This window comes from Petaurus breviceps, unplaced genomic scaffold (assembly GCF_028583685.1).
Source record: "Petaurus breviceps papuanus isolate PSGF00001 unplaced genomic scaffold, PetGlider_PUasm1.0 90847, whole genome shotgun sequence".
In the NCBI taxonomy this organism is placed as follows: Eukaryota; Metazoa; Chordata; class Mammalia; order Diprotodontia; family Petauridae; genus Petaurus; species Petaurus breviceps.
This window is the reverse complement of record NW_027187360.1, coordinates 25,767,465-25,839,553: the sequence shown is the minus strand read 5'-3', so window position 1 is coordinate 25,839,553 and position 72,089 is coordinate 25,767,465. Positions and strand designations below refer to the sequence as shown.

The window sequence follows — 72,089 nt, the reverse complement described above, 5'->3', positions numbered from 1 at the left end:
TGGATAGGAAAAGAAAAGGACAGGAGAGGAGAGTGCAGGAGGCATGAAGAGAGTATCACAATACAGGGGGAAGTCAGGAAAGAGATATTGGGAAGAATATTTTAGGAAAAGGATTAGGATGGGAAAATGGTGTAGGAAAACTTGCCAATATCCTTAAATACTACATATCTATGGTATCCTTAAAGAGCAGGTGCCTTTGAGAGTCTCTGTAATGAGGTTGGGGAGAAAATATACTGGGCTCTTTCCTCCCTCAGTGGGCTGGGTCAGAGGCTAAGAATGAGACTTTAGTCACATGAAATCTAACTTGTCAGGGGCCTAGGGTTTGACCCTTCCCCTTGGGCCTCAGAGTTCCTGTTCCCAAGGCAGAGGAGTCTCAGAACCAGGCATAAAACAACTATGGACAAGTTAGTCTTTCCCAGGGGAGCTTGGAACATGACAGACTCCAAACCTAAACCTCTCTGGGACCTTTCACATGGCTGGGGACAGCAGGGAGAGCTCAAATGTCAGAGGTCATGTGGGTGGCTCTGAAGACAGATGGTAGGACTCACTGCTGGGAGGGTCTTATAGGGCTGGTACTAACCTCCCAGATGGGAGAGGAATGACTTGAGTTACCAATAATATCCTCCCCTCCCCCAGTGTGAGAAGTTGGAGGAGATATGGAAGAAGTCCTCCTTGACAGCATTCCACAGGGCCATGATGTGCACACCTATTACAGTTTCTCTGTTGTTGTTCAGTCATTTCAGTCATATCCAACTCTTTGTGACCCCATTTGGGGTTTTCTTGTCGAAGATAATGGAGTGATTTATCATTTCCTTCTCCAACTCATTTTACAGATGAAGAAACTGAAGCAAACAGGGTTAAGTGAGCTGCTCAGGGTCACACAGCTAGGAAGTGTCTGAAGCCAGATCTGAAATCAGGAAGATGAATCTTCCTAACTCCAAGCCTGGCATTCTATCCACTGTACCACGTAACTGCCCCCTTATCTCTAACCACTTCCTTAACTGATTGGTATAGAGACTTGACCTGGAGAGGTTGATAGTGACCTTGGGCATCACATCCAAGGAAGGAGCAGTCATTGGTGGAAGGGAGCAGGGAAGAGATGAGGAAGATATCTGGGCTCAGGAGGAGTGGGTGGTAATAGTCATAGGGCAAGGAGACACAGATGATGGTAGATGGGGGCTATTTAGAGTAATTTAATTCATCATAACTTTTTTGTGTTCCTTTAATGGAGTAAAGGTTATTTAGAAGATGTGAAATTAGTAAAGAACTGCAAAAAAAAGAAAGAAAAATAAAGGAAGGAAGAAAAAAAAAGAAACTAATTTGGGGATGAGATTCCTACATCTTCAATTTCAAGCTTCTGGATTTTTCTGTCTAGCGTGCAGGAACACGGGTAAAGATAGGGAATAAGGAAAGAAGGAGGAGAGATAGGGAGGAGGAAATAGTTGGAAGGAGATCTTCTGAGACCCTTTGTTAGGATGACCTCTACCCTAAGGGACAAGTTTCACTAGGCTCCCTTGATAAATCAATCTATACTATGTTCCTATGTACCAATGAAGAAAATTAAGGCCCTCTGATAGAACACACAAAAGGAGAGGACATACTTGTCCATCTCCATTCCATCTTCTGTAATCTGGACCATCTCCCTCCCCTCTCCAGCCCTTTCCCCTGCCATTTTCTCCCTGTTCTCAATCTCTCAACCTGGGTATTGGTTAGTTCCAAGCTGGGGAAAGGGGTAATGAGCGAAGGTTAAAGAAGTAAATAAAAAAGTGTTTTTATGACAAGAAAGTTCCAAGAGCCAACTAGCCAACCAAGCTGTGTCTCATATCGTAGGCGAAGATATGAGTACACCTCAGAATTAGATTGTCAGTATGGCAATAACACAAGCTATTAGTATAGGTACCCCTGACTATCAGCATGAGTACCATTGGTCATATGTATGGAAGAAACCCAGTCATTAGCTGGAGTACACTCTGGTCATAAACATGAATGTCCCCTGGTCATCAGCGTGAGTGCTCCATGGCTATCAGTTCACATGGTATATATGGGTACAAGTCATCATTGTGAATATTACCATCAGTCAGAATTAGCATATTCCAATCATCATCAGGAGGATATCCTGGCCCTCAGGATTGTTCCAATTTAGCCATGTGCCATGCTGGATGTCAGGGTAAATCCATCCTATCCATCATTGTAAGCACACTTCATCCATCTTCATATATACACCTGACCATAAGTTTGGCCACACTCAAGTTGTCAACATGGGTAACCCTGGATTTCAGTATTTCAGTACACTGGCAATCAGCATAGGTAGAACTGACCTGTCAACACAGGCATGTCTCAACCAAAAGTATTAGCAACCTACATTGAACATACCACAGTCATCAACATGGGCATACTTTGACCATAAATGTGAGTATACCTTGGTTATCAATATAGGTAATTCTGGTCATGAAAATGTAAGAAAATATCAACCATCAGTGTGAATGCACCATAGCTATCAGCATGAATATAACCTAACTCTCAGTAGGGATACTCCTGGCCACTAGCAAAAGTATACCCTATGCAATAATATGAATTTACCCTGACCATCAGTGTGGGTACCCAGGACGGTTAGTATGGATTCATATTAACGTTCAGTGTAGGTGTTCTTGGATGTCAACATGGATGAACCCCTATCCATCATAAGCACACCCCATCCATTTGTATGGATGACCCTTATAATTAGTGTAAATAACCCGGCCAGCAATGTGGACATACCGGTTCATCAGTGTGGTTGTTCCCAATTCATCAATGTGAGCATACCAGAGTGAGCGCACTCCAGTCATCAGCATATGGGCCCCTGGACATCATCAATGTGGGAACATTCCATCTGGCCTCAGGGGTATACTCAATTAGTGCAAGCATATCCTAGCCATCCATGTGGGTTGCCCCGGCTATCAACGTGGGCAAAGTCCAGGCATGAGTCCATTCTTGACATTTGAATGAGTACAACATGTCCATCGATGTAAGCACACTGCAGCTATCGGTGAAGGTGCCTCCTGGCTGACAGAGCAGGTGCACCTCAATTGGCAGAGTGAGCACATCCTGTATATCAATGTGCATGCTCTGTCATTAGTAAGCATATAACATAAATATGCTAACATGAATACCATCCTGTGTACAATCTGCTTTTATCAGTATGGGCAGGTTGTGACCATTCATTTGAGCACCCAAGCATAAATATCCATAGCTTCAGGCATCCAAATAGGTATATCCTATTTATCAGTATGAACATACTTTAACCCTGGGCAAGTTACTCCAACCTTGTTTGCCTCGGTTTCCTCATCTGTAAAATGAGCTGGAGAAGGAAATGGAAAACCAATCCAGCATCTTTGCCAAAAAAATCCCCAAATGGGTTCAGGAATAGTTGGGGATTTCATCAGAGTTATGAACTCTCCTCAAAAGCAGATTGCAGATTTATTTATTTGCTTATTTGTTTACTTTTTTATTTCTGAACATATGAAACTTTAATTAAACAAAGGGGGGGAAAGAGTAAAAAAGGAAGAAAATTCCTGGATGTGGATGCATCTGAGCATTAGCATGCTCTGACCATTGTGGACTCATTCTGACCATCAGCTTTGATACTCCTGGAATTTAGTGTAACTACCTCCCAGTCATCAGAATGGGCACATAATAGATATGTGAGCACACTACAGCCATCAGCATGAGCACCCTTTGGCCACAAGTGCAGGCAGAACTATTTATCAGTAAGAATACATCCTGGCTATCAGTGTAATCCCATCCTTTCTAGTAGTTTGTACTATCAGTATTTATCAGTACAAACTATCTATAGGAACATTCCTGGCTATCAATGTGGACACATTCCATCCTAATGTATGAGTACTCCAACCATCGGTCCTTGACATCAGCATAGACACACCCTGGCCATCAACATTTATACACTATAGTTAGCAGAATGATTATACCATCAGTGTGAATATACCCTGACCATTAGCATGATGAACACTGACTGATGAGGTACAACCTTCCTAAGAGAAAAGGGTACTCATGGTGATATCTGAAGTACACCCATCCTAATGGTCATACTTATAGCTTATAGCTGGGATGTATACACTCCAACAAATTACTGAATATAGCCATGGCTAGGATGCATTTACAATGATTGATTTCTTCATTATAGGCTATATGACCATCTATAGAGAATTCTCTGGGAGCTAGGTCCTTCAGGGAAGGATCACTTGTACATTGAGGGAATGATCATAGGATCACAGGTTATATACCTGGATGGAACATTAGAGATCATTTTGTTGAATCCTCTTCTTTTACATGAAGAAACAGATATCCTTAGATAGTACATAACTTGATCAAAATCATGAGGGTAGTAAAGAGTAGAACTGCAATTTAAGTCCAGGTGTTTTGACTCTAAAACTAACACTCTTTCTCCCATGCTACAGATGACCTAAGTTTTATGAAGCTGACAGAAGGGGAGAAGGGTGGGTCACCTAGATCATCTGGAAAAGTAATATGATGCTGTGGGAAGTGGCAAGAATTTATGCAGTGATGACAGGTTTCAAATATCTAACATGTTTTTATTATCCCTCTTCTCTTAAAACCATTATCACCTGGTCTATTCCCTATTAAGAAATTCTACCTGGTCATTGTGCTCCTTCCACCCTACCCAAAGGGACCACATTCCTTGTAAATTCCTTTTATTTCCCCTCCTTCTTCCCCTTCCATCATAATTCCTTTGAATGGCTCTTGCTATATTTATGGACTCACCATCTTATACCTTTCCCCATCATCCAAACCCCTGTCTTGCAAACCTTGACTGTTTCCCTAACCTCTCATTCTCTTTCTACTCTCCCCCTCAGATTCCCTTCACTCCCCTATCCCTAAAGACTTTTAGTAGCTTTGTCTTGTCTTGGCTACCTGAGCTTTCACTTAAAAAAAATTTTGGTTCCATAGGTCAGTACAAGTAACAGTGGGAATGGTCCTGTTTCAATCCTAGATTCATTACAGTTGCTGGCAGCAGAAAACACACCTCTTCCATTTTCTTCTCTGCAGGGCTACTATATCTTGTGGTGCTCCCTCACTTCATTCACAGGATTGTACACTGCCACAATAGAACTCTTTGCCATTGGTGGAAAGTACTAAACTGTCCTTTAGGACTAAAAGAGAATCAACTTAGTAAGCAGATATCAAAATTAGTTCTATAGAAGGAATGATTTCGTGTTCTGAAAAAGGAAATGCCCATGTAAAGTTGGTACAAATTGTGCTATAGGGAACACAATCCCAGATTTGGAGTTGGAAGCTTGAGACTTCTCTCTGCCACTTAAGGACTGTGTTGTTGTTATTGTTGTTTGTTGTTGAGTCATTTTTTCAGTTGTGTCCAACTCTTCTTCACACCGTGTGGGGTTTTCTTGGCAAAGATGCTGGAGCTGTGTGTTATTTTCTTCTCCAATTCATTTTGTAGATGAGGAACTGAAGGAAACAAGGTTAAATGACTTGCCCAGGGTCACAGAACTAGTGAGTGTCTGAAGTCAGGAAGAATAGTCTTCCTGACTCCAGGCTTGGCATTCCATTCACTGCATTACCTAGCTGCCCAATAACTGTGTCGCCTTGAGCTACTCATTTAAAAACTCTTATCTTCACTTTCCTCATTTAAAAAAATAAGATGATAGGAGGAAGGAGTTATTGCCAAGGTGGAATCTTCAAAATGTGGCAGGTAACAAACTCTTCCCTTTCTCCCAGTCTGCATATCCAAAGATACTTCTGTATTGTTAAGAGTAATATCTATCCCCACTCGGGCAAGGCCAGGTTTGTATTGTTGCTGTTTCCCTTTCCTCAAAAAAGTCAATGAAACTGTCCAGAGGGCTTCACTGATCCAGGGGATGAAGACTTGAAACACTGAAATAGCTTCCTGGTCATTTAAAGGCACAAGGAATCAATAACCGGCATAAGGCATGGGTCTGATCAATATCCGGTGATGGCTACAGAAGAGGCAAGGAAATTGTGCCCAACTGAATCAATGCTATACCCTTGAAGAAGAATATACTTTCCATTAAATTGCTAAATAAACTTCTCTATTCTTTATTTAAAATAATAATAATAATAATTTGATAGCGACAGCTAGGTGGCGCAGTGAACAGAGCACTGGCCCCTCAGGAGGACCTGAGTTCAAATTCGTCCTCAGACACTTGACACATTTACTAGCTATCTGAACTTGAGCAAGTCAACCCCAATTGTCCCCCCCTCCAAAAATAACATAAGATAATAATCCCCACCCTACCTACTTGATTATTGTAAGACTAAAGTGAGAAAAACTATATTAAATCAAAACTTCAGGGCACTATATACATAGAAATATATGTGTGTGAGAGTTATCGTTATCATAATACCTAACACAAAGTAGGTGTTTAATAAATGTTTGTTGAATCTCCTCCTCCTCCTCCTTCTTCTTCATCATCATCATCATCATCATGAAGTAGGCAGGCACTAAAAGGATTCATACTGAAAGAAGCTGAGTGGTTCCACAAATATGTGATTCCCTCCTCTCCCAGATATACTTGGTAACACAGAAGAGCAGTAGATAGAGGCAATTACTGCCTGTTGAGGGTCATTTAACTAGCCATGAGCTATTGTGCCATATTAAATGATGGCAGCAGGACATTGAACAGGTGATAGCAGTGGTCAGGATATGGGATAAAGGCAGCAGATGCCAGTGCAAATGGATTAAAGATCTCAGAAAAGACAGAGGTGGCAGGGAGGCAGAGACTGTAGACATGCCTTGGAAGGAGCAACTCCATTTATGCTACTTGGATTTGACCTAATAGTGCTATGAGTTTTGCGATAATCATGATTGTAGTAGTGGGGAAGGAAATGACACTTGCAAGAAGGCAGACTATTCTACTGCTAACTAGGCTTAGATAGCAGTCTCTGCTTTTTTTTCAGTTGCTTAATAAAAGTGCCCTATGTTAATGTTCTGGGACCTTGATGCTTCCAGGGCTGGAGAGTCTATGAGAGAAATAACTCAAATTTAGATGTTTCCAGAGGGAGATTTCTCTATTGAGGCAAATGCCAAAGAGTATTATTATTGAGAATCCCTCAAGGTTGAACCTGTTCTCTGTAAGCCCCGAACTGTGGTTCGGAGCCGTGAGTTATATTTTAGGAATATATCTAGGATGATGACTGGGAGAAGAGAAAGGGTCCAGGCTATATGTACGGGCATTCTACTGGTAGGTTACCATGACTACCAATGAACTAGTCAACACAAACCCTGAAAGTACCCCCCAAAAGGGCATGATACTGAGAACACTGTGCAATTGTACTGGGTGTGAGTATCCATCATGACTGCCTGGTTATTGAAGGACCGGTACACAATGAAGGGTGTGGAGCAGGGGTCTGTGAACTTGCATGGAAAAAAGATCTTTCTTTTTGCTAACATCTAGCTAACATTTAGCATTTTCTTCAATTGTGAGGGTTTGGGGGAAATTCTGAAAAGGGAATTCATCAAATTCCTCAGATTGCCAAAGGGGTCCAATAATACAAAAAAGGTTAAGAACCTCTGGTAAAGACTCTCCTTATGGATTATTAATATTGGTGGTGCCTCTGAACTGATGAAGGCACCATTGAAAGGACTTTGCACACTGCTGTGCACCCTTTGGGACAATATAAGATATGAAAGAAGGGATTGAAAGAGAGGACAGTGTAGCTATTTCATTGTATGAGCTTTCCAATAATGCAGAACTTTCCAAGATCCTCAAAGAGATATTCAGAAAGGGGAGTACTTGTTAATTAGTTACTAAAGTTCTTACTTTTGGCAAAGAATTGCTAAACAAATGGAGGTACATCATAGACAAGGATGGATTAGAGAATACGTAAGGTGATTGTTGATGTGTGACACCTTCCTCCAGGCAACAATCTGTCATCAACAAAGCCATGATCTCAGACTGTGGACCAGGCTGTCAATCAAGCTGTACAGCCACAGGGAACCCATTAGGGACAATTACAATTATTTTCAGAGCAATGTGTCCACTTACCTGGAAAGGAAACTATTGAACCTGGCTACAGCATACTATAGATAAGATTCAAGGAACTGAGGCAGAGAGAAGGAGGAAATTACCAGAGCTTGGGGAACTTGCTTGTGACATTATAAACACCTTGAAGATACAACTACCCTAAGGTCACAGTACTCAAATGTTTGCAGATGCTGGATAGCCAATTTGGTAGCACTGAGAGAACAGAGGACATCTGTATGAGAAGTTCCTGATTTGATGAACCTTCCAAGACAAAGAAAAGAAAACTTCACATTTGTGCGAGGGTTGGAGAGACTAGAACAGAGAGCTATGATCAAAGATACAATGTCTGGAGAGTATATGAACCATAGCAGGCTGACTCAATCAATTGAGAGACCGTATAATTTACTATTATTGCATTTATGACTGCCTGAACCATAGTAACAATCCCACTCCAGCCCCCAGCTATGTGGGAGGAAGGTGGTAGAGGTAGAGGTTATAGGCAAAGAAGATGCAAAAATGGTTCCTCAAAGGCTCTGGGACATTTCATTGGATGTAGGCCAATGACACTGATATAGATGCCTATCTGGACCACAAAAGACTCACAAAGAAGTTGGGGCATGACCTGCTGATCTTTAGACTATTTTTCAAAGTTTCTCTTCCTAGAGAAACAAAAGGATTCCAGTTCAGAGGATAATGTTGTCCACCTTGTGAATGACACGAGAGAATATGCCTAAAGAAACCAAACAGGATTTTGCTATAATTGTGGATTAAAGGGGTTCTAGACTATTTAGAGTACTGCAGAATACTGCAGGTAGCAGACTGTGGCCTGGTACCTGAGCACCTCTATTATCTATGCCTCCTGTATGAAAGGATAGAGTTTAGTTCTGGCAGAGGAAGCAATGAGCTCTACAGTGCAAGTGTAGAACCATAGAAGTTCTACTTTGGAGACTTTACAGAGGAAATCATCATCTGAGGAAGAAAGTCATTTCAAGGGCTAAGCTGTTTTATAGCATGAGAGAAATGTAGGATGTGCCTAAGGAGTGATCCACATGATTCATCTCCGTAACTCCAGACTTATTTAAAAAATGAAATTTCTCTCTCTCAAATGTAGGACATCAGGAATGACCTAAACTCAACGGCATCATCATGAAATCCTGCCATCCATACAATTCATAGTCATGAATATGAAAGGCAACTGGGAATCACCAAGTAAGATGCTACCAAGCCAAAGATGGATAGAATTGGTAGTAATAAATGAGTTGTAAATCGGGTATATTGAACTAGATTGCCTCTGAAGTCCTTTTACTTCTAAATCTATGTGCTTTTTTGAGTTGGAGTCTTCTATCCAATACAAAAATATTGCAGTGGACTCCAACAGAGGTCACACAAGGTTTGAGAAAACAATAATTAGCATTGCACAGAGCCTACTAATTCACTGCTGTGGTACCTTTCCATAATGCCTTTGGATACCTGGGTGAAAAATGAACCCTTAATCTATTGGAGGAATGGTTCTTATTGGTTCCAGATAGCAGTGGATATATTACAAAAAGCATGAGATCAATGCCTATTTTGTTTGAAGGAAAGTAATACAAACTTAAATTGTTTACTTGGAGAACATCAACAGAAGCATGGTTTTGGTGTTGGTGTCCATAAAAGTTATCTCTGAAAGAGGATTAGAAGAAGCCAAATAATATCCCAGCAGTGAAGGACCACTTCATCTGGTATGCACAGTTCTACCTTGAGGGGCAGTGTAATATAATGCAGCACTTCTCAAACTTTTGGTCTAAGGACCCCTTATCTTCTTAAAAATCATTGAGGACCCCTGCCAAGAGCTTTTCTTTATGTAAGCTATTTCTACTCATATTTACCATATTAGAAATTAAAACACCTTGACATTATAACATAATGTTATAGCATGGAACCTGGAAGATACCTACTATTTGGCCATGGGTAGGTAAGTCACAACTTCTCTCAATTTCTTCACCTATAAAAATAGTAGTAACACCGACATCACAGACTTGTGATAATCAAATGAGATATATATGCCTATGATTCCACTGTTTTTTTTCCTATTTATTGATGATTCAGAGAGTGCTATGATTGTCTATTTACCTGTCCCTTAAGGTCTTCAAGTATAGCAAAGACTTAGTAACTTACAGCTATGTCATTCAGCTGAGAGAAGAGTCAAAATTCCCCCAAGTTGCGACCTTTGTTCAGAAGATCAGGGACATCAACCACCTGGTAATGATTTTAAAAATAGGTAGATCACTGGAATAAACTAGACAAGGAAGAATAAAAAATAGAACTCAAAGACCCATTGTTTATAAACATAAATTACCTAGGGAAAAAAACTATTTGATAAAAAGTTCCTGGGAAACCTGGAAAGCAATCTTGAAGAAATTAGGCTTAGTTAGGTCAACACCTTTCACCATACTCCAAAATATAGTCTAAATGGACACACAACTTTAATATTAAAGTTCATACTATAAAAAAATTAGAAACAAAAAGATCCTGTGCTTCTCACAGCTATGTGAAGGAGATATATTCTCAACCAACAGGAGATAGCAGTAATTACAAAAGATAAAATAAATAACTTTGAGTGTTTGAAACTGAAAAGCTTCAGCTTAATTTTGTTAGCACAGACAAAATTAATGAATCTAAGATGAGAAGAAAAGTATTTAAGTGGGAAGAAAAAACTTTGAACCAAACTTCTCTGATAAAGGTTTTGTATCCAAAATATACAAACAATTAATAAAATAAGACTAATAATCATTCCCCAATAGATCAGTGGTCAAAGCCTATGACAAACAATTCTCAAATGATTAGGAAAGTATTTACAAATACATGAAAGAATGTTCCAAATCACTAATAAGTAAAGTACAAATCAAAACAACTTAATGTTTCACCTTATACCCTGAAAAATTGACAAAAATGTCTTAAAAAGTGTCAATAGTCAATGTAGGAGAGACTGTGGAATGAAGGCACACTAATATGTTGTTGTTAGAATTGTGAAATGGTACAACCATTTTGAAAAGTAATTTGGAATAATGCAAATAGAGTGACTAAAATGCCCATACCCTTTGAACTAGAGATTTCATTACTAGGCTTATACCTCAAGGAAGCTATTGATAAGAAGAAAGTCCCCATTTGCTACAAAATATTTATAGCAACACATTTTTGTGATAGTTAAAAATTGGAAACAAAAGAGATGTCAATCATTTGAAAAATGGTTAAACAAATTGTGGTGCATGACTGTAATGAAATATTATTGTACTGTAAGAAATGATGCATGGTGACTACAGAGAAGCATGGAAAGAGCTATATGAACTGATTCAGAGTGAAGTAAGCAGAGCCAAGAAAGCAACATAAACAGTAACTGCAATGGAAATGGAAATAACAGCTACACACCAAAAAAATATCAAATCAAATTTACCAAAATTATAAAGATAAGTGGGAATGAAGGGCATCCTCAACCCACCCCTCCATAAAGGTGGGAAGTCTGTAGGTGTTATAAAATGCACACGTTTTTGGACTTTTTATAGTATCGATCAATTGTGCTGATATTTCTCTCTAAAAAATAATATTTGTTATATGGAATGTCTCTCTGGAAGGAGCAGGAAGGAGATACTTGAGATAACTATGATAATGTAGGAAACAAAAGATATAAATAAACCTTTTTTCAGAAGAGCAGGTGGATGAATAAGTAAGCTAATAACATTTGAGTTCACTGTCAGGAACTTTAGCCAAAGGATAGAGTCCTGCCATGAAATCTTAGTGTCCCAGAAAAAACACCAGTTAGCAGACCACTGAAGAACCATTGTACGCCAATTTCATGAGACTAGGTAATCTACCAGTCTACAAAATCATTACAGAGTGGGGTCCATAAAAGGCAAATGCTTTCACAACCAACTTTGCAAATAAGGGAGAGAGATCTCTCATTAAACATGATAGAAGCACAGAAAAGTTGAGGGATTAATCCCTGTGAAAGATCCATCTGCCCCTTGCAGATGGATAGTTGGCACCAAACAGTGACCCATATGGGTAGGATCTGGGTCAACACTTGGATGAAGAAGGAGCTGAATTCTGGTAGTCCATTTGGAGTTGAAGAGAAATTATAAGACTGCTCTATCTGATGGGAACTTCTGTCCAGATAGGGGGTGGGATGGATTATTACAGAGGTGATTCCCCTCCAACCCAATACTTACGCTGTGGAGGTCCCAAGGGAAAAGAGACCCCTTAGAAGTTAAATATATTACTATTCAGTCTGCAGGATGGGAAATTCAGACTACTGGACATAAGGACACTGTTCAACCAAAGGGAAATGGAGAGACCCATTATCAGCACAATAGGCTGCAGTATAATACTGTCATGGAGGAATGATTAGGAAAGTTCTCTCTGATTCATATGAAAAAGCATACTTTATTTCACTTAGAGTGCATAAGATATCAATGTGTAAATATACTTCTCCCCATATAGAATATGGGCATGCCTATTAGTGCCATACCGAGAGAATGAAGACAACTAGTGATTTGTTTTCAGTGACTAGGGCTGTCCTTGTCAGGACCACATGTGCATGTCCAGGTGATCTGTGAGGGAAGATCTTGTATCTTGAGTCCTGGCCATCTTCTGCCTTTCTATTTCCTCTCTCAGCACCAGTGAGAGAATAGAGATTTAATGATGAACTTTCCCAGACCAATGGATGGTAATAGCAGAAGCAATGTAAAATTCCTGAAGAAGCTACCATGGGCAGTATATCTGAATTCTAACCTCCTGTTAAAAGAAGTAGTCTTTAGAATGTTGAAATGCTGCTTGTTTATCAATCCCCCAACATGGTTGCTTCCTGGGGATCTATACTACAAAGTAAATGAATCTTGGGGGTGGAGGTTGTATGGGACTCTATGTTAGAAATAAATTTACTAGAATATCAGAGTTACCCTAATGGTAATCCCAAATTCAGCTCCTCCCAAAAGAACTACTCTTAGTGCTTTATGTATTTTTAGTTTCTGCTTATGGGCTCAGTTGAGGCCTTTGAGTATGTTGTGTTTCTATATATGTTTATGGGAGCCTGCGATTTCTTTGAATCTGGGAGCTGGAGACTCAGCATCTTCTTTTGTGGAAACTATCCATAAGCCATTATTGGAGATTTTCCCTAGAAAAATTGCAACTGGAGTGATGAACCAAAGAGTTGATCCTTTTGGGTCAGCATCCAAGAGTAGACTGAATCCATGTGGATCAAGAGTCTTGGGAGAGTGGACCCTGGGCCATAGGTTACATTACCAACAAAGAATTTTGCAGGATAAATGGAATAAAGGGTAAGATTAGAAGCATGTAGAAATAGGAAGGGAGGTGGGCTAGTTTATATAGAAGAAATGAAAGATAACCAATAGGCAGCACTGTAATCAATAAATACCTGTATAATATCAAAAGATCCAGAGATATGTCCCACAGAACTTTGGGTAGATCTTCTGTGAATAATTCATAGAAGGTCCCAGACAAGATGAGAAAGTGTGAGTGGGTTGGATTGAAATTTTGAAGTATAGCTCACCCACTTGCTTTTGGTTAGCTGTTAAGTCCTGTAAGGATGGGTTTAAATAAAACAAGTATACTACCCAAGTGGTCATGACCCAGGTTTTGGCATCTAGTCAAACAACAAACTCCCAAAGTATTGCTCCTGTGGCTGTAGAATCCTTCATTCATTAGGCTACAATATTACAAAGTAATATAAGGATGATACTTCCGTCTGAAGTCCTTTCCATACTTTCCTGAAGGAAAAGAACCTTATCAATTCTTAATGAGACTTCAAGGAAAATTATGCCCTGAACTAAAATTCTTTTTGCTCCTTACCAAAGGTTTAACCCTTTTTGGAAGAGAAAACTGAGTAAAAGTTTAAGAAGGAAGTCTATGCTCTGGGAAATCAGATCCGGGTAATAACCAGCCTTAGAGTGAGAACATCTAAAACTATTCAGGATCATTTATCTTTCTCTACTTTAACCCTTGCATGGACTGAACAGTTTGAGAAAATTATTCCCCAGGATGTACAAGATTTTAAGTGACTATTGTTCTGTTTAAAGAATCAATATTGTTTACCTGAGCTCCATAACAACTTTTATTTTATTGTGGAAATTTGTCTTTGGGTGTACTATAAATTGTAACTTCAAAATAACTTGCATCTCAGTAGTCAATGACCATAGTAACCTAGTATTTAATAAAACCAAAGACCTTAGCCTTTCTGATAAGAATTCACTATTTAACAAAAAATTCTGGAAAAACTGGAAAACAATAGAACACAAACTAGGTATAGACCAATATCTTACACTATATACCAAGATAAGGTCAAAATTGGTGTATGATTTAGACATAAAGAAAGATACTATAAGCAAATTAGAAGAGCAAGAAATAGTCTACCCATCATATCTATGGAGAAGGGAAGAATTCATGACCAAACAAGAGATAGAGTGCATTACAAAATGTAAAACAGAAAATTTTGATGATATTAAAATAAAAGATATTTGTAGAAACAGAATCAATACAACCAAGATTAGAAGGACAGCAGAAAGCTGGAAAACAATCTTTACAGAAAGTATCTCTGATAAAGTCCTCATTTTTCAAATATATAGAGAACAGAGTCAAATTTATAAGAATACAAGTCATTCCCCAATTAATAAATGGTCAAAGGATGTGAATAGGCAGAATTCAGATGAAAAAATAAAATCTATCTATAGGCATGTGAAGAAATGTTCTAAATCACTTTTGATTAGAAAAATGTAAATTAAAACAACTCTGAGGTACTGTCTCACACCTATCAGATTGACTAATATGACCAAAAAAAGAAAATGATAAATGTTGGAAAGGATGTGTAGAAATTGGTACACTAATGCACTGTTGGTGGAGTTGTGAACTGATCTAACCATTCTGGAGAGCAAATTTGGAACTATTTCCAAAGGGCTATAAAACTGTGCATATCCTTTGATCCAGCAATACCATTACCAGGTCTACCAGTATCCCAATGAGATCATAAAAAAGGGAACAGGATCTATAGGTCCAAAAATATTTGTAGCAGTCCTTTTTGTGGTGGCAAGCTATTGGAAATTGAAGGGATACCCATCAGTTGGGGAATGGCTGAACAAGCTATGGCATATGAATGCAATGGAATACTATGGTGCAATAAGCTGAACAGGCAGATTTAAAAAAAAAAAACCTGGAAAGACTTGTATGAACTGATGCAAAGTGAAATGAGCAGAATCAGGAAAACATTGTACACAGTATTAGCAACATTGTGTGATGATCAGTTATGAATGATTCAGCTCTTCTTAGCAATCCAATGATTCAAGACAAGTATAAAGGACTCATGAAGAAAAATGCTAACCATATCCAGATAAAGAACTAATGGGCTCCAAATACAGATTGAAGCATATTTTTTCCTCTTACTTTATTCTTTTTCATGGTTTTCCCCCTTTTAATCTGTTTCTTCTTTCACAACTGTGACTAATATGGAATTTTACATGATAGTAAATTTGTAACCTATATCAAATTGCCTACCATTTTCAGAAGAGAGAAGAGGAGGGAAGGAGGAAAATTTGGAACTTGAAATCTTGTAAAAATGAAGGTTAAAAATTGCCTTGACATGTAATTGGGGGAAAAATAAAATACTACTAAAAATTATTTGTGTCTGAGAGAATTTCAAAGGCAGGATAGTTGTCACTCAGCAAGCATTTATAAAGCACTTTTATGTGCCAGGTATTGTGCTAAGAGCTGGAGATATAAAGAGAGGCAAAAGATAGTCCCTGTTCTCAAGAAGCTTACAGTCTAATGGGGGAGATAATATGTAAACCACTAAGTACAGACAATCTCATATTCAGATAAATTGGAGGTAGTCAACAGAGGAAAGGCACTAGAATTAAAAGGAGTATGGGAGGTTTTAGATGGGACTTGAAGAAAGACGTGGAAGGTGGGAGGTGGACATGAGGAAGAGGAGAATCCTGGATATGATGGAATTCTACAGATGTGAAATTTTGTGGGTCACCATATTATTTTTATTTAATTATTTTGTTTTAAGAGACCTCACTTTAAAAAAAGTTGTGCTTTATCCATTTTTGACACAATTCATGCCATACTTGTATAATATCCTTATTACAGTAATACTGGTCTACTACTAGAACAAACCAGGCTTATTTGAGTGGTAAGCCCTAGTCAATCAAATGAGGAGAGAGAAGGGAGCTAAATGAGAGGAATTCCTCCATACCCTGCTCTTAGATGACAGCTTCTTGAATGGCAATTTTCTCTTAGTTACCCTTCTAGACTTCCTCAGGTGTGCAAAGTCACCAACTGTGAGGGGCTTTTATAGGCATAGACAGGCAGCATCACCCAGAGATAATAATGACTTAAGACTTCCTTGGTAGAAGTCCTATGAAAACCTCTAAGGATGCCTCCACTATTTTTATTTTTACCTTGACCCTTTAAAATTACTTAATTGGATTTTGCTTTACACATCAAATTTGAAAAAAAAAATAGACACAATTGGGGTGGCCAGGTAGCACAGCGAGTAAGAGCACTGGCCCCAGTGTCAGGATAACCTGGGGATCGAATCCGGGCTCAGACATTTAGCACCCACCCAGAAACACCTGGCCGTGTAACCTTGAGCAAGTTACTTAACCCCAATTGCTTAGGGGCGGCCAGGTGGCTCAGCAAGTAAGAGCACCGGCCCCAGTGTCAGGATGACCTGGGATCGAATCTGGGCTCAGATACTTAGCACCACACCCAGAAATAACTGGCCATGTAACCTTGAGTAAGTTACTTAACCCCAATTGCTTTAAAAAAAATAGACACAATTTATGTTAGAGGGGTTATAGAGGGGCTAACACACTGTTGGTGGCTCTGTGGTTTGATCCACTGTTCTGGGAAAAAATTTGGAATTATGCAAGAAAAGTCACTAAACTATTCATACCCTTTAACCTAGTATTTTCACAATTGGTCATATACCCTCAAAGAAATTAAGAGAGAGGGAAAGTTCTTAAATTTATGAAACATTACAAATATGGAGTCATGAGAAACCAATTTCTATATTAGCTATGTTTGGAAAAGAAAAAGAAAGAACATGCTTCAAGATGCACTTTGATTCTATAAATTCTCTATCTGGAGGTGGATAGAATTTTCATCATGAGTCCTTTGGGACTGTGGTGGATCATTCTGTTGATCAGAATTATTAGGCCTTTCATAGCTGATTATTTGTGCAATATTACTGTTACTGTGTAAATTGTTCTCCTGGTTCTGCTCATTTTACTTTGCTTCAGTTCATATAACTCTTCCCAGGTTTTTCTAAAATCATTCACTTTATCATTTTTTAATGACAAAATAGTGTTTTATCACATTCATATGCCATAAATTGTCCAATCATTCTCCAGCTGATGGACATCCCCTCAGTTTCCAATTCTTTCCACTGGGAAAAAAAAAGAGCTGCTATAAAGTTTTGGTATGTATGAGTCCTTTTCCTCTTTGATCGATTTAGGATATAGACCTAGCTTCAGTATTGTTGGGTATCACATAGCATAATAGCCTTTTGAATGTAGTTCCAAGAACTCTATCAACAATGTATTAGTGTCACTATTTTCTTACAACCCTCCCTCCCCAGTATTTGTCATTTTCCTTTTCTGTCATCTTACCCAATCTGATGGGCATGAAGTGGTATCTCAGAGTTGCACTGTTTAATTAATTGTGCTTCACTATTATTAGTGATTTGGAATATTTTTGTATGACTGTTGCTAGCTTCAATTTCTTCTTCTGAAAACTGTCTCTTCATATCACTTAACCATTTATTAATTGGGAAATGGCTCTTATTCTTATAAATCTGGCTCAGCTATCCCATATATTTGAGGAATTAGACATCTATCAAAGAAACTTTCTGCAAAAATCACCACCACCACCACCCCTGCCATCAGTTTCCTGGTTTTTTCTCATTTTAGCTGCATTAATTTTGTTCATGCATTTAAAAAAAGTTTTATGTAATCAAAATTATCTATTTTACCTCCCATGAAACTTTATACCTATTGTCTGGTTATGAACTTTGCCCTAATTATCTGACAGGTAATTTCTTCTCTATTCCATTAATTGGCTTATGATATCACCCTTTATGTCTAAATCATATATCCATGTTAAGTTTATCTTGGCATATAGTGTAGGATAATGCCCTGTGCCCACTTTCATCCTGACTACTTTCCAGCTTTCTCAGTAGTTTTTGTAAAACAATGAGTTTTTACCCCAGTAACTGGGATATTTTGGTTTAAACACTAGACTACTGTGCTCATTTACTTGTGAATATTGTGTACCTAATCTACTCCATTGATCAACTACTCTATCTCTTATCCAGTATCAAATTGTTTTATGATTATAACTTTGTAGAATAGTTTGAGATCTAGTACTACTAGGCCTCCTTTCCATTTTTTTCATTGATTCACTTAATTATTCTTGACCTTTTATTCCTCAAGATGAATTTTGTTATGATTTTTTAGCTCTATAAAGTAATTCTTTGGTAGTTTGATTGGTATGGCACTGAATAAGTAAATTAATTTAAGTAATAGTGTCCTTTTTATTATATTGGCTCTGCCTACCCATGAGCAATTAATATTTCCCTAATTATTTAGATCTGTATTTTTATAAAGAGTGATTTGTAATTATGTTCATATACCTCTACATATGTCTTGGCAGTTTGACTCCCAAGTATCTCATGGTGTCTATACTTATTTTAAATGGATTTTCTGTTTCTATTTCTTCTTGTTGGGTTTGGTTGGTAGTATATAGAAATGCTGATGATTTGTGTGGTTTTATTTATGTACTGCAACTTTGCTGATGTTAATTGTTACAGAAAAGGTCTCATATGCATATGACTGCTTTTTCAGTCACATGAATGCAACAGAACACTATCACATAATAAGAAATGATAAATATAATGAGTTCTGAGCAATATGTGAAGATTTGTAAAAAATAGAGCAGTTGAGAGTAAGCAGAACCAATAGATTGTACACTGATGACAATAATATCAATATGAACAGTACTAAAAAGCAGCCAGACTCTGCAGAATTATAATGACAAGTATTAGTTCCAGAGACTAGATGATGAAACACACCTCCCTCCTTTGGGTAAAGGGTGTCAGATTATGGAAAGTCAGGTTGTGTCAGACCAAATGAGATCATTTAAAAAATGGTTTTGCTTAATTTTTCTTTGTTATAAGTAAGGATTCAATGAGGGATGTAGACATATATTGGGAAATGTCTGCTACAAAAAAAAGCATCAATAAAATTTAGTTTCCCTCATTGTAATATTATAAATTTTCCTCCCTCCCTACTCCTTACCCCCAGTTTACATTACAATTTCCACAATCTGCACCTTCTTCTCATTAATATTAGGTAAACATCTCCATGTTGAATGTGAGATGGCCTGACCTTGAAGAACAGACAAAGGTTAGTATACAAGTAATTGAGTATTTAGCAATGTTTTTAGAAATATACAGTTCTTGATATCCAAGATTTCCTCCTAGGTGAAAAGAGGAGAGTTTTTCATTCCTCCTCCCCTGACCCATACACTCTTAAAAATCATAATAAAGATAATAATAATAATAATTGCTAGCTTTTATATAGCACTTTAAGATGTACACAGTGCTTTACAAATACGAACTCATTTTATCCTCACAACTCCGGGAGGTAGGTGTTGTTAGTATCTGCATCTTACAGATGAGGAAACTGAGGCAGAGAGATTAAGTGACTTGCCCAGGGTCATACAGTTAGTAAGCATCTGAGATCAAATTTGAACACAGGTCTTCCTAACTCTAGGCCCAATGCTCTATCTTTTTCCATGCTTGCTTTCTTCTTATATAACCAAGGCTGATCACATTTGGGAAGTTGACCCTCCCAGAAATATTTGAATTTCAGTAGGGAAAGTTTTAAGACCCAAAGAAATTATGGAGTTTCAGGCAGACAGTAGGACAGACATTTTTGGGCATGGGGCCCATCAGCCATCATGCCAGATGGACTACAGTGGGCAGAAGCCACAACGCTTTGTCTAATGCAGCTTTGGGGGGAGCACTTCCTGAGAGGAGGTGTGGGAACAGGGGCACAGCAGGCATAACAGAAGGAGAATCCCTGCTTTAGTACAACAAGGCGTGTAACAGTCCTGCCAGGAGTCATGTTTTCTATGGCAGCAAAAAGAGCAGCAGTGAAGGGGAAATGTATTCATAAAGACCAGAGATACTTAACCTAGGATCCATGGACCATATTTTAGGGGGTACAGGAACTTGGATGGGAAAGGAAATTACATTTTTATTTCATTAGAATTGGATTCCTTTGTAATCTTATGTATTTCATTTTATGTGTTTAAAAGAATTATTCTGAGAAAGGGTTCATAGGCTTCACTAGATCACCAAAGGGACCCTTGGATCAAAACATATTAAGAACCTTTAATATAGGTGATAGAAAGATGCTTATAATTTCTTTTTTTTTCATTTTCATTTTTAAAAAAATTTTTTACTTGAATGCTTTATTAACTTCTAGTTTACATTATTCATTTCCAAGATTTTGAGTTACAAATTTTCTCCCTATTTTTCCCCTACTCACCACCCCCAAACAGCTATACCACTGGATATCCCCTCCTACAATCTGCTCTCTCCCATATCTTCTTCCATACCCCCTCCGACTTTCCAGTAGGGCATGGTGGATCTCTATGCCCCAGTGCCTATATATTTTATTTCCTAGTTACATGTAAAATAATATTGATAATTATATATATATATATATATATATATATTTCTTTAAACATTTGATTTTAAAACTTTGAATTCCAGGTTCATTCCCTTCTTCCCTTGTCACCCACCCTTACTGGGAAGATAAGCAATTCAGTAAAGGTTGTATATGTGTAGCTATGCAAAACATTTCTGTAGTGGATATATTGTGAAAGACTGACTATGTTTCCCTCCCTCCTGTCCCACCCCCAACTTGTTTTATTCTCTACTTTGATCCTGTCCCTTTTCAAAAAGTGGGTGCTTCCAACTTCCCTCTCCCCAGCCTGCTCTCCCTTCCATCATCCCCCCTCTCATCCCCTTCCCCCTACTCTCCTGTAGGGTGAGATACCCTATTTAGTGTATATGTCATTCCATCCCTAAGCCAAATTTAATGAGAATAAGGTTGACCCATTCCCTTTTGCCTTCCTATTCTTGCCCTCCATTGTAACCATTTTCCCTTGCCTCTTCTATATGAGATAGTTTACCCCATTCTGTATGTCCCCAAATCCTCTCATATTCCTCTCTCACCTCTTAATTTCACCTTTTAAGTATCCCTTCCTATTAAATTGGTCCTGTGCCCTCTATTTATGTATATCTGTACACATATATACACAAATTCACATATGTATTCATATGCCCATATACCCTCCTATATAGACATACGTGTGTGTGTATACACACACACATTTCTATTCCCTTCAACTATTCCCATACTGAGAAAAGTTTCATCAGTTACAATTATTGTTTTTCCTTGTAGGGATGTAAATAGTTCAACTTCGATAAGTTCCTTGTGATTTCTTTTCCCTGTTTACCTTCTCATGCTTCTCTTGCTTCTTGTATCTGAATGTCAAATTTTCTATTCAACTCTGATTTTTTCATCAAGAATGTTTGAAAGTCCTCTATTCCATTGAATGACCATATTTCCCCCTGAAACACAATACTCATTTTTGCTGGGTAGGTGATTCTTGGTTTCAATCCCAGCTCCTTTGACCTCAGGAATATCATATTCCAAGCCTTTGTATCCCTCAGTGTAGAAGCTGCCAGATCCTGGGTTATCCTGATTGTGTTTCCACAATATTCAAATTGTTTCTTCCTGGCTCCTTGTAATGTTTTCTCCTTGATCTAGGAATTCTGGAACCTGACTATAATATTCCTAAGAGTTTTCTTTTTGGGATCTTTTTCAGGAGGTGATCAGTGGACTCTTTCAACCTCTATTTTGTCCTCTGGTTCTAAAACATCAGGGCAATTTTCCTTGAGAATTTTTTGAAGGATGATTTCTAGGTTCTTTTTTTGATCATGGCTTTCAGGTATTCCAGTAATTTTTAAATCATCTCTCCTGGATCGATTTTCCAGGTCAGTGGTTTTCGCAATGAGATATTTCACATTTCCTTCTATTTTTTTCATTTGTTTGGATCTGTTTAGTAGTATCTTGATTTCTCATAAAGCCACTAGCTTCCATTTGCTCCAATCTAATTCTGAAGTAATTATTCTCTTCAATGAGCTCTTGAGATTCTTTTCTCATCTGGCAAATTCAGCTTTTTAAGGCATTCTTCTCCTCATTGACTTTTTGAGCCTCTTTTACCATTTGAGTTACTCTATTTTTTAAGGTGCTATTTTCTTCAGTCAGGTTGTTGACTCTCATTTCATAATTTTCTTGCATCATTCTCATTTCTCTTCCTAATTTTTCCTCCACTTCTCTTATTTGATTTTCAAAATCCTTCTTAAGGTCCTCTATGGCCTGTAATCAGCTCGTATTTTTCTTGGAAGCTTTTGGTGCAGGAGTTCTGACTTCACTGTCTTCCTCCTGTTCCATGCTTTTATTCTTTTTCCCCCAAAATAAGAGTGTAAAGTTGGGTTGCTCTGTTTGCTTTGCTTCCTTTGCCTGCCCATGTTGCTACTCAATTACTTGACTTTTGGGCTTTTTGCCACAGTTGGACTCTGCTACCAGACAGGGGAGCTTTGTACCAAATGCTGGGGTTTTCTCAGCTACCAGAGCTATTAGTTGGGTGCCCTCTCTGCAGTCTCCACACACTCTAGCAAGCTGGTCGCACACCCCAGGACCTCCACCCTACACTGCAATTCAGATCCAAGCAGGTTAAAGCAAGAACAATTATCACTCATACTGGTCACTTGGTCCTCCTACAATCTGTAGGCCAGGAGCTGAAGCAGCCACATGGCGGCGGTTGCATGGGCCACTGCACCTCAGTCGCTACTCACCCTGGGGGCAAAGGCCAATCGCACTCCCAAACTACTGGATCACAAAGTCCACACTGCACTGACCTTTCACTTTGCCCTTAGTATCTATGTGTTGATAATTCTGGAAACCACCACAGCTGCTGGTGTTCTGAAGTCCCTCCAGCCAGAGGCTGGTAGGCCCACTCTGAGGCTAAAATCTCGGCCTCTCTTGGGGCTGGGGTTGGTTCCCAGAGCACTGTGCTGGCTACTCCCTGCCAACCTGCTGGGCTGTCCTCAGTGGGAGGTGAGCTTCTCTGTGTCATTTTGTGGGTTCTGTAGCTCCAAAGTTCCTTCAGAATCACCTTTTACATGAATTGGAGGAGGTGGGAGCCGGAGCCCCACAGAAGTGCTGTTTCTACTCCACCATCTTGACTCTACTCCCCAATTCCTATGATTTCAAAAGGAACATTCCCTTCCTGGACTGATAGAGGGGGCAAGACTGACCCCCATCCTTTGGATAATAAGACTACATTAAGTGATACAAGTGCTTCAGTGGCCTTCTGTAGCAGCAAGCACCCCAAGCACGTCCTCAGGGTTTGCTGCCCATACAGGTTCTTAGATCTGCTTTGATAAAGGAAAGCAAATCAAAATGGGTTAACAAGCTTACTTTAATCAGTCAGATATATATCGTTTACCTTGTTCAGGGGAAAAAGTCAGCACCCCGAACTTCAAAGTATACAGGCAGAATTATCAAGACAGAAACAGATCAAGTAGACAGATTTCCAAACTGTCCAACCATTACATCCATACCCAGTCAACATCTGGCTTTCCACATCTGGGTTTTTCAAAGCCAGGGGGGCCCTGGACAACGGCTTCCCAGAATACAGATCAAATCACAGAACACTTCTCAAAGTGAGCCCCCAAAACAAAGCCTCACATCAGGGCTTATATAGCCTTCTCCTGGCTCAGAGAATGTAACAACCTTATTGACCCACTGGCCAATCAAAAAGTATCTACTGAAAAACAAGCCTCCCTCCCCAGGCTTCAGGTGCACTTTAGCTTAGGGGCAGGGAAGATCTTGCAAATTTGCATTCCCATTACACCTTCCCATCTGCTACCCATCCTTTTCAAGGGTCATTGGTTGAAAGGAGGGGTCCATAAGGGAGTGAATGGGTGTTTATTGACACTGGTGATCCAACCCATTGTGTTCTAGGAAAGTCAGAGTGTACCACATGGGTACTGTGGTACAATTGCCTTATTCAATAAACTCCAATGGCTCCTTATCACTGCCAGGATAAAATAAAAATTTTTGTTTGGAGAGCTAAGTTCTATAATAACCTGGCCACCTCCTACCTATCCAGTCTCTTTACTTCTTAATTTGCTCTGCATACTCTGTGATCCAGTGACCCCTGGCCTCGCTGCTGTTCCTCAGAAAGGATACTCCATCTCCTGGTAGCATTTTCTCTTGTTGTCTCCCATGCCTAGAATTGTCACCTGCAATTCCTGGCTTCCTTTGAAGTTTCATTTAAAAAGTCCATCTTCTATAGGAACTCCATCCAGATCGCCCATATTTCTGATGTCTTCCTTCTCTGTTGACTATTTCTGACTTATTCTGTATATAGCTTGTTTGCAAATAGTCACTTGCATGTTGTCTCCCCATTAGACTGTGAGTTCTTTGAGAACAGGGACTAGCTTTTGTTTTTCTATGTACTTAGCACAGTGCCTGGCACATAGTAGGTACTCAACAAATGTTCATTGACTGACAAACAAAAATGAGTGACATTTATAAAGAGGCAGTGAGTTTCAGCAGAAAAGCTTGGATCCTAGATTTCTGAGAGACAAGATGGCAGAGTAAGCAGTAAATTGACACAACTCTCCCATATTCACAGTCAAACAACCATAAAATAGCAGCTCTGAACAAATCCTGGCACAGAAGAACCAGCAAAAAAGAGTGAAAAAATCTTTGAACCCAAGAAATTTGGAAGATCTGCAGGAAAGGTCTGTCTCACTTGGGTAAAAGGGGAGTGTAGTGCAGGACACAAAGCAACCCAGCAAGCCAGCATTAAGCTACACTTCATGTAGATCCTAAGTCCCATAGCAGTGGAGGGAGCAGGAAAACACCAACACCAAGACCCCACATGTGCCTCAGCATAGCCAGGAGAATGGGTACGTTCCAGCTGTGAAAACTGACACATGCTTCAGTATACCTCTGGGCAAACAGACAATCTCCAGAGGTCAGACCTCCATGTTCTTCAGCATAGCCTGGGGCAAACAGGCAGCTGCCAATGACCAGACCACCTAGTGCTTCAGTGTATCAGGGAAACACAGAAACACCACCAGACTCAGCATATACCAGATACCACCACTAGGACCCCAGCTCAGCACCAGGTAAGCTGCTATAACCCTATGGCCTCTAGCAGCACCAGTCACCCATCACCTTGTCCCCTCAGCATAGCACCAGACACAAGGGTTCCCCAGGGGCTCTAGGGCAATATCAGTACAGGACAAGGTAAACAACCAAGGCCTGTAGCCCCTGGAAAATAGAATATTAGAAAAGATAGATATGACAGACCTTTGGAGAAAACTGAACGGGAACATAAAAGAATATATCTTTTTCTCAGAAGGACATGGCACCTATGAAAAAATTGACAATGTATTAGGACATAAAAACCTCAAAAACATATGTAGAAAGGCAGAAATATTGAATGTATTCTTTTTGGATCATAATGCAATCATAGTGCCCCCTTTCACTCCAAGCACAGAACTCAAATTTAAAAGAAAGGGGAAAAGCCAAAAAGATGAGCAAAAAACAAACAGACAAAAAAAGTCTGACCATAGAAAAGTTATTATGGTGACAGGGAAGAACAAGACACAAACTCAGAAGAGGACAGCAACTTTGGGAAGTGGTCTAAAGCCCAAAAAGACTCAGGGAAGATCTCATAAAAGAACTTAAAAATCACATAAGAGAGATAGAAGAAAAATTGGGAAAAGAAATGATGCAAGAGAATTGTGAAAAAAGAATCAACAGCTTGGAAAAGAAAATAAATGATTAAAAAGTAGACTTGGCCAAATCAAAAAGGGAGATATAAAAATCCACCAAAGACAATAAATCCTTAAAAATACAATTGACCAGATAGAAAAGAAAGTACAAAAGCTAATTGAGGAAAACAACCCCTTAAAAGTTAGAGTTTGGCAAGTGAAAGCTAATGACTCTATGAGACATCAAGAATCAATCAAACAAATTCAAAGTAATGAAAAAATTGAAAATGTAAGATATCTCATGGTAAAAACAAGTGACCTGGAAAATAGATCCAGGAGAGACAATGCCAGAATCACTGGACCACCTAAAATCGATGATCAAAAGGGGGACCTGGACAGCAGCTTTCAAGAAATTATCAAGGACAACTGCCTTGATATCCTGGAACAGAGGGCAAAATAGGCATTGAAAGAATCCACTGATTGCCTCAGGGAAAAGGTCCCAAAATAAAAACCTTACTTTCATTCCTATTGTCTCAAAGACAGAATAATATACACAATCAGTTGAATATAGAAATTTATCTCACACAATAGTGAAGTAGGAAGGGAGGAGATTAAGTAAGGGGGAGTGACTGACAGAAGGGAAGGCAGATTGGGGGAGGTAGTAAACAGAAGAAAAACACTGGTGAGGATGTAAAGGGTAAAAGGAGAGGAAAAACAGGAGGAATAATAGGATGGAGGGAAATACACAGTGATCATAACTGTGAATATGAATGGCATGAATTCTCTCATAAAATGGAAGTGGATAGCAGAGTAGATCTAAAACCAGAATTCTACAATATGTTGCTTACAAGAAACACACTTGAAGCAGAGAGACACACACAGGGTAAAGATAATGGGTTAGAACAGAATCTATTATGTTTCAGCTGAAGTAAAAAAAAAAAAAAAACCAAACCAGGGGTAGCAAGCCTGATCACCGATTACTTTTACAAAGTAAAAGTTAAAATAGACCTAATTAAAAGACGTAAGGAAAGCACATTTATCTTGCTAGAAGGTACCATAGACAATGAAGCAATATCAGTACTAAACATATACATATCAGGTGGTATAGCAACCAAATTCTTAAAGAAGAAATTAAGTGAGTTACAGGAAGAAATAGAAAACAACTATCCTCAATAGACTTCAACTATCCCTTCTCAGAACTCGATAAATACAACCAAAAAATAAACAAGAAAGAAATTAAGGAGATAAATAGAATATTAGAAAAGATAGATATGACAGACCTTTGGAGAAAACTGAACAGGAACAGAAAAGAATATATCTTTTTCTCAGAAGGATATGGCACCTATACAAAAATTGACAATGTATTAGGACATAAAAACCTCAAAATCATATGTAGAAAGGCAGAAATATTGAATGTATTCTTTTGGGATCATAATGCAATAAAAATTACATTCAACAAAGGGCAGTGGAAAGATAGATTAAAATTAATTGGAAACTACATAATCTAATCCTAAAGAATAAGTGGGTCAAAGTACAAATCATAGAAATAATCAATAATTTCATTAAAGAGAATGACAACAATAAGACAACATACCAAAATATATGGGATGTAGCCAAAGTAGTTCTTAGGGGAAAATTTATTTCTCTAAATTATTACATCAACAAAATAGAAAAAGAACAGGTCAATGAATTAATGAATCAATAAATAAAGAGACTGGACCAGATGGCACTAAGTTCCCTGTGACTTCAAGTAAGTCTTTAAAGATGATTATCTTTGTTGACTTTTTGTACAGTTTAGAGCACTTTAAGACATTTTAGAGCACTTTACATAATTTATCTAATTTGAACCCCACAACATCCCCCAGAATGTGAGGAACAGAGGTTTTATTATTCCCATTTTATAAATAAGAAAACTGAGCCTCAGGTTTGAAGTGACACATAACTAAAGTGTAAGAAGAGGAATTTCAACCTCTATCTCGGCTGACTCCAAGTCCAACAGTCTGGTCCTGATGCTCCCATCCATCCTATTCAGAATCAGGATAGAGTTATGGATTTGCAGAACCTGTACTCATGAGGACCCTGAGCCTTATTCTTCTCATTAATCCTGTGTGTGGTTGGTGTCACTACCTAACATTTTAAGCTCACAGGTTGGACTATGCTGTATTTGGAGAAACAGAGATCCTGGGTGGGAAACTAATTTGTCCCAACTACCTGTGATTTATGAGAGCAATCAAAGTAATAACTTTGTCTTCTTATGTCCCCAAAGGAGTAAGCCTATGACACAATTTACCTGCATAGGATCTGATGACTCTATGTGGCCATGATGTTTTCCTGATCATTATCAAAAAATACAATGTTAAGTCAGAAAGGCAAGTCATGGGCATTACTATTTAAAATCACATCTGCAGGAGGCCTTCAACAGTAAGTAGACTTAGAGACAACAGTTAAAAATGATAATAAGGCTTAGTACCTTTGGAGAGGCTTCCTGAGTTGTTATTCAAGTTCATAATTAGGGAAATATTGTAACAACTTTCCCCAAGAGGTCTCTGGTGATGCTGGAGGAGGAAAAGTAAAGGTTTATGGATGCACAGCTGGAAGGGAATCCAGAGATTATCTAATCCAACTCCCTTAGTTTACAGATGAGGAAAGAAAGATCCTAGGAGATTAAGAAACTTGACCAAAGTCACATGAGTATCTTGCATTGGGTGGAAATAATCATCAGAGGTAGGATTGGAAAGCAGGTCCTTTGACTCCAGAGCCCAGCTCATTCCCCTGTACTACCCTGTAAAATAAGTATGGTCCCTTGATGATTGCAGTTTACTTCCCTCGGACTCCCCAGGAGACATAGAATAGCATACAACATATTCCTCACTCAGCTTATTTCCCTACCTTAACATTCTGCCAGTTTAACAATGATTTACCATATTTAACATTGCTGGCCTCACCCTTTTAAATCCCTAATATGTGAAATGTGCATGAAAGCACTGGCTGATATTTTTCCATGTCCCTCTTTCTCCTTCCCTTGACTCTAGATCTCTAAGAGAATCATTTACTGAAAGGCATGATTGGAAAAGCTTAATTCTTGTCCAGACATGCTAGAAAGAATTCATACTTTGTTTGAATACAATTTGTTATATAGACATAATTTGTTAGCCAGACTGTTAAATACATGAATCTCGGGACAGTCAAAGAGCTACTTGCTAACTTTTTCAGACCTTTGAAGAAAACTGAATGGGAACAGAAAAGAATTTCAGAGTTCAAAAAGACACAAGCAGGAGCAGGGCCATAACTAATATATGGTGAATGGGGATTTGCTCCAGAGAACTGACCCAGGTTGGGGACAAGCTTCTTCCCCATAGCAATAAGGTTCCCACTTTGAGGCCCGGTCCCCCAAATACTATTGTTATGGCATCCCCTTCCTAGGGTCCTTGGCCCTATGGCTCCAACCCCAATGGGAAAAAAGGTCCAACTGCCTCTTCTCCCTGTTTTCCAGGAATCTATGGTCAGACTTTCCTGTGTACTGTTGCTGCTACCACCACTTCCAATTGTTTTTGTCCCAGATAAAAAAAAATATTTTGCTTCTATCTATCAGCCTTGGGACTGAGATCTGCAAAAAATACTTCCCTCACATCACATGTTCTAATTCTCTCCAAAATACAGGATGTTCTGAGTTATTAAAGCTTTTAAAATGCATTAAGACTTTTCAGACAGCCTGTATGTTTCTTCCCCTTATGGGAAAAGTCTAAGCCCAGTGTCAGGATTGCAGGATTCTGAACTGGAAGAAATTTAAGGTCATTTAGTTCAATTTCTTTATTTTACAGAATGAGAAACTAAGGTCTAAAATGGTTAAGTGGCTTACCATGGTCACATAGCTTATAATTAGAATAATACCTGAGGTTCATGCACAGGTTTTCTGATTCCAAATTCAGCTGTATTCCCATGACCACACATTGCTTAGGGATCTGTTGATGCTACTGTGGAATAAAACCACACCGTCCAGGGGAAAGGTCAAAGCCAGGGTTGATATTGAATCACTTTGAATGTATGATTCAACACAATTTCCCAGAAGTAAAAATAACATTCATGTGCACATGCACATTCACAACCAGGCACATTTATGTGCAAAATAAATACCTACAAATATAGTTCTCTCACCTGACCCCAAAGTAAGGCTCTTGACTCTGTGCGTTTCAAAATCCTCTACAGAGAAAGTAAATTACTTCAACTCTTCTCTGAGCAGCACACTAGATCTTCCAAATTTGTTTAAGCTGATGGTCAAGCAGATGGTCCCATACTGGAACCAGGAGCCATGTGCTGGACATGGAAGGTATAAATTAATGTTCTTGATTGGATAGGGGTGATGGCAGGGGTCAAAGAATGTCCAAAGGAAATACCCTTGGTGAAATAAAGCCCTGAAATTATCAGAGAAAGGAGATGTTCTCTTAGCATCATAGACCCTGACAGATGTTTGAAAAGAAGGGGTCCAGCCCTCGTTAGCCCTCCCAGAAAAGCAATACGATGGAAATGTTGATAGTTCGCTATTATCCCTACTCCAATCCTTAATCCACACAACTGCTAAAGTGATCTTCCTTAAATGCAGTTCTGACCATGTCACCCCTCATCCACACCTCACACATATACCACCAGGAACCACTGAGTGTGTGTGCATGCTGCCACACACGCACATACATATGTGCATACACACATAAACACTCAAAAAAGTCTATTATCTCTAAGATCCATGTGAACTCTTTATGGCATCAAAAACTCTTTATAATTGGCTTCTATGCTAGCTTTCCAGCCTTCTTTTACTCCTCTCCTTGCATTCTATCCTAACCTATTCGCTGTTTCAGACACAGGATATTCCATCCTCCTTCTCTGTGCCTTTTCCCTAGTTGTTCTCTATGCCTAATAATGTCCTTTCTTCATCTCTGTCTCTTACAATCCTTTCCCCTTCATTATTCATCTCAGCCACTGCCTTCTCTATGAATCCTTTCTTGGTCCCCTTGACTGCTAGTGCCTTCCCATTCAAGATTACTTTGTATGTGGGCCTGAGGCCCAGTGACCCCAGCCCGCCCGGGGACCCGAGTGGGGATGAGGGGTAGAGTGCAGGAGCTTTGGCCTAATTCCTTCGGCCCACAGTCAGGGACTCGGGCCCCTTCACAAACCCGCAGGCCTACTAGACCCGGCCTGCAGTCTACACCGTCCCAGACAGGAACTAATATGGCCGCTGGTGCCGGGTCCAGGGCCGGAGGCGCGAGGACAGTAGAAGCTAAATCAGTTTAATTGACTGATTGGCTACAGGCAGCATGACACATCCTTGGATTGAGGTGGAACAAAAATTTGTCCCAAGACCAGGAATTGAGGATCGGTTGAAGGAACTGGGTGGCATTCAGGAGAGCCAGATTTCTTTCCGTGATAGCTACTACGACACTCCGGAGCTTACTCTTATGAAGGCTGATCACTGGCTTCGGCATCGTGAAGGGAGTGGATGGGAGCTCAAGTGTCCTGGAGCAGGAGGCAACACAGGCTCCCACACTAAGTACATAGAGCTCACAGAAGAGGCTGCCATAGCAGCCCAGTTATGTGAGAGGTTGGGGACTGCAGGGATGGGCACTGAGAGTGTATCAGAGATGCTGGGGCGGCTGAAGCTGCAAGAAGTAGCCAGTTTTGTGACGGAGCGAAGTGTCTGGAAGCTGGCACTCTCTGGAGCTGGTGATGAAGAAGAGCTGCTTACCGTAGACCTGGATACAGCGGACTTTGGCTATGCAGTAGGTGAAGTGGAAGTCCTAGTCCGAGAAGAGGCTGAGGTACCAAAAGCCTTGGAGAAGATCCACAGTCTCAGCTCCTTGCTTGGTGTTTCACAGCATGAACAAACACCTGGCAAGCTGATTGTATACCTGAAGCGATTCAGGCCTCAGGACTACCAGCGCCTATTAGAAGTAACCACAGGGAAGAATGAACAGCAGGGGGCTGCAGCCATAGAGAATTAAACAGCTACAACATGGAAAAAAAAAAAGATTACTTTGTATGTGTTTTGTAAAAAGTGGGTTTACTCTTAAGGTTTAGATACATTCTTTCCACTACCAAGTTCACTTCTGGGTATGGCACAGCCAGAACACAAGTTAATCCCTTGCTAGAAGGCCTAAGTATTTTAGGCCCTGGGTTGATCCCCTGCTGGCCTGAGTCAAGCAGGTCACTCCTCAAGACTGGTTATTTCCTGGGTTCAGCCATTAGAACTTTGGTGGCTCTTCTAAACTTTTTTTATAGGCCCAAAATTTGTTCTTTTATAATGACAGGCATAACTAAGTACAAAAGAGTTTCAATGGTATAGACTGTTAGCATGCTGAGTTGCATTGTCAATGAAATAATCCCTTTCCCCCCTCCAACTTTCTCCCCACTCCCCATTCCCCATCACTCCCAACCCAAGAAAATGAATGGTTGTGCACTGCATGAGATATCATTAGGTGTGAACTTTGGTATACAAAATCAGCTCCCATAGAGGCTGCATTGGAACTAGCAGCCTCAGCACCCAAAGTCATTTTTTTAGCTGTTATCCATAAACGTCAATCATGTTTCTTCCATAACATCAAGTGAATACTATAGTCAGGCATCCTGGTAGCAAAAACCAAACCCATGTCATTCTGCCCATCTAGTCCATTCAACCATGACATTTCACCTGCCAAGAAACTTGAGCCCCTCTTGGACTTCCTGTATTCAGGGAGAGGCCAGCGCCTGATCAGGTTCTCTTTCCTTAAGTCCATGATGTAGAGACAGCAGTTGTCAAATAACAGGTCAAAGATGCCTCCAAAGTCAAATAATGCCAAATTTGTGATCACTGGAGTCTTGATAACACTGAGAATATCATAGCTGACAAAATCCACTGATACAGTCCTAGGACTGAACTACATACAATGTATTTGCCATCAAAATGGAGTCTGGGCTGCAAACAGATACTCCGATCCTCAGATATCGACAATGTTTTTAAGCACTTGCCCTTGATTTCTCTTCCAATCGGCCAAATCTTGATTTCATACTTGCCAGCACTGAGGAGAATGGGATCTCCAGGGCTATGTAACAGAGACTTGACCTTGCACTTCTGTAAAACCACATCGGTTACCCAGTCAGTATGTCCTGTGAGTGTGTTCAGCACATCACAGTCAATAAGGCCCATAATTTCACAGGGAAGTTCGAAGGACAGCTCACGAAGAGATCAAGCTCATTGTTGTAGGCCATGCTGAACACTGCACCTCTGTGTCCTCTGCAGTGTTGGCTTTGGGATCCTGAACTCCATTCCCAGCAGGCTACTGTTACACAGCCGCACAAGTGTGGGTCTGGATACACTGTCCTGTGCTCATATCCCTGAGTTTTACGGACAAGTCATCTGACCTCATACAGAGAAGTCCATCCTTGTAATATACTCTGGCACTGTGTCCAATTAAGGAAAAGTTCTTAAGGGTTTCATGGTCCTTCAATGGCTTCATTCTCAAAATTGCCTTCAAATAAACTTTCCTCCAATGCAAAGTGGCATCATCTATCTACCAGCCCAAGCGATCTGCCAAACCTCCTTACAGGTACTTATGCTGCTTACAGAGGAGGAAACATGGAAGTAATGTCTGAGGATCGAGTCATTTTGACAAATAAAAACTGGGTTCCAGGGGAAGAAGTTTGAAGAAGTCTTGCTTGAGCAAAGTCTCTACGTCATTGGAGGGATGCCTGAGCTGGATTGCCCCACTCAGACTAATCAGGTGATCCAGACTGTCATTTTTCTGCAAGTCCATCAGAGAAAGAAATGTAACAGAAATGTTATCAAGCCATGTCTCAAAGTCGTTTCTCTCCATAAGGCTATGGAAACATTTACCTGAGGGAACGTTCAGGGACCTGGGGCCTCGGGTCGGACAAACGTTGCCTGGGTGGCCACAGTGGCCGAGCTCCTTTGGCAGCCATAGAGCTGACTCACAGCTGCTGCCTGGGTTCCACAGGCTGGGAGGGGCTTTTCTAAACTTTTGAGATCTCAAATGGCCTTGTGCCAAAAAAAAAGAAGACAAAAACAGGAAGGGACTCCATTCTAGACAAAGTCTTGCCTAAGAGACCGCACAGTAATAGGCCAGCTCTGTGGGAGAGGTATGAAGGACCCTGTTGTCACCAGCCCTCTGGACTGAGAAAATTGTCCTTATGCTACTAATACCTTGTGGTGAGAAGGAAGGAAAGAGATAGATTTGTCAGTTGGGTGCCTTATGTATGAACACTTAGTTCTGTCTCAATAGCCAATTAAAATGTTTTCCAACATTACAGAGTTAACCAACAAGAAAGTCATACAATGGCTGTATATAATGATTTCAGTTTTGCTAAAACACTTTACATATATTATCACATTTGGTTCTCACAATAGCTCTCTAATGCAGAGGTTCTCAAACTTTCTGGTCTCATGACCCTTGACGTTCATGAAAATTATTGAGGACAAAAAGGAGCTTTTTTTGTGTCAGTTTTATCTATTAATATTTACCATATTAGATATTAGTAACTGATAAAATTTTTAAAATATTTTATTCATTAAAAAACCCCATTACATATTATTTTTTTTAAAGGAGAAGAAAGTCACAGAATACCTGTGCAATGCCCTGAAATGTAAGTTAGGGTCCTCCATTCTGCTTTTCTAGAATCAGGCTCTGTAAGCATTTGTGTGGGTTGTCACCAATCAGAAAAAACTCTAAAGAGGAGAGCTGGGCTTTTCCATTCCATGTTGTCATCCACTTCCAGAAGCAGGTTCCACAAACAACCACGTGGATTGGCATCAGAGAGAACCACCTGTACCAGCTCCCAGGATTGGGCATTCATTGAGATCCCTCCCTGCTCTGTTACCTACCTGTTGTTTTTTCTATTACAGGTAAATTCTTTGGGGGAAGAGACTATTTCCTTTGTTGGATCTTCATCTAGGTCATGCTTGTTAACCTTAGTTGTCTCTTCCACCCTGGGCCCTCTTCTCTTCTTCCTCTATACATTATCTTGCTTGGTGATCTCATCAGCTCCCATAGATTGCATTATCATCTCTAGGCATATGATCAGCAGATATATTTATCCATTTCTAACCTCGTCTACCCTGACCTTTGATCTTATGTCTGGAGATGTCTGTGTTGTTATTGTTTCAGTCATGTCCAACTCTTTGTGAGCCCATTTGGGGTTTTTTTGGTGAAGATACTGGAATAACTTGCCATATCCTTCTCCAGCTGATTTTACAGAAAAAGAAACTGAGACAATGCCCAAGGCAATGCAGCTAGTTAAGTGTCTGAGGCCAGATTGGACAGAGGTCTTTTTGACTCCAGGTCCAGTGTTCCACCCTCTGTACCGCCCAGCTGCTCCCCATTTGCCTATGGGATATCTCAAACTGAATGTCTCATAGACTTCTTAAACTCATCATGCTCAAAACTAAACTTATTATCTTCCCCCTTAAACCTTTCACTCTTCCTAATTTTTCTATTGCTGTTGAAGGCACTGCCATCATCCTAGTCATTGAAATTTGCAACCCAGGTTTCGTCACTAGATGGGAAGATCCTTGAAGGCAGGGCCTATCTTTGGTCGCTTTTTGCAGCCCTAGCACTTAGCACAGTGCCTCGTACATAGTAGGCACTTTAACAAATGTTTATTAGTTGATTGACTGTTCATCAGCTCCCCATTTTCTCTTTTTCCATAACCAATCTGATGCCATACTGCCTATTTTGCTTTTGTAACTCATCTTATATATTCCCTCTTCTCTTCTCTGATAATGCTACCACCTTATTCCATGCCCTCTTCACTTCATGCCTGAGCTTTTGCAATAGAATTTCAGTTGGCTTTTCTGACATCTCTCCCTAAACTGGTCCATCTTACACTCAACTGCCAAAATCATTGTGCTAATTTGCACATAATTACCATCCCACCCCCATTCAGTAAACTCCACTGGCTTCCTATTACCTCTAAGATCAAATATAAGATGCTCTATTTGACTTTTAAAATCCTTCACAACCTGACCCTTTCCTACATTTCTGGTCTTCTTAAACTTTACTTTCCTCCATGTACTCTGCATTCCAATGACACTCCTTCTTACTGTGTTTCACACAAAATGCCCCATCTTCTGACTGAGTCTTTTCACTGACTGCCCCCATCCCTAAAATGTTCTGCTTCCTTGTTTCTGATTCCTTCAAGTCTCAGCTAAAATTCTACCTTCTGCAAGAAGCCTTTCCCAGTCACCCTCAATTCTAGTCTTCCCTATATATTACCTTCAATTTACCACATATGAGTATGTATACACATATATGTACAAACAACAAACACACATGTATGTATGTATATATTTTGTATGTATGTAGTTGTTTACTTCTCTTCCCCATTAGACTGTGAGTTCAAGAGCACAGGGACTATTTTTACCCTCCTTTGCAATCCCAATGCTTAGCACAACATCTAGTATATAGTAAGCACTTAAAAATGCTTGTCAATTTGACTTTAACCTTTGTACCCTACCATGACATCTGGGGTATAGTAGGTGTTTAATAAATAATTGCTTTTTAAATTGATTTGATAGGCTTCAAAGGAGGGCAGTATTTGTGTGAATTATCTAGAAGCAGTGGAAAGATTCAAATAACTTTCCATTTGGTTTTTGAGTATTGTTTTTTGCACTGGAATTTTCCAAGGCATGAGGATAAGACATACAGCAGACAAATGGACCCCTAATTACCCTCTCTCCTACCCAATATCTCCATAAAAATGGAGGAAAATAGAAAATGCTTCCAGTAAACTTTAGATATATTTTAGGACAGTAGTCCCCAAACTTCTTTCATCTTATTTGTTGTTGTTCAGTCATTTAAATCATTTCTAAATTTTCAAGACCCTGTTTGGAGTCTTGGCAACAGTACTGGAGTGGCTTGCCATTTCCTTCCCCAGATCATTTTACAGATAAGGAATCTGAGGCAAACAGTGTTAAATGACTTGCCAGAGGTTATACAGCTAGTAAATGTTTGAAGGCTGGATTTGAACTCATGAAGAAGAGTCTTCTTGATTCCAAGTCTAGTGTTCTATTCACTACACCATCTAAATTTTTGAGCATGGACCGCTAATATCTGTATGCTTACTTATTTTAAAAAATATATATATATATATGGAGGATGTAGGTATATTTACTACTGTGCTAATAATTGCAAGGCTTTTAAATTTACACAAAATAAAAATTTTAAAGGAAGAGATGTTATCCCAGAGACTACTGGAGTTTGAGTGATACTAGAAGCACTGTGGGACTAATCTCAGAAGAGACGGGATCCTAGAGATGCTAGAGTTAGGTGTCCTTGGCATTTGGAGATGCTCGCGTTTCTTAATAACTTGAGAAAGTTCATTCCAGTGAATGGAGTATATTGATGTTTGCTATTTAAAGTAAATGTGGGGAAATGGAATAATAAAGTCTGCACATAAGAATGTTTCCTTAAATGGTGGGATTATTCATCTTAAATTGGAACCACTTGGCTTATTTAAAAACAAGCTGTAAACTAGGTGGAAATAGCTCAAAGTTATAGCTTGTTCTAGGTACTGAAGCTTTCCAACTCAAAAGGAAGTTGGAAAGGCAGCTCCCTCAGCAGGTTCATTGAGAAGTCCTTTGTGCGACTTCAGTCCATAAAGGTTACTCAACAATAGCCTCTCCCATGACAAGCTGTGAGGACCCTTGTCTGAAGCTCTGGTGCAGTCTTTTGTTGCTTTGCTCTCTTAAAAGCACTTTGGTTATTTCATTTTCTGCAGTTAATTTTTATTTTTCTGCAGCAGATGCTTGGATCTGTCTTTCTGCCTTGTCTTCCTCTTCTGTTTGAATGACTTGGGGGAAGGAATGGTAGCTTTCTGAAGGCATGCATGGGAGCTGGTGGGGGGGGGGGAGGTTAATTTTCATTTTGCACAAGGAAAGACTGTACGAGAAGATGGGAAAATGTTAGGGACCAGCTTCATATTGCCTGGGAAACTGCATGGACAAGGAAACCTTGGTACTGAGCTGAGGAGAGCCATGAGGAATGAGAGGTCAAGAAGGATGAGGATTAAGAAAAGGTTATTACTGTAATAGACGTTTTTATTAAAGAGCATTTTAACTCACAAGGGGAGGCTCAGGGCCTAAGACAAAACACACAGGTGGTAAGAGCAAAGAACAGGGATGATGATGGTACAGTAGAAAAAGCACTGAATATGGAGTCAGAAGACTTGGATTAAATCTTACCTCATACATTTACTACTTGTATGATCCCCATTGGGCAAGTCATTAACCTCTATGGACCTCATTTCTTCATCTGCAAAATGAAGAGGTTGGACCAGATAGCCTTTAAGCCCTCTTTCAGTAATGAATCTATGATCCTAATCAGCTCAGTCAGTGAACCTCAGATGCACTGGTTTTCAGATTCCCAGTAGGAGAAGGAAAAAAATTCAGCAAAAGTCCTTCAGGGAAGTTTCCCTCAGACTCCATCTACCCAGCTTGGTGGGACTCCCTATCATTTCCTCCTAGGCAGCCTGCCAAATGTCAGGGTCCTAAATGCCTTTTCAGAACAGCAGCTCCCTAAGGTAGCTGAAGGTTTAATAGAGAAGCAGCAGGTTCCTTCTCAGGTGATGCTGATTGGTTTTACATGTCACATGTGTGCAAATGCTAATGTAAGAAACCAGCTAGGCGGGGAACCTGGGGCCTGAAGGCCACATGTGGCCCTCTAGGTCCTCAAGTGTGACCCTTTGACTGAACCCAAACTTCACAGAACAAATCCCCTTAATAAAAGGGGACCCCCCCCTTCCCATGCATGCTTTCAGAAAGCTACCATTCCTTCTCCCAGGTTATTCAAACAGAAGGGGAAGACAAGACAGATAGATCCAAAAGGCCTCACTTGAAGACCTAGAGGGACACATGTGGCCTTGAGGCTGCAGGTTCCCCACCCCTGACTACTAGACGAAATAGGGAGTCTATTGATCAGGGTATGAAAGTTTACAGAAGATGACAGGGTAGGGGTATTTTTCAGGAAGAGTAGGTGTGTCCAAGGAAAAGGTAATCTTCTGTAAGTGAGCCTTATGGGTGTTAGAGAGGGCCACTGGCTCTGGATTTTTTGGACCATTACAAGAAATGAATCAGAGAAAATAAAAAAGATACTCTCAAAGGGATGAATGTGAGAGATGATGTGAATAGAAATAATAGTCATGGAAAGAAGCAGATTTAAAGGGAAAGTCCGTTTTGTACATATGAAGTTTGAAGTGTGTGGTGGCAGGGTAGGTTCCCATATTTTTCCTTTTTTATAAATTGTTTTTAGGAATAGCCTCCATTTCATTATAGAAAGAAAGTCATATCCACCTCCTATGTTTTTATCTTCCTCTGCATCCGTTCTTACAGAAGAGCAGAAGACAAAGTCTGATCCGTTTTAGACCTCAAAACCAATGACACACTACCATACTAGGAAGTATTGCTCCCCTTCCTTGGAATGCAGTACATTGATCCCAGAGCATCAGCTGCCCATTTCTGAGCCCAGTATTACTATATATGCCTTCTGTACACCACACATGCCCCTGGAAAATAGATTGTTTTTAGAAGCTCACTTGCTCCATAGAGACTTCTCTCATTGGGCCAAGTAATATTTCTCCATGCCATGGCTATGAATAAAACAAAAGTGGTTTTTGTGGAGTGTTTTTTTTTACTTACAAGTGCCCTAAATTTTAAGCAATCAGTCTTTTTTCCATGACAACTTCTAGTGGGATGTCCAGGTAGAGATGACAAGTAGATAGTAGGAGATGCATGTCTGGAATTTAGAAGACAGATCAGGGCTGGAAATAATGTCTTGGAGCTATCTGTATGGAAGCGGTAGTTGAAGCAATGAGAGTGAATGATACTGCCAAAGAAAAGAATGCAGAGAGAAAAGATAAAATGGTCAAAAAGAGAACCTTTAGGAATAGCCATCTTAAGGGGTCAGGAAAAGAATAAGAAGTCAGCAAAGGAGACAGAAGGAATGGCAAAAGAGGAAGGGTAAGAACAAGGGAAGTACAGCATCCAAGAAAAGGGAGTGCCCAGCTGTGTCAAACTCTGCAGAGAGGTCAAAAAGGATGAGGACAATAAGGGGCCTTTGGATTTGACAATTGAGTGGGGGAGGGGCATCAGTAATCTTTCAGTGAATAGCCTCAGTAGAGTAATGGGGTCAAAAGTCAGATTGTGAGACATTGAAGGAGGGAAATAGCCCTGTATATTAACAAGTTTTTCAAGAAATTAAATGGTGAAATGGACGAAAGGAATGGCACAATGGTCAGATGGGGTAGAAGGGTCAAAGGAACATGTCTAGCAGAGTTGGCCTCAGTATCAGGAAGACCTGGGTTTAATTCCCTGCTCTGATACATCCTGGCTATATGATCCTGGGCAATTTACCCTCTCAAAGCCCTGGCCATACAGCACACAACTCTAGAGGATTGATGATAAAGTATTCTATACATGTTTTAATTGAGAGATGATGGACTCAAGAATAAAGTGTACATTTTTAGGCAAAATGAATAAATGGGTCTTGTTCAGCTATACATATTTGTTACAAGGGCTTTTTTAAAAATGAGAAGCACTGAGGGAGTGTAGAAAGATAGGAACAGCATAACAAAAAAAAGAAAGAAAAAAGATTGAGGTTGTTAAAAATGCAGAGAAGAAAACAGAAAGAAGCACAAAAAGCAAGACAGCTTTGAAAGTCACAGGTTGAACTTATTATATATTTTAAAAGAACAGTAAGCTATACATAATAGAGATATGTAGTTTCATGTACAATCTTATATTTTGTTCTACTATGCATATGGAAATGTCCATTTTATTTGATTTTTATTAAGTTTAGAATAATAAATAAATGCACTAAAAGGTTATAGGTTGTGGCACAGTTAAAGATTTTTGCATTGGCATAAGACATTTTTTCACTGGGAATCCCCTATACCAATGAAATATCTGGCATAATCCAAAAATATGTATTTGTAGACAGAGGAAGTAGCCAGTGGAGAGGGAGAGCTTGATGCGTGAGAGAGGATATAACTAGTGGAACAGGTTTATGGAGGAGATAGGAGAGAATGAGATAAAGGATACAGAAAGAGGCATTAGCAAGGATCCCTCTTTGACTCTAACCAGAGTAATGGAGAGAGTGATGTTGTTGAGAAATAGTTTTCTTTTTAAGAGATTTTTTCTTTATTTTTAAAGTTCAATTTTATTTTATTTTCAGTTCTGACTTCTCTCCCTCCCACCTACTTCTCCCCTTACATTGAAAGAGGAAAAAAAAAGCAAAACCTATTATAAACACATTTGGTCAAGGAACACAAATTCTGGCAATAAAAAGATAGATGGATAGATAGGCAGATAGACAGATAGGCAGATAAAACTCCTTTCCCAAAGTCCATTTGTATGGGACTCTCCTCATTGATGAAGATGAATGTTCTGTTCTGCATGAGGAATGGGGTGGGGTTGATGAGAATAGGAGAGTTCTAGTCTTCTTTAACTTTCTTGGTGATTTGGGTCACTTTGAGTGCTTGTGACTTCAAGAGTGAAGATGGAATAGGCCAACCCCACTTCAGGTTGCTGAAGGAAAAGACTATGGAAAGACATGAGAGGAACTGATGGTCTCCATCACATCCTATCTCCAGCTTTTTACACAAAGCCGTTCCCAAATTGGGAGATACTTCTCCCTGCGGGGGACTGGAATGATGGGGGGTGGTAGTAGCCTCAGGTGCAATTGGAGGGCATTGCATAAAAATAAGGAGGCAGTGGAAGCTTAAGGAAAGAAGAGAAGAAAATTTTGAAAAACCATTTGTACATGTTTCATCTGTTGTGTAGCAGAGTTAAAGTCATAGTGATTACATTATTTTCTACATAAACACACAGAATGCAAGCTATAACCAATCAGAAGTCAAGTCCACTGATAGGGCTTAATGAGCAAGTGTTGTCAGGCAAGAGTGTCATGCATTGTTGGGAAGTCTAGCATGCATCAGCAGGAATATGTGTATGTAATGACTTATTTACAACATAATACTATATTGTTACGTGATGCAATATTGTGTCATCAAAATTTCAATGCAGGAAAAAACACAAATCTACAATAAATTATTAGATTTAAGATGTGTCATTTAAATTTTTTTTCATATTTTTAAATGATGCAAATTGTTTAATTTACTTTTTTTAATGATGCAAATTTAAAAAAAAATTAAAGAAAGATTTCCAGGGAGGCACTGGATAATTTTTTTAAAGGAGGCAGTAGGTGATATAATTTTGGGCACCTCAGTACTAGAGATTTCAGGGAGTTTGCTCTTGGGTGAACTCTGGAATTTTCTTTGAACTGAGCTGAGTTATATCTCTCTCCCAGTGGGAAAGTTCCTTCACTCTGTAGTGTCTGGTATATATTTTCTTATGTTTACCTTCTTTGATTTCTGTTTGCTATTATTTTGATGAAAGAATTTGGATAAATTCTGTTTTTGTTTTGTTTTTTTCTATGGCTATGTGTGTTCACTGTGGAACTGCATTGGAGAGGATAGGGGTTAAGCTGTGGATATTAATCTTTTCCTCCCAAAAATGACATAGTGATCAGAAGTTAAACTGAACCTGATCATACCCCCTGGACTAATAACATTTAAGGAAGAGATATAATTCTAACCTAGTACCTCCTTTTCTGAGAACAGTAGAGTGACCTCTGGCCCTGACTTCCTGCTTTGCCTCCTGGCAGGAATTAAAGACTCCCTTGCAGAAGGGTAGGGAAAGAACAGGATAGAAATGTCCATTCTACCTCCTTTTAAGCAACACAATGACAGCTTGTACCTCAGATGGCCCACTCTCCCTATAAAAGCACACCCAACCACCTCCCCCCCAACATACACCCATATACATATAGATATATATCTGCATGTGTGTGTGTGTATGTACGTGTGTGCACACAAGTGTAACTCAATCTGCAATCTGAGTTCATCACTTCTCTATCTGAAGGTGGGTAGTGTGCTTCATCCTGAGTCCTCTGGAATTGTGGCTGGTTGTTATGCTGATCAGAGTTCCTAAGTCTTTCAAAGTTGATTATCTTTATGATGTTGTTATTGTAGAAATTGTTCTGCTGGTTCTGTTTGTTTCACTTTACATCAGTTTATAAAAGTCTTCCCAAGTTTCTCTGAAACTGTCCCTTCTATCATTGATTACAGCACAATAGTATTCCATCACATTTATATAGAATAACTTATTTAGCTATTCCTCAACTGATGGTCATCCCCCCAGTTTCCAATTAATTTCCACCACAAAAAGAATTAGTATAAATATTTTTGTAATATGGATCCCTTTCCTCTTTCTTTGATCTTTTCAGGGAATAAACCTAGTAAAGATATCACTAGGTCAAAGAGTATGTGAAAGGGTAAGGTCAAAGGTTTTAGAGCTTTTGGGGTAGAGTTCCCAATTACTTTCCAGAATTATTGGACCAGTGTATAACTTCACCAACAGTGCGTTAGAAGTACCTGTTTTCCCACAGCCCCTCCAGCATTTGTTATTTTCCTTTTTTGTCAACTTTACTAGTCTGATGGGTGTGAGGTGATACCTGAAAATTCTTCTAATTTGACTTTCTCTAATTAATGATGATTTAGAGCATTTTATATGGCTATGTATAGCTTATATTTCTTGCTATGAAAACTGCTTATTTATATCCTTTGACTATTTATCAATGGAGGAATGGTTCTTATTCTTATACATTTGAATTCATTCCCTAAATATCTTGGGGAATGAACTAGAAATAATTATTATAAATAATGAATTAGAAATATCTTCATCAAAAATATTGCTGCAAAATATTTCTCCCAATTCCTTTTTCTCTTCTAATTTTAGATGTATTGGTTTTGCTTCTGTAAAAATTTAAAAAAAATTAAAACTTGTCCATTTTACCTCCTGTGAACCTCTCAATCATTTGTTTGATTATGAACTCTTCCCCTACCTATAAATTCAACCAATATTTTCTTCTATGCTCCTCTAATCTGTTTATAATGTTGACTTTTGTGTCTAAATAATATAGCCATGTGGAATATGTCTTGGAATACAGTATAAGATATTGGTCTATGCTGAATTTCTACCAGACTGCTTTCCAGTTTTCCCAACAGTTTTGGTTGAATAGTGAGTTTTTGCTCCAATAGTTGGCACCTTTGGCTTTATTAAACACTAGACCATTTTTCTCATTTGCTTCTTTATATTATATATCTAAACTGCTCTGCTGACCAATCTCTCTATTTCTTACCTACTACCAAATTGTTTTGATGACTATGGTTTTGTAATGAAGTTTAAAATCTAGTACTGCTAGAGAGTCTTCTTTCCCACTTTTCCCCATTGATTCCCTTGATTATCTTAAACTTTTTATTTCTTTAGATGAATGTTATTATTTTTTCTAGCTCTTTGATAGTTTAATTTGAACACACTGAATAAGCTAATGAATGTAGATGGTATTGTTATTTTTATTGTATTGACTCAGGCTCCCCAGGAGCAATTAATATTTTACCAATCATTTAGATCTATATTTGTGTAAAGAATATAATTATGTTCATATAATCCATGTGTGTGTCTTCACAGGGAGACTCCCAAATATTTTAAACTCTCTGGACACTAAGAAGCATTCTTACCACAGACACTTCTCCTGTAAGCAGACAGAGGAATGATAGCACAACACAATTTCCACTTCAATTCATACTAATAGGATAATATATTAAGCAAAAACCCAGATCTGTAGGGTTTTTTCCTCCAGACACAAGGATGTAGGGCTAAGGGATATCAAGGCAGATGGCTTCAACCTTCTCAGAAAAGTAAGTTGGGAGATTATCTGCTCGATGTGCAGGCAGTGGGGTTGAGTTGACTAGAAAAGGAGGAGAGAGGGAGTTGATAATGATGATGGAGTGTAGAGTAGCAATGAGTCTCTTTATACAAGAACTACATTTGAAAGCCTCTCTGAAAATCTACAACATTAGTGGATGATGGGAGCCCCCCACATAAGTTTAATTAGGCATGTGTGAATAAATGGATACAATTAGACTCAGAGCTTGGACAATGGTCCATAAGGGAGTTATAATAACTCAGCTATGTTCAGGTCCTTCTCAACATGCAGAAGACATATTCTCTTTCATAACTAAGCTCCTCACAAACTCAGACACAGCTCAGTACTTATGACCCTACCCAGTCCCTGTAGAAATTTCAGGTGACTAGAAGTATTTGCAGAGTACCAAGTGGGAGTCTGGGAGAAATTCATGAAAGGGCTACCAGAGAAGAGTCAAGAAAAACTGAACTGAGGCTGGCGATAAATGGAAGAAAACTGAGGAGAAACAGGAGGGAAAGAGATAAGGAAGATGGACACTGAGTTAAGAGGCGACTTTGCTTTATTTAAGTCATGTTGCTACTAATAGGAGGATTCCTTGGATAATGACAGCAGCTACTTTGGACATTAAGGCAGTGGTATTATAGACTCCAGCTGTTGATCCCATCTTGAAAAACCATGTTCACAAATTTCACAGTTCTAATGTCAAGATGCAATTCATTTCAGCCATTGAAACACCAGCACCATCCACCAGTCCTTGAAGCTCTAGGGTCTGCATGATAGTCAAGTTGGTACACTCTGCTGCCTAGCTTGAAGCACTGTACACATAAGGCAGCATGGGCTGCTGGGGCAAGTGAACTTGAATCTCTCAGGACAGTAGTGCCAGAGAACATCTTTTTGAAAAATAAGTGGTAAGAGTTTTTGCTCCTTCAATTTTTGTAGTCACGAAGAATTGGAAACAAAGTAGATGTCCATTATTTGATAATGAATCAACAAATACAAGTGAAGCAACTACTTTGCACCAGGCACTCTGTTAAACCCTGAAGACACAAACACAAAGAATGAAACAATCCCTGCTCTCAAGGTATTTACATTCAATTGAAGAGATGGCAAGTTCATCTATAAGTATATACAGCATAAATGCAAAGTGAATAAATATAATTATCCAACTGCCCTTTCTCCAGGCTTAGGATGACCACAAAGACTCTGGAAGTATGTTTCTACCCAGTTTGGGAAGAGTGGAAGCTAATGGGAGATTAGGATTGTAAAGTAGGGTTTTTCCCTTGTACAGAAGGTATTTTAAGGCTCTCTAGAGATAGGGCAAGGTGAGAAGAGGGAGATAGTGGGGCTTCCTCCAACACATGCAGCAACAGGTCCACAAGGGAGGTTGATCACCTGCAGTCCCCTTGCAACCCCAAACTTCCATGTTAGATCATGAGAGGTAACCTCTAAAAAGACAAGTGGAGAAGTATATGAGTGTAGTTCTTTTGTTATTGGTGTTTTGTTTTAATTGCGGGAGCATGTTCTAGCAGCTAGAATTCTGGAAGGAGGAGGAAATGGGGATCTTTCATCTCCCCCACAACCCACTTGCTTTACTTCAGCTGGGCACTACAGGCTTCCAATTGTGTCTTTCTTTTTTAACAATTCTGCTGAAGACCATATCTCATAGATTTTATCTTTTTTCTCATAAACCCTATGGTTAACTCTGTCTCAGGGCCCCTCGAGAGTGTTTAAGACAACTCTGGAAGCTAGTGGTTCACGCTAGACCTTTCCTGGAGCAGGGCTGAGATCCCATTTGTGATTCTACCCACTCACCCAGCCAGTCCCTTGTTGGAGAGTTTGTGACCTCTAAATGAGGTCACATTTTATAACCACACTCCAAAGAGAAAATTCTACGAACTTGGGCCATTTTAAAATCTTTTTTTCATCAAATAAGAGCCTAATGTAGTGACTTAGGGTTACAAATATATACAATATAGTCAAATACAAGATTATTTGGTAGAGAACTAGCTGTTAGAGGGATGAGGAAAGTTTTATGTAGAAGATGGTGTTTGACCCTCATTTTAAGGAAAAGAGGGGTTCTATTAGGCCAAGGTAAGGAAGGACTATAGTCAAAATATGTAGGGTGTCCAGTGCAAAGACAGGAGAAAGACAGCATGTGAGATGAAGATATTAAAGGTCAGTTGACTGGATCTCAGAGTGTGGGAGATAGCTAGCAACTTTGGAGAAATTTATTTTAGTTGAGTGATAAGGTTGGAAGCCATATTGCAAACACAGCACTGTTGGGTGGGGCCAGGGAGAAGAGAGGGAGTATGCATTTATTAAGTGCTTACTATGTGCCTTTTTCAAGGAAGTTGGCTGGGAAAGGGAAGAGAGATATAGGATGACAGCTTGAGAAAAGACAGAAGATGGTAGGAAAGATTTTTGGTTTTGTTTTTTTGTTTTTTGGTCAAGGCTAATACAGGAATTTGTTTTGTATAACTAACTAACTATATATATATATATATATTATATATACACATATAAATATATATATAATATAGCTATGTAACAAGTTTTATTTTGCTTGTCTTCTTAATAAATGGGCAAAGAAGAAGAGAGAGGGAGAAAATTAGAAAAAGAAAATAAAATAAAATTGAACAAACAAATTGTGGTACAAATTATCTATGTGATGGAATATTACTGATCCACAAGGATCAATAAATGAAAAACACAAAGGAGCATGGCAAGACTTAGATAAACTTATGCAAAGTAAAGTAAATAGAACCAGAAAACAACATCAATAATTCATACAACAATGAAAACAGAAAGAACAATAACTTTAAACATCAAAACTGAATGCTGTGTAACTATAACCATCAAGCTTGATCCAAAATAGAACAATGAGGTCAGCACAATGGCCCCGTAGACCTCCGTTTGGTGAGCAGTCTTCTCTTCTCTCCCACACTTTCCTTCAGAGCCTCCCAAACACTGATCTAGCTCTGGCAATCCATGCATCAATCTCATCATCTATATGTAACATCCCTGAAAAGTATACTGCCAAGGTAACTGAACTTAACCATAGCATTCAGAGTTTCTCCATTTCCTATCACTGATAGCTCCATGGTGTGGTAGCTGACTTGTGGATAAACTCTATTTTCTGGTGTTAATTTTTAGGCCAAAATTAACACAAGCAGCAGAGAATTGATCCATACATACTTTGTTTCCTCTCAGCCTCAGAGGCTACATTGAGTACACAATCATCTGAGAACAAAAAATCACGCACCAACTCTCCCTCCACTTTAGTCTTGGCTTGGGCGGGAGGAGGAGGAAGTGGGAGGGAGAGACTGTGGTTGTGGAACACTATATATAGTCAGACTCCATTTATGTGTTGGTTAGTTTTCTAAAAAAAATTTCCTCTTTTAAAAAATTCTTTGTTATAACAAATGGCTCTATGAGTTGGATGGGGCAAGGGTTATTATAGTGGGAAATAAAGCTATATAAAATAAAGGACTCATACATTTTTAAAAAGAATTCTTATGACTTGTTTTATATACCATGTTATACCTTAAAACATTCTATTTTAAGTATATTTTGTATTACTATGATGTCACATGATTAAGCCTAACCAGTCAGGGCAAGAAGAAACTCATAGAAAAACGGGACGTTTTGAACCAAGGGAACTTTGAGGCTTTTGGTTTTGAATAGGTTCCAAGCACACGGAACCTGAATATGACATTGAGATGCTATATCAATAAAAACAAAGGTTCTTTCTTGTGATATGATAGAGCAGAAGGATGGATTTGGTATCAGAGTAACTGGGCTTTTATTCTAACTCTGCTACTCAAAAACTATGTGATCTTGGGAAAATCATTTAACCTCTCTGATTTCCTCCCTGGTTGTAGCTTACATGCTGGTAGCCTCTGAAAGAGTGGTTCATTACAAAAAGAACACAATCCTCTGGAGTATTTCTACCTCCTGTCCTTGACAACATGGACTCCCACTGGCAGCTTTAAATCAACAGCTATTGGGTCCTTATGTCAATTTTAAGAGGACATCCTTTCTTATGATGCTCAACCAAGAAATTTGTCCAGTTTCTGCCTTTCCTTTTTTGTCCCCCTCTCCCATAACACATCATAGGACCTAAAATAATTTTAGCATTACTTTCTTGTTGTTTGGAGTTATTTCATTGATGAAGAAAACTCCCAACAAGAAAACCACTTCTACTATTTAAGATCATCTACTGCTTTGGCAGCTAGATGGTGCAGTAGATAGAATGTTGGATTTAGAGTCTGGAAGACCTGAGTTCAAATACCAACTCAAACACTTATTAGCTGTGTAACCCTTAGCAAAGAACTTAACCTCCCCCAGCCACAGTTTCCTCATCTGTGCAATGTGGATTATAATAGCACCTACCTTCTAGGACTGTTATGAGGATCCAGTTAGACACCATATGCAAAGGGCCTTGTAAATGTTGAGGTACTATATAAATGGAAGCTGTTATTATTCTCATCATTGCTTTGAAACATAAAATCACATTAAAAAACCATTATATTTCAAAAGGGGGCCTCAAATTTAGGTCTTCTTGATTCTGGGACCTATTTTTTATCCAGGATATCATGCTGCATTTCCACTTTAATATTGGGCCCAGAAAAAGTATTTAAGAAGAAACTCCTTCTGATCAGACTCTGAAAAGGGTCCAGAAGGAGCCCTCCATGGGAGGCAAGATGGCATAATGGAAAATGTGTAGGATCTGAATCATAGCTGTATTACCAGAATCACTTTGAATAAGTCACTTAATTACTCAGGGCCTCAGTTTCCCCCTCCATAAAATGTGGCAGTTGGACTAGATGATATCTAAGGTCATCTAGCTCTAAACCTATGCCTCTATGATTCAAATGTACAGGGTAAGTAAAAGGGAACTGTCATGAGAAAGGGATAAAAGTCACCCTGCTGACAGAAAACTCTTTTTCCTACACCTGAAAGGCAAAAGAACCTCACAGATCATGAAAGCATAGAAGCATCAAGTTTCAGTGTTGGAATGGGTCTCAGGGACATTTAGAGCAATCCATACAAGAACAGGGATCCTCTCTAACATCTCTAACCAGTGGGCACCTAGCCTCCACTTGAAGATTTTCAGTGATATGGAAATCATTACCTTTTTTAAGGCTAATTACATTTTGGGACAGTTTAGCAGGCAGGAAAACGGCAATATTCCCAATCATAGTTTATATCCACTGATTCTATTTTAACTTTATGAAGCCAGGAACAAAAACAAAACAAAACAAAAAACCTAATACCTTTTCTGTGGAAGCCTCTTCAATATCCAAAGACAGTAATCATGTCCCACTCCAAATTCTTTTTTCCTCTGGAAGTGGTATTAGTCTCCTTTCTAGAAGTTCTTCTTACAAGACACTCCATCTTTCCACTCTGTATTTTCACTGGCTGTCCCTGATGCCTAAAATTCTTTCTCCTTGTATGCATCTTCTGGTTTTCTTGGCTTCCTTTAATTTTCAGCTAAACTCTCAACTTCTAGAGGAATACTTTCCTGATCCACCTTAATGCTAATACTTACCTTAGACATATTGTCTCCAATTTACGTAAATCTTCTATATGCCTTGTTTGTACATAATTATTTGAATGTTGTCTTCCTCCATTAGACTGTGAGTTCCTTGAAAGCAGGGACTATTTTTTGCCCTTCTGTCTAAATTCAGTGGTTAAGAATAATAACAAAATGCCTGGAAAAAAATACACATAGTCAGATGAAGTAAATTCCCTCACTGACCTCGTCCAAAATTTTACATCACATTCTGTGTCTTGAGTCCATTGCTACAGCAGGGGATACTGTAATTCATCTTTGGTCCTCTTGAATCATAGTTTGTCAATTGCTTTGATCAGTGTCATCAAGTCTTTCAAAGTTGCTTGTATTTATTTTGTTGTTTTCATTACATAAATTTTTCTCCTAGTCTTATTCACTTCACTCTTCATCAGTTCATAGTTTTCTTTGAAATTGTACGTTCTGTCATTTCTTATGGTACAATAATATTCTATTACATTTATATATCATAATTTGTTTAGCCATTTCCTAGTGGGTGGGCTCCCTTTGGTTCCCTTTTTTCCTATGACAAGGGATGCTATAAATATTTGTGTGTATGTGTATATACATGTCCCTTTCCTCCTTCTTTAATTTCTTTGGGGGGTATATGCAGTTAGGGTTATTACTGGGCCGAAGGATATGCATAGTTTAGTTACTTTTTTGAGCATATTTCCAATAGTTTTTCCAATGTGTCTGTTTTCCCACAGCCTCTCCAACATTTGTAATTTTATTTATTATTTTTGTAAATTCGAAGGTTTAAGGTGGAATATCTGAGTTACTTTAATTTGAATCTAGTTAAATGACTTGGAAAATATTTTTCATACAGATGTTGATAGCTTGGATTTCTTCTTTTGAAAACTGTCTCTTCATATATATTGACTCTTTGGCTATGGCTATTTTACTATGGAAAATTATTATTATTGTAAACTTGAAATAGTTCTTTATACATATTGAACATGAGACTTTTATCAGAGTAAGAAACATAATTTCATGGAATATTTTGCCATGTTATTTTTCAGTGTTCATGCTGGCGCATCAGCAAAACAGGCCACCATGAAGATAATAGCATCTTATGAGCCAATATATGTTGCAAAAGATGAAAAAGTAGGTAGATGCTACAAAGAACTTGACGAGATCCTTCAAATTGATTGTATACAGACTTTGATATCTAGTGACTTTAATCAAAGATAGACACAGGGGAAGGTAATGATTAATGCACTGCAAAAGAGAATTCAAGTTTAATACCTAATAAGAGACCAAATATTAGTAAACTACTAATACACATCATTAATATTTTCTTCAAGAAGAGAGTTGGAGGATGCCCAGACAATGAAAACAGCAAGCAACCTCACAAAAATTAAAATCTGAAGAAAAAAGAAAAAACAGACATAGAAGTGTTTTCAAAACGGGTTGTGTGTGCAGTCAGATCATGGACAGGTTGAAACAAAAGTCAAAATCAACATAAAATTAGAAGAACGGAAAAAGATGAAAAGACACTGCATACAATTAAATGACTTCAACTTGACTTATTTTAAAAACTAATTGATAACAAAAATGGAAACTAGAAAAAAAAACCTAAATATATTGATTACCACAATTTCCTGTAAAAGTTGAATAATTATATAAAGAGGTTTCCACAAAGAGGAGACCAAAAGAGCTCAGAAATAACCGTAGTCAAAAAAACCATTGATCTCCTTGTCATGTAGAGAAACAAGGTACTTGATGGCAATATTAATTTAGAATACAAAGTCATTGAAAATCAAGATTATGAATGATAAAAACCTGTAAAATGGCAAAAATAAGTGGAGTCAAAAACAAGTCTGCAGAAAGTTTGACAAAATATCCAACTAAGCCATATTGTCTCAAGAGTATCATAAACTAAATTGAAAGAAGTTAAGAAAAAGGGGAAGAAATTTGGTCAGAATTTCTATAATGTCTATTTTCATCATCATTCACAGTAAACTCACAAAATTTGGATGTTCAATTCTCAATGTGCTAAGTGAAGAAATAGACATTACCTTTAAGAAAATGAAGTTGAGATAAGTGAGCTAGACCATATCAGGTGCATGCCAAGGGAATCCATGTTTGAGATGACAGAATATTGAAAACAATGAAGAATTATTTGATAAGATATCATAGGGAGGGCAAGATATCAAAAGAATGGATAATTAAGGAATGAAGGAAGCATTATTAAGCACCTACTATGTGCCAAGCACTGTGCTAAGCAATTTACAGATGTTATCTCATTTGGTATTTACAACAACCCTGGAAGGGAGGTACTATTATTATCCTCACTTTACAGCTGAAGAAACTGAAGCAGATGGAGGTAAAGTGACTTGCCCACAGTCACACATCTAGTAAGTCTTTGAAACTGGATTTTAATTCAGTCATTCCTAACTCCAGGCCCAGCACTCTATCCACTGTGCATCTAACTGCCTCCATTGTGAATAATACTAGTAACCCAATGAGGCTTTTGAGAAAACATCAATAACTACTGACCCATCTTTATTTATCATCTTTATAACTTTATCATCTTTATAACTTTATCATCTTTATAACATTTTTATAAGAGTAATCTATATACGTAACATGTGCATAAAGGGTATTCTTGTCAAAATGTGAGAAAAGAACAGAAAGGTTTTCACAAATAATCTTCTACAGCAGACCACATAATTCGTTTGACTGAAAATTGCAGACTATACAGGATCCTGATGTGTTTATTCCATACGGATTATCCCCAAAGATACATTTAACTTGGTGAAGCTAGAAAAATATAGCCTTAAAGTATTTTCTTCTCCAACAAGGAGTCTCTCATATTTTAAGCTCATACAAGATTCCTTGAATACATTATCACAGAAATTACTTTAGCCCTTGGATAACCATGACTTTCATTAACATCAACTAAAGCATAGAAAGGGAAGACCCGGGCTCACCTAAAGCAAGTCAAGAAGGTCATGAGAGCCTGGGCAGAAGAAATGGACAGCCCAAAGGTTGCCCTGGTACTTACAAAACATAAAATGACCTAGAGTAGGAATTCTTAACCTGTAGTCTGTGAACTTGTTTGTTCTTAACATCTTAATAGCTGTGTTTCATTATAATTAGTTTTCTTTGTACTCCTATATTTATTCATTTAAAAATATTATTCTGACAAGTGGTTCATAGACTTTATTAGACTGCCAAGGAGAACCATGGCACCAAAATGGTTAAGAATCCTTGAGAGAGGAAAATTTCTAGCAGGGTTGTGGGATCTGTGGGAGAGGGAGAACATGGGCAAGAACTTCACAGGATGAGAGAGTATGGTTGAGTTGCAGTAAAGAATGCCCCAATCAGTAAAATCATGGATCCATTTAAGTAGTTAACCCTAACTGTAAAGTCCTTCACCTTAGCTAAAAAAAAGCTGTTCAAACACTGGATGAATAAAATGTACCTATAAAACAGTACAATACAAAAATGACTTTCTGGGTTTTAATGGGCTGTAAACTCAAGACGAATAGGACTCACCCATGTGACATGGCAGCTCAAAAGAATGAAGGCAACATTAGGCTGAATTAAGGGATACATAGTATCCAGAATAAAGAAGATGATAGTCCCACTATACCCTGTCCTGGTCTGATACCTCTGGACAATTATGCTCAATTCTGGCCATCATACTTTATAAAGGACTTGAACAAAGGGGCATTTTCAAAGGAAGGTGGCCACAATGGCAAAGGGACTTCAGACCATGCAAAATAAGGATCAACTGAAGGAACTGGAGATATTTAACCTGTAAAAAGGAAGATTCTGTGGGGGCATTACTACTGTCATCAAATACTTGAAGGGCTGCCATGTGGAAGAGAGATTAAACTTTTCCTGCTTCAGAAGAGTTCAGAACACTGCATGAATATTGTACAGAGAGATTTTGGCTCCAGTAGGGAAAATGTTCCTAACAATTAAAGGTGTCCAAGAATGGAATTGGCTACCTCAGAATGTAGTGAGCTCCCCATTGCTTAAAAAAATGAAGGAAGATACACACACACATGCATACACACATAAGCATACACATATGTGTATAAAATGTGTACATGTGTGTACACACACACACATATATATATATATATATATATATACACACACATATACCTATACACATACACACCCATACTTTTTGTTTTCTGCAATCCTGGTAGGGAAAGCTAATCATTTGGAAGAATCAGTATCCAAAAAAATCTCAGTCCTGAATAGCGAACTGATCCTTCCTTCCTTCCTTCCTTCCTTCTTTGCTTCCTTTTTCCTTCCTTCCTTCTTTCCTTCCTTCCTTCCTTCTTTCCTCCCTTCCTTCTTTCCTTCCTTCCTTCCTTCCTTCTTTCCTTCCTTCTTCCTTTTCTTTCTTCCTTCTTTCTTCTCTTTTTCTTCCCTCTCCCTCTCTTCCTTTTTTCTTTTTTTCCTTTCCTTTTTCTTCTCTTTTTCTTGTTCATCCTTCTTTCTTTGTTTTTCTTTTTCCATTACTTAATTGGTGTAGAGAACTCCTGGTGTGACCACTACTTCTTTAACATACACCATGGTCACAACCCTAGTATGTGTGAGATTCAGGACAAGAACCCAGGTTTTCCTGACTTTATACCCTGTCTCTCTCTCCAGGATGCCATTTTACCCTAGTAGTCTAGTAAACCTGATTTTAAAGCGGGGGAGACTTAGTTTAACCTGGTATTATTATTATTCTTAATGAATCCATCCTGAGGGAGGACTTGAAGTCTGATATTCTGATGTCCAAAGCCAGCCCCCTCTCCACTATTCAGAGCTGCCTCTCAAAGTCTCTAAGAAAATGAAATGGAATAAGACTGAGTCCTATATTTGGGTTTAAAATATAAAATACACAAGTACAGGGTTGGGAAGATGTATCTAAACAACAAAATACATGGAAAAGACTTGTGGGTATTAGTGAACTGTAAGTCATGTCAGCAGGTGACATGGCAGCCAAAAAGTTAATGTGATTTTAGTCTACACTGATAGAAATACAATGTCCAGAATGAGGGAGGTGATAATTTCACTGTAATCTGCCTTTGTCAGACCATCTGGAATACTGAGAAGGTACTTTCACTCCTACTTTGTGCCTTTGTGGAGCATATGCTGAGCTGCTTCTGTTGGATATAGAGTCTCTAGCCTTTTGCACACACTCCCCATACCTCAGTTTAATATACCCAGAACACTCATACTTGCTCTTTCACATACAACCACACATGCTCAACAACCAGCACACAAAGGACAGTTTGAGCTTGCTAAGTTATTGGTGAAAATGAGAGTACATTGTTATTCTGATATGCCTATCAAGTCTAGTAACTCAGACATGTGCAGTAAGTGTTGGTTCTCATGTCTTCTTGGCCATTTATCTATGCCAGTCTACTAGATGCTTGAAGTGACCGCATTAATGCTATCATTCTAGAATCTCATAGATTATATATTATTATTCTTGCAAATCCAAGTAGACAAGGATTTGGTGGATATAGTTTAGGTTGGGGTGACAAGGACCAAGAGAACACAGGGTGTATACACAATGAGGAGGGTAATCCTAACTGATAGACCACAGTATTCACAGTCTGAATGGTGAAGGGACTTATCATCCAATTTCAAGATGATCTATTAGTATGGAGGCTATGGGATAATACCATTTGCCCAAAGATTTCTCTGGGGGTAGATGGCATTTGGTCTCCCATTTGTATGCCACTTTGCCCGCTCTCTGAGTGCTTCAAAGGTTTTAAATCTATATCTTTGGGTGCTATTTCTACTTCTTCAATACTGGGAACTGAAGTGACAGAATCAGAATGTAGACAACATAAATATGAACAATGATGAAAACAGATTGCTATAGAAATGCAGGTAAATCTATTCCACTTTACATTTATTTGCTTTCTTCCTCCCATTTAACTGCTAAATGCCATCAGGATAAATCTGGGTCTTTTGATAAGCTCATTTCTCCCCACAGTATTCTTGACATTTTTTGGTAAGATTTCATTGCTCATGATATTCTCCTGCTCTGTAATGTTGTGCAAAGGTGACCATATATTAAACTGGTGTTTTCTTGGTTGCCATGTCTCTATGTTTAGACTAGTGAGTATATTTGTGTTTTAAGAGATGATTCTGAGGCCCTTTTGGCATCCTCACTGTGACAATTATATAAAATTGGTTGTATTTCTACAAGAATATGGGGATAGAGTCAGTGTCTTAAGTTTTATCTCTTTCCCATTTTTCAGCAGCAGCAACTTTTTATAATAGGTCAGAATGCAGTTGTTCTATGAAGTGCCACCTCATTTTCATCCTTTCTTTTTCTTCCTTCCATTCTTTTTTCCCCTCTGACCTTGCCAGTCTTCCTATACTTCCTATACGTTATCTACCACCCACTGCCACCCCACTACATACTCTGTGATCTCCTGACGCTTATCCCATTGCTGCTCTTCAAAGAAGACACATTATTTCATGAATCTGGGTATTTTCATTGTCCATTCCCCTCCTTAAATTCCAACTAAAATTCCATCCTCCACCACAGGTTTCTTAATCTAGTGCCTTCCTTCTGTTGATTATTTCCAGTTTGCCTTGTATGTGTTTTGTTTACATGTGGTTATTTGTGTGTTATCTCCCCTATTAGACTGTAGGCTCCTTGAGGAAGGGACTTTTTGCCTTTGTATCCTCAGCATTTAGTACAGTACTTGGTACATAGTAGGTGCTTAACAAATGTTTGGGCAGCTAGGTGGCACAATGGATAGACACTAGATCTGGAGTCAGAAAGATCTGAGCTCAAATCCAGCCTAAGATATTGGCTGTGTGACCCTGGGCAAGTCATTTAACTTTGTTTGCCTCTGTTTCCTCATCAGCAAAATTAATTGGAAAAGGAAATGACAAATCATTACAGTATCTTTGCCAAGAAAATGCTAAAAGGGATCATGACGGGTCAGACATCACTGAAAACAACCAAACAACAATGATAAATACTTATTGACTGACCCTTTTAATTTAGTTTTGATTTTGACCCTTTGTTTCTAAATAGCTGAGGTGTTGACTGCTCACAGAAAGCTACTTGGGAAATCAGTCATAGGCAAAAAACAAGGTATCTTACATTTATTAAAAGTCAATTTCATTTTTATGATGTTGTTTCAATGTTTGCTATGCCTAATCCCTTACAATTCTCTTTTGGAAGGAAGTACTCATGAAATATAAATATGAGCCTATGGAGTAACTTGCAAACCTTTGGCCTTCTTCAGTTCTTAATTCTAAATGATGTTTCAAAAATATTTTTACTATCCTCCCCCATTCCCACCTTCACACTAAACTATTGAGTATGAAGCAAGATATATGTTGATTTGTCTTGAAGGATCTTGTCAATTCTTCATAGAATTTCTCTATTTATTCTCTAAAACAGATGTTGGTGCATAAAGTATTTACCTTTGTGATTGTTGATGCTTATTATGAGCTATATCCAAATATCCCATGAAATGGTATTTCTTGTTTCCTTTAGAGGAAAGATGAGACTGTCTCTCCCCGTTCGATGTTTTTCACTCCAAGGAAAACTGGTAATCTATCCTTCCATTTAGATGCAACTTCTTTATGTCTTCTGGACTCATTTATTGTAAGATATTGGTACAAATATAGTATAGTTCCTCTAGCAGTTTATCATCCCCCATAGGCTGTTGGAAAAATAAAGCATCTCATACTGTAGTACCAGTAATCATATTGATGTTTAGAAATAGCCTAATAACTGTGTGAGTTTTAATATCCTCTGCCCCCTTTTTCACGATGCCAATGTCATTATCAAAGTAGAAAGGGCTGTGAAGGTCCGAGAACTATTTTATATTTTTGTTAGTTTCATGGGCCACCTTGGCCATATAACTTGTCATCTAGTGGCCAGCTTTCTGATGATGAACTATTATGTTTATTTAGCTAATCTAGTACTTAGAGAGCAAATGGCTTTTCTCTATAAATAGCCTCAAAGTTCTTCTACTTTATAGGACCTACCAAAATTTGTATTCCATTGGCACAAAATTCAAGAATACAGTGTTCTTTCCAAACCCAGTGTTATTTAGAGTAGGACTTTTGTACAAGAAATATAAACAGCTACAGCACTAATCTCCAACAGTTCTAAATTGCTTCTTAATATGAGGTACTATGGGTGTGGAATTTGGAGTGTACTGTGTACTGTATAGTGTATACTGCATTGTTAGACACAATGTTATTGACTGATTTTACTGACTGTTTTTTTCCCCTTTCTTTTTTAGTCTTTCTTACAAGACATGACTGGATGGTTTGGAGAGGGGTAAAGAAATGAACATGATATATCAAAAAATAATATTTTTTAAAATTCCATTAATATCTAAGAACAAAAAGAAAGTTATAAGGCAAAATACGATGGGAGGTATGAAGAGGAAGATCATCACTAACCAAAAGTTCAAGGAAGGCTTCATGGACAAGGTGCCATTTGACTTGGAATTTAAAGGATGAGTAGGAATTCAACAAACAAGGAAAGGAAAACAAGACTTTCCAAGTATAGGAAACAACACACACAAAGATATAAAAGTATGTTTGTGGGGCAAAGAGTTTTCAAGCATCATTAGATTGTGGAATGATTGTAGGGGAGAAATATGAGAGGAGGCTGGAAAGGTAGAGTGTTGTCCCATTTTAGAGAGCCTTTCAACACCATTTATTCAACAAGCATTTATTAAGTACCTACTATGTACCAGGAACTGGGTTAGATGCCGGGGATAAAAAGGTTAAAACAAATAGCCTTTGCCCTCAATTTCTATTGAGCCCTCCTCTCCCTCCCCCCCAAATAAAGTCCAAACTCTTCTGCCTTTCAATCACTGGTTTTTGTGATGCTGCTCCTTCTTGGTTCTCTTTCTACCTATCTGAATGCTACTCAGTTTCCTTTGTTGGATCATTATACATGTGTAAGCTCTGTCCTAGGTTCTCTTCTCTTCCCTCTATGCACACTGTTTCTTGGTGATCTCATCAGCTCCTAAAGGCTCAACATTCATCTCAATGCTGGTGACTCCTAGGTCTGTATACACAATTTTAGTCTCTCTCCTGAACTTAAAGAAAAAATAGAGTTTACATTCTATTGGGGAAAACAACATGTATACAGAAAATTAAATTCAAAGTCTATACAAAGCATATATAATAAAACAGAGAAGAGGACACTAGGAACTAGCATGTCAAGAGAGACATCATGTAGAAGATGGTGCTTGAGCCAAGAGTTGAAGGAATCTAGGGATTCTATGAAGCAGAAGTGAGGAGAAAATGGAGTCCAGGCACAAAGGACAACCTATGTGTGCAAAGGCATGGGAGATTGTAGCGGCAAGCACCCCAAGCACGTCCTCAGGGTTTGCTGCCCATACAGGTTCTTGGATCTGCTTTGTTAAAGGGAAGCAACTCAAAACGGGTTAACAAGCTTACTTTAATCAGTCAGACATATATCATTTACATTGTTCAGGGGAAAAAGGTCAGCACCCCGAACTTCAAAGTATACAGGCAGAATTATCAAGACAGAAACAGATCAAGTAGACAGATTTCCAAACTGTCCAACCATTACATCCATACCCAGTCAACATCTGGCTTTCCACATCTGGGTTTTTCAAAGCCGGGGGGGGGGGGGGGAGGGCTCTGGACAGCGGCTTCCCAGAATACAGATCAAATCACAGAACACTTCTCAAAGTGAGCCCCAAAACAAAGCTACACATCAGGGCTTATATAGTCTTCTCTTGGCTCAGAGAATGTAACAACCTTATTGACCCACTGGCCAATCAAGAAGTATCTACTGAAAAACAAGCCTCCCACCCCAGGCTCCAGGTGTACTTTAGCCTAGGGGCAGGGAAGATCTTTAAATTTGCATTTCCATTACAGAGATGCATGTTATGGGAGGCATGAATGTTATATATGTTAAGGAGATTGGCAATAGCATGTTATGTGTAAGCAACAGCAGGTATTTGATTGTAATGTAGTGTTTATGAAGAAGAGTAATCTATGACAAGCCTAGGAAAGTAGACTAAAGCCACATTGTGAAGGACCTAAAAGGCCAAATAGAAGAATTTGAATTTTATTCTAGAAGGAAGAGAAAAGCCATTGGAGCTATACAATCAGGGTGTTGACATGGTCAGACCTAAGCTTGAGGAATATTAATTTGGCAGTAATATGGAGGATGAATTGGAGAAGTGAGAGACCTGAAGCAGGAAGTCCAAGTGAGAGGCTACTGTAACAGTCCAGGAAGGAGGTGATGAAGCACTGAACTAGGGTTGTGACTCATTGAGTGGAGAGAAGGCAGATGAGACATATGGAGGTAGATAAGGCAACTAATTGAATATGGAAGGTGAGGGACTAGTAAGAGTTGAGGATGACTGAGGTTGGCAACCTGATTACTAGAAGGAAGGTGGTGCCCTTGATTAAAAAAATAAGGAAGTTGTGAAGAACAGTAGTTCAGGAGGAGAGTTAATAAGTTCTGTTTTAAACATATTAAGTTTGAAATGGCTATGGGCCAGTCATTTAGAGATATCCAATAAGTAGGTGGTGATACAAGACCGAAGTTCAGGAAAGAGACTAAAATTGTGTATACAGACCTAGGAGTCACCAGCATTGAGATGAATGTTGAGCCTTTAGGAGCTGATGAGATCACCAAGAAACAGTGTGCATAGAGGGAAGAGAAGAGAACCTAGGACAGAGCTTACACATGTATAATGATCCAACAAAGGAAACTGAGTAGCATCCAGATAGGTAGAAAGAGAACCAAGAAAGAGCAGCATCACAAAAACCAGTGATTGAAAGGCAGAATAGTGAACTTTATTTGGGGGGAGGGAAAGGAGGGCTCAATAGAAAACCAATGAAAATTTTTTGAGCAGGGAGCTGACATGACAAGATCTGTAGGTAAGAAAGATTATTCAGGCAGCAGAATGAAGAATGGATTGGGTCAGGGAAAGACCCATTAGAAAGCTAATCCATTCTCCACACAACTGCCAGACTAATCTTCCTTAGCTTCTCTGAGATGCCGTTTCTCAAAATATTCCAGCACTCAAATGGATTTGTGATCTTTCTGAACTGAAAGTTCCTCCAAATACCTATAGAATACACTGAAACCTTATTCCTTTAAGTCATGATTTCAAGATAAAATATCAGGTGCTGGATGTGGTGGGAAGAGAATAACATCACAATAAATGAGAATTATTTTATTTTTGACAAATAGGAAAGGATTAATTATTTATGTCAGAGCCATCCCTGATTTAACTGTCTGTGTATAGTCAGATCATTGGCTTGTTAGAACAAAGATCAGAATCAGTAAAAAGTGGAAAGAAACAATGAGGAAAAGAGCATGCAATTAAAATGACTTAATCTTAACCTATTTAAACAAGTTATTGTTTATGGAAAATCAGTAACGGACAGCAAAAATGGCATTAACATTGATAACAATGAATCTTATACAGTTTAATTGATGTAAATCAATTTTGTAACAGGGACACCAAAAGATCCTTAAAAACACATTAGTCAGCAAATACTCGACATACTTTCCAAGTGGGGAGAGAGAGCAGCCGAAGGCAACATTGGTTTAGAATATAAGCTTGTTTGTAAAATTGTTCAAAGAAAGATGAGGAAAGATTTTGAACACCATAAAGCAGAGAAAAGCAGTAGAGGGTATGATCAGTTTAAAGAAAGATTGTCAAGAGACCTAACAAAGCAAAATCATCTTGAAGGCATTTAAGGGTAAAAATGGAAGGAAGACATGAAACAGGAAAAAAATGACAAAGATCTGCAAAAATTTTATAATAAATTGTTTTCACTATCAAGATCAATAAAACCACCCCTCTTGGTCTCTAACCATCACTGTTCCATATATGTTTATAAGAGTATTAGAAATGGCATTTAAAAGAATGAAAACAGAAAATACAGCCAGATTGGATGAAGTGTATATAGAGGGGGTCCATACTGGAAGTGACCCAATTCCTAGGGTGCTGGTGTATCAGTACATGAGACACCAAAAGAAGGAAAAGATAAAAAGACACAGGGGGAGGGGAATCTTGAGCTTTATTAATACAAAAAGAAGTGATGAAAGAAACATTGATTAACCTCATTTTCTCATTTGCCCTGAAATTTTCATGAGAATCATCTGTACAGAAGTCAAAGGCAATAGAATAGTTTCATTTTCACACAAGTGACATCCCACAATCAACTACATCTTAAGAATCTTACTCAGGTGTAGAGAATACAATGTTTGTTGACTATGAAAAAAACATCTTTCATAGAACAAAATGCTAACTTAAAAACTCTTTCAACAAAGTGTCTCAGTTGTAGATCAAAATCATTTAAGATAGCTTGAAAGATCAGAATCAGTAAAAAGTATAAAGAAACAATGATGAGGAAAAGATAGCATGCAATTAAAACAACTTAATCTTGACCTATTTAAACAAGTTATTGCTTACAGTAAATGGGTAACCAGAGACAACCATATTCAGTGACACTGAACATAAACTTCTGTCAAAGCATAAAACAAGGAGTTCACCAGAGTTGTTCAACATCATAACGAAGGAGATATGACATAGGATACCAGATGAAGAGGGATTCCCCATGAAAGATGAGGTCCTCCAGATGTTCTTCCTTGTGGATGACATCATACTGGTTCCAGCAAGCCTAAGAGCCTCCTGGAAGAGATCCTCAAAAGAGTGTAGCCTAACTACTTACACAAAAAGATTAAATGAAAGAAGAACATCTTTTGTGCAGATTATGACACGTAATTGGAAGGGCAAGCAGTAGAGTGTGTCTATCCATATGCATACAGGGCAATAAATGTAAATGAAAATAAATCAATTTCATCTGTGAAATGGGGATAATCATATTCCACAACTGACTTCATAGGGCTATCATGAGGAAAGTAGGTGTCAGGGCTGAAGAGACAAGGAAAGAAGTAGGAATGAAAGTAAAAGATAGCTAGGGTGTCCCAGTAGATACAGCCCTGGACTTGGAGTCAGGAAACCTGAGTTCTAGTTCTGCCTCTGACATTTCCTAGCCTCTCACATTGTGACCTTGGGCAAGTCACTTAACCTCTCTCAGCCTCAGTTTTCTCATCTATAAAATTGAAATTATAATAACAACTTTCTTGTAGAATTGTTGTGAGGATCAAATGAAATAACACAAGTAAATAATTTTGTAAAGCTTAAAGCAATTTATAAATGATAGTTATTGCTGTCTTGGAGGATGTCTGAGAGTAGTCCTCATATTCAGGTATATAAATTATTCTAGACATGTATATAAATCTTTAGGACAAATAGGTATGCATTCAAAGATCTCTATTTTGTTCTTCTCATTGTTTTAATAAAACTTTCCTCTGAAATACTACCAGTATGATCTTAGGTAAGTTCCTTTCCCTCAGAACCTCAATCTTCTCATCTGTAAAATGATGGGATTAGATTGTTTGATCCCTAAATCCTTTTCCAGTCCTAAATCTAGGACCTATGAATATTATAAATTGAATGTTTGTAGGTATGAAATTGGTCTCAGCATATTAGGGGAACCCACGCAAATATTCTTCTGGGTTTCCTGGGTAGAAATGATAAGTCAAGAGAAGAAAAACTCCTGATGTTTTACTTGGGTCCTTCATGTTATAAATCTCTGACACATAGTTTACATGAAAGTTGCTGACTCTAATTTTATTCCCCAAATGCAGATAATATGAATTTATATCTGTATAGCTATACTGTATAACTTTCAGGGCAGTATTATTGTCTTCTTTACTAAACTTCAGCAAGGCAGTATTTCATTTGATTGTTATTATTTTCCTCAGACATCCAAGTTAATCAATTATCAGGATCTCCTACTGTGGAAATTCCCTTCACCATTGCAGATCCATGCTAGTCTATAACTTACAGTCTTAGGAAGTTCCCTGAGATAAATTGATAAGTGACTTGGCTAAGGTCACATAGTGAGTATATGTCAGAGGAAGGACTTGAAATTAGATCTTCCTGACTCTGAGGCTGACTCCTTCCCCATTACACCAAGATGCCTCTTTCAAGCCTAAAATAATAGCTGCAGCAACAACAATAGCCATAGCAACAACAACGACCTAAGCCAAATTTGCTGCTTTGTTGCAGAAATTCTCTGACCAGGAAAGCATCCAAAATGTGATGCTCATTTCCAGTTTGTCAAATGCAGAGGCCACCCTCAGGGACATCAAAGGATTATATAAGTCTTACACTTGGGACCCAAAATAAGCAGGAGTCCTCTAGGCTCCCTCAGCCTGAGGTGCTTTCTGGAAAGTGCAATCCTCTCAGCCCAGGATCTCCGCTAGGCCTTCTTTGACCACTTATTAGTCATGGGTCCTTAGACAAGTCACTTAACCCCTTTAAATCTCAGCTCTCTGATTTGCAAGAAAAAGATTATAACATTTTTACCTATATCTCAAATGGTTGCAAACTGTCAAATACCTTGGAAATTTGAACTATTATAATCATCCATCATTATTACTAGTACTGATAGTTTAAACTTATTATTAAAGTATTATTCATTTAAATTTAAAAATTATTTATTGTTTTATAATTTGTGATTAAATATTAAGCCATTTGTTGTTGTTGTTGTTGTTATATAAACAAATGACCAAACAGCAACACTGACTTCTTGTTTAGTGAATTAAATACTGTCCTCCAGGATCAGAATGCCGATCCAGAAGCAGACATTCTAGGAGTTGAGTTCACAGGTAAAGAAACCTAGTGCTTGGGAACAACACTGGATGCAATACAAGGAGAGTCTGGCTTCATTCAAGATGAGAGGTTAGGGACTGTTGACATTGAATTGCTGATTTCTGGAAAACCCAGAATTTGCTTTGAACTCTCATTTTTTCATAATTTTTTTTCCTTATCAGCTCTTGAATTTTTTTTTCTCAGAAATTTGCACCCTCCTTATCCCCTGCACGCCTGTGTGCATGTGTGTGTGCCCACTCATCTGTGCCTGCCCAAGGACTGACTATTGGGAAAGTCGCCCTGTCTCAGGTTGGCCCTATTTAAATGACTCGGGAATTGTGCTTCTCCAGAACAGATGGCCCTGGAGATAATGACGCCTGAGCAGCACAGGCTGCAGCCCCGCTCACTGGTTGCCATGGCAGGCCACCGGCTGAAATGGATTCTGCTTATTAAATTTGCGAGCTCTTGTGTACTCAGAATGAATGGAGTTCAGTCATAAAGAGACCAACCTCCAAATGTCACTGGGTAGGTTTATCTTGGAAGACCAGGCGCTGGAACACCGGCTCACAAGGGCTCAGTAACCTATTAGCAGCAGCCTTGGAGAGTGCAAGCCATGGGGTCTTTCAAAAAGCCAGGGGAAAGGTTTTCAGGAACAAGTCAAATGCTCACAAGCACAACCATTTTCTCTGGCACCAGAAGCTAGGACGTAAGATTTTCCAACTTACCCTCAAAGGGGGAATGTGTCAATCATCTTTCAGACTGAGGTTCTGAGACACAGAGCAATTATGTTGAGCACAAGAGGTCACCTGAGCCAGCACACATTTAGAGTGGTAATTCTGCATCTCATAAAGGGATGCAAACAGAATCTAACACCTCCTTCCTCTCGTCTCCCTCTGTGCCGGCATTGGCCAGAGTTCAGAGCCTGGTTCCCTCCCATACAGGGCCTTCAGGAAGAAGCAGCATGGAGGTGTGCATATAGTGCCCCTCCTCTAGCCTAGAGGATCTGGGTTTGAATCCAATTTCACAAGCTGGCTTAACATACGCAAGTTGCTTCTTTTTTCTGAGCCTCTGTTTCCTCACCCACAAAGTGAGGTTCATTATTACAAAGTAAAAAGTGCAGACAAAAAAAAAAAAAAACCACTACCTAGTCCAGTTCTGAACTCCCAGAATCATTAACTGCTTTCTGTTTCCATTGGTGAAAACTGAATTAATGCCTAAAGTCTTTTAACCACACACACAATCAAAATAGAAAGTTGTATGAATATAATGAGCAAATTTAGCACTGAAGAATAGAAATGAGAAGGAATTTACCTCCCTTCTTGGGAGGGCCAGAGGACTATGGGCATTAAACACTATATTTAGTGTCCAACTTGGTTGATATGTTGGTTAGTTTTGCGGAACCCTTTCCCCTTTCTTTTTTATTCTATATTATAAAGGATTTTGACTGACTGATGAGCCAGAACCGAGAGCACATACCAAGACTCCCATGGGAGGATGCTGTTGTTTTGCCCAAATGCAATTCCGGGTCTTAGTTCTGTAGCAAAGAGGAGCACTAGCACTGGCTTACCCAGGGAAGCAGAGGCCTTGGACACAGTTTCAGGGAAGAGAAGGGTGCTCGTGATTGGTCACAAGGGAGAAGGGGTCCTGGTCTTAGTTCTAAGGCAGAAAGAAGCACTAACATTTGCAGCCACAAGAGAACAGGAGACCTGGTCATATATAGTTCAGAGCCAAGAGAAATGATAGCACTTATGGCTATAGGGGAGCAAGATCCTTTCCTGGGTAAAGACCAGAGCACAGGCCAGGAGAGTGATGACCATACCTTGGATCATACCTCCTTGGAAACACTAAAAACTTACAACCCCCCAGAACTTGCTCTGAAAACAGAAGCACAAAAAAATTGAAGCTTGGTATAGTGCCCCCTCCATCCTGGGAGCAAAGTTCAACGTTAACATAAAATTAAAAGTCAAGAAATAGGCTGAGTAAATGAGCAAACAAAAAAGCCCTGACCATAAAAAGTTGTTATAGTAACAAGGAAGATAATGATACAAGCTCAAAAGAAGACAAACTAAGCCTCAGAAGAAAAAATGTGAATTGGACACAAGCCCAACAAAAATTCTTGGAAGCACTCAAAAAGGATGTTTTTAAATCAAATAAGAGAGAGGTAAAAATAATTGGAGGGGGAGGGGGAGACAGCAATGCAAGGAAATTATGAAAATTAAGAAAATTAATTGAAAAATGAAAATTAAGAAAAATACTGAAGAAAATTACATCTTAAAAAATAAAATTGACCAAATGATAAAAAAGGCACAAAAATCCATTGAAGAGAAGAACTCCTTAAAAAATAGAATTAGCTAAATGGAAAAAGGCACAAAAGTTCACTAAAAAGAACAATTTTTAAAAATTAGAATTAGCCAAGTGGAAGAAAATTACTCTATGAGACACCATAAAACAATAAAACAAAATCTAAAGAATTTAAAAAATAGGGGAAAATTTGAAATATCTCATCAGAAAAACAGCTGACCTAGAAAATAGATGGAGAAATAAACTAAGAATTATTGATTTGAAAAAAGAGCCTAGATGTCATTTTTTTCAAGAAATTCCCAAGGAAAATTGCCTTGATATCCTAGAACCAGAGGGTAAAGTAGAAATGGAAAGAATCCACTGATCACCTCCTGAAAGAGATCTCAAAATGAAAACTCCCAGGAATATTATAATCAAATTCCAGGACTCCCAGGTCAAGGAGAAATACTGCACTCAGACAGAAACAATTCAAATATCATGGAGTCACAGTCAAAATCAGCTTCCACATTACAGTGTCAGAGGGCTTAGAATAAGACAATCCAGGAAGAAATGGAGCTAAGATTGAAACCAAGAATAACTCACCTAGAAAAACTGAGTATAATCCTTCAGGGGTAAAATGGATAGTCAATGAAATAAAGTACTTTCAAGCATTCCTGCAGGGGAAAAAAAACCAGAGCTGAATAGAAAAGTTGACATTCAATCACAAGACTGAAGAGAAACATAAAAAGATAAACATGAAAGAGAAATCATAAGGGACTTAATATGATTAAACATTTTACATTCCTATATTGCAAGATGATACTTGTAACTCCTTAGGATATTATTGCTATTAGAGTAGTTAGAAAGAGTATACATAAGTAGAGGCCACAAGTATGAGTTGACTATGGTAGGATGATATGCTTACAGAATCCTAGAGAATCAACTAAAAAACTTGTTGAAATAATTAACAACTCTAGTAAAGTTGTAGGATATAAAAGAAATGCACATAAATTGGCAGCATTTCTATATATTACCAACAAAGTCCAGCAGGAAGGGATGGAAAGAGAAATTCCATTTAAAATAACTGCAGACAATATAAAATACACGGGCATCTATATGCCAAGACAAACCCAGGAACAATATCAACACAATTATAAAACACTTTTCACATAAATATAGATCCAAACAATTGGAGAAGTATTAATTGCTCATGCATAGGTCAAGCCAATATAATAAAAATGACAATTCTACTGAAATTTATTTATTTATTCAGGGCCATACCAATCAAATTACTGAAAAAATATTTTACACAGCTAGAAAATATAATAACCAAAGTCAGCTGGAAAAACAAAAAGCAAGAATATCAAGGGAATTAATGGGGGGAAAATGTAAAGGAAGGTATACCAGATTTCAAATGATACCACAAAATGGTAATCATGAAAACAATCTCATACTGGCTAAGAAACAGAGTGGTGGAAGAGTAGAATAGGTTAGGTACACAGTAGTAAATGACCATAGTTATCTAGTGTTTCATAAACACAAAAATCCAAGCTTTGGGGACAAGAACTCACTATTTGACAAAAAATTCTGAGAAAACTAGAAAGTCGTTTGCTATAAATGAGGTATAGACCAACATCTCAGACTGTATGCCAAGATAAGGTCAAAATGGGTATATGATTTAGGCCTAAAGGGTGATATCATAAGGAAATTAGGGGAGCATGGAAAATTTTACCTGTCAGGTCAATGGATAAAGCAATAATTTATGACCAAACAAGAGATAGAGAGGATCACAATAAGTAAAAGTGAGTACATCAAATTAAAAAGAGTTTGCATGAACACAAATAATGCCACCAAGGTTAAAAGAAAAACAGGAAACTGGGAAAACATTTTACAGCAAATTGCTTTGATAAAAGCATCATTTCTCAAATATAGAGAGAACTCAGTCAGATTTATAAAACTACAAGTCATTCCTCAAGTAATAAATGGTCAAAGGAAATGGACAGTTTTCAGATAAAATCAAAGATATCTATATGAAAAAAAATACTCTAAATCACTATTGATTTGAAAAATGCAAATTAAAACAACACTGAGGCACCACCTCACACCTATCAGATTGGCTAATATGGCAGAAAAGGACAATAACAGATGTTGGATGGCACGTGGGAAAATTGGGGCACTAATGCATTATTGATAGAGTTGTGAACTAATCCAACCATTCTGGAGAGCAATTTGAAACTATGCCCAAAGGGCTATAAAATCATACATCCCTTTGAACCAGCAACATCACTACTAGGTCTGTATCCTAAAGAGATTAAAGAAAAAGGAAAAGGACCTGTCAATACAAAAATATTTATTGTGGTTCTTTTTGTGGTGGCAAAGGATTAGAAACTGAGGGGATGCCCATCAATTGGGGAATGACTGAACAAGTTGTGGTATGTGATTGTGATGGTACTTTTGTACTATAAGAAATTATGAGCAAGACGGTTTTAGAAAAACCTAGAAAGACTTATATGAACTGATACAAAGTGAAGTAAACAGAAGTAGGAGGGTATTGTACACAGCAACAGCAATATTATACAATGATCAACTGTGAATGACTTAGCTATTCTAATCCATACAATGATCCAAAACAATTCTGAAAAAATTTATGAGAAAAATTCTATCCAATCCAGGAAATCAAACTGATGGAATCTAAGTGCATATTGAAGCATATTTTTTTCACTTTATATTTTTGCTTTTCTTTTTTCAATATAACTAATATGAAAATATATTTTGCATGATTTCACATGTATAATTGACATCACATTTCATGCCTTTTTGATAGGTAGGGAAGTGCTGGGAGGGGGGAGAGAATTCAGAACTCAAAATAAAATTAAACAATGTTTAAAAATAAATATATAATAACTTCACCAAAAAAAAAAAATACTTTCGTGGCCAACTTGATCTCCTTCCTTCCCTGCTGGTAAGTGAAGAGGATGGAATGATGTGGGCTTCCAGGTAGTATAGCCATCTCAGACTCTGTCTCTTTTGCTCAAACCAACATAAAATCATGAGCACTGACCCTGCCATTGCTGAGAGAGGGAGCACCAGTGCCAATGGTCTATTGTCCAACCCCAGTCCACACGAATACCTGGCCCTGCTTTTGTTTCTGTTCCTTTTGTGCCAATTCTTTCCTGTATTAGAAGAAAGAGTATTGGAGACGGAACAGACTAAGCTTGACCTTGTGAACTTTGAAAGATTGGGAGTGTACCAGGAGTCCAGGAGCCAAAGTCCATGCTAGAGTCTAAGGACACCCATTTCTGGTGGGCAATGAAGCCTCAAGGAACCTACCTGACACAACCCACTGAGATGCTTCTCTCTGCAATAAAGGGAATGATTTTTATTCTACATTTGGAAGAGAACTCAATAGAGCAAATGCTTTGTATAAACCACTTTTCCCAGGGATCAAGTTGGTATGGGGGAGACTATGCCCCAGGTTCAGGCAGGTACATTTTGTTCTTGTTATATCTTCTCAGTAAAATATCCCATTGTAAAAGTTAATTGATATTAATTAGTTAAATGACACTAAGACAATAGTCATTGAGTCACTGGATGATATTGAAGAGATAATTGGTGATTGAGAAAGAGGACACACCTGAATGAAGACTTGAGCAAATAGCATTAGAAAGACATTCCAACCCCTAGAGCTACTCCTAAATCTCGAGGGGGAGATATAGCCTTGTTCTGAGGGACCTGATTCATCAGTGTGGGGGGAGGGAGTTGCTATAATAAATAGAATAGTAATCATGAGTAACATTTACATAGCACTTTAAGGTTTGCAAATCACTTTACAAATATTATCTCATTTTATACTTACAACCACCCTGAGGGATGCTATCATTATCCTGATTTTGCAAATGAGAAAATTGAAGCCAACAAATTCTAAGAGACTTGTCCAGGGCAGATTTGAACTCAGGTCTTCCTGATTTTAGGTTCAGTATTTCTCCATTGTACCACTTAATTATCCCCAATAAGGAAAATAAGGACCCCAAAAGTTTATAAGACCTTCAAATACATGAAAAGCTACAGAATCACACGATCTTAGAGACAGAAGGGGCTTTATATGCAGTCTTGTCCAACCCGTATGTGACCAAGAACTCCCTCCACCATGTACCCACAAGTATTCTCCCTACTCTGTCCAAGGACTTCCAATGCTGGAGAACCTCTCCTTGCTCCTCTTTGCCAGTCCAATCACCAGGAAGTCTTTCTCCATCTCAAGCTCAAATTTGCTACATGGAAACTTACTCCTATCTCTCCTGTAATGCTCATACAATTCTTAGAGGACCATCATGGTCTTTTGTACTCATATGATGTTTTCCCTCTTATAGACATCAGTTTCAAAAAACAGTGTTGATTAAAAAGTTCCCTGTGTGCCTACATCAGTCTCTTTTAGTACCATTCTTCCTCATTAGGATTGCTTCTATTTGTATTTTCAGAATTGCATTATTAAGAATTTACCATCCCTTCTAGATCAATTTCCATATTCGAATTTAGCACTATGAGATCTTGTCTACTCTTTTTCTGAAAAAATAAATTTGAAATGTGTTCTCTGAAATTCTCAAGTGCACATTTTGAGCCAGGATGCTAATGCAACTATGGAGACGAGTTAACTTCTACACTCCCACACACAACACCCAGACCCTGTGAGTCAAGTCACTGTGGAGCAGATCTGGGACAGTTTGAGATAAACTTGCCGGCAGGTGAATTAATCTGGTGTCCACAGCTACAGGAAGTGACATCATAAAAGCAGTCTTAAGACTTGGGAGGAGTTGCTCTTAGGAC

At 38.5% G+C, this 72,089-nt stretch overlaps 2 pseudogenes; one reads left to right on the top strand and one right to left on the bottom strand.

Annotated features, from left to right (window-relative positions):
• The first annotated feature begins 30,997 nt into the window (after positions 1–30,997).
• On the top strand, positions 30,998–31,957 carry LOC138149646 (thiamine-triphosphatase pseudogene; annotated as a pseudogene).
• A 547-nt stretch (positions 31,958–32,504) lies between these two features.
• LOC138149364 (F-box/WD repeat-containing protein 2 pseudogene) lies at positions 32,505–33,794 on the bottom strand (annotated as a pseudogene).
• Positions 33,795–72,089: the final 38,295 nt, after the last annotated feature.